A 72,089-nucleotide genomic window follows, 5' to 3' on the forward strand; every position below is an offset into this window, starting at 1 on the left:
GAGCCAATTTAAAGCAAATGCAGAACACACAAATGGCTAATCCAGTGTTGTCTTGTTTAAATGGGGTAGTTGAGAATTCATTTCACTCATCATTCACTTCCAGGTACTATTTTCTGAAGCAGCTGAAGCAGCATGAGCTGATGAGACTGCAGCACCTGCTTCTTACCAAGGTTGCTGCCTTTGCTGTTGCAGAGCAGGCAGGCGCCTCTCCGGCGTCTCCTCCGGTCCCTCTTGGGGCACGTTTCCCCCAGCATCTCCTTTGGTTCTTCCGGGACGTGGGAGAGGTGCGACTGGCAGTCTGGTCGGGCCGTTGACGAGGGGAGGGCATGTAGGGAGTGGAGGCCTTTCCCGGACCGGGGTTGCCACAGCGAGTGCCGCAGCCGGGCTGCAGCTGGCCGTAGAAGAAAATGTTGACGAGGCAGCTCCCCTGGAGTGCGGAAGTCACAGGAGGAGTTGCGGCCGACAAGCCGAAGCGGAGGCCGGGGGCAGTGTTTTTCTCTCGACTTTGAGTGGAGTGGTGGCCTGCTGGGCTGCCCTTGCTCCCTCCATTGCTGGTCGAGCCAATACCGAGGGAAGCGGACGGCCTGCTCCCCCCATACAGATTGAGCCCATCGCTGAAGGGCTATCTACGCCCTTAATATATCCAGAGGAAGAAACCAGGAGGGAAGGAGGACTTTCGGGGCTAATTGCCTACTTGGAGTAAATGACTTACCCCTTGTATTTTAGCTGAGTCAGAATTACCTGCAGTTAACTTGCTGCTACCATGCTCGCCACCTGTGATTTTTTGTTCTGCGAGCCCCTGTGTGACTGTACCTTGACACTTACTCTGAGCTCCCGTATCCTGGTAGAAGCGATAGGTGTTGTGAAAATACATTAACTACGGAGTAACAGGCGTGAGAGTCAGTATTGTCGAACTGTGTTGGGGCAGGAAGTCTGTTGGTGGATAAGATACAGGGTGTGTTGAGTCGGCAGTAGTGGCATTAGAATCAGGAGTCAGAGTAAAGTTTCCTAAATTATATAGTCCACCTATTTCCATGGGAATAGAAATATAGCATACCCTCAAACAAAATGCGGACACATGGGGCATGTGGCAAGAAGAAGTGTCTGAAAGGTATCTCTAGGATAAAGGGAATCCCTAAAGAGTGTCCTCTTTTAGGAGATACTGATATCAGTCTTGAAGAAGGAGCTAGGCTTCTGACACCACAGCATGAGGACGCCCCAAAAAACAGCAGAGAAGGAACAGCTGTAACGCCACTGGGCGCGTCAATTAAATAATTTGTGGGAAAGTATTTTAAAAAGACTGCCAATGTATCCAGGTCACAGAAATGAAAAAATCTCTAAAAACTGATCAGAGAGAAGATGAACGGTTTATAGCTAGTGATTCTATTATTTCGGATTCCCTACAGAATTAGTATTTATTTTCAGGGGGAGTGATGGACAAGAACATGGGAGGGTGATCTTGCCGGTGTCTAGGTTATCCTCATCACCTTGCCTCTCCCTTCTTGTGGGGAACAATTCTATGTTGGATGAAAGACTCCTGTTTTATACTACATTAGAGAAGGAGGGGTTAGGAGAGGAAGGCAGAGGTGCGAGTAAAATGGATATTTCCTCTCCCATCGATAGACACTCTGCTCTAGACTTAGATACCACTGCAGTTCCTGCAGCATCCTTATTAAAAGTAATGTTCTTAATGGTGAAAACCTTACAGGCCATTTTAGAAGTATTAAGGGTGAATAACGGTCTAGGTAAATCACAGAAAAATCAACTCAATACAAGGGATTCCGTAAGAGTTGAAACAAATAGGCAGCTGTATACTGATACTGATGCGGCCTGTGCCAGAGAAAAGGGATCAGGAGACGGGTACACCTGTAGAAAGTAGTGAAGGAGAGTTAATAGATGCAACAAAGACAACGGAGCTCCCATCAGAATATATCTCTAAACAACCTATGTTGGTGATAAAAAGGAGTTGAAGCTGGGGAGTAAGGGGTTATATACCCTATTTTGAAATACTAAGAAGCAAACAGAGGAATATTAAAAGAAAAAGGCCCATGAAAAGAGGGGGGAGGATAGTTAGGCATAAGAAATCAGGAACAGCCCCACAAAAGAGGCAAGAAGGGGGTATCCCTAAAAGAGGGAGCACGTCCCAAAGGAGACCTAGAGTAGTAGACGTAGAGGACATCCAATTAGTAAAAGAGAAGAGTCATTCCCAAAGGATTGTAATGAAGGAAAGTAAGTAAAATAAGAAAGTTACTGACATTAAAATGAAGGTAACAAGCAGAAAAAACAGAGGGGAAGAAAGATTAGAACAACAGGAGAAGGGTAGCCCCTTATTACTATCTAGGGGTCTCAGAATCACGAGGAAGATTGAGGGTTACAATGGAAGTGAGAGTATGTGGGTATATTTGGAACCCTGGGGAAGGGAAATTGGGAGGAAGCGGGGGAGGAAGCTTAAGCCCTTGAATCACTCCCCCCATTAGAAGTTATGGGCAAATGCCCTAGCCTATGCAGGATTGGGTCAAGACAAACAGAATTTACTATAAATCTTGAAGGGAGTGAGGTGACAAAGGCCCTTTTTTATTATGGATGTGTTAGACAATTGGTATTGAGGGTAGAGAAGGAATTAGAGAAGGAGGGTATAAGATTGGTACAAATGAGGGAACTGGAGAATGTAGAGAGAAATTGTAGATCCCTCAACTGCCAAGCAGGGCTGCTCCCAGATCAAGTACAGTACAGTCTAGTAGGTCCTAAAAATTTAAGAACATGTGTGGACAGAAGTAAGGGCAGATTAAGTGTAACCATAGTTGCCGACCCTAAAGGCACAATGCTGAGGAATCGTTTTGAGCCACTTCTAAACCCCCCTGATGATTGTAGCGGGAGGGAGCTGAGTGAGTTGGACTAGGGATCAGCCACTTCGCATAGCCCTTTGGTTCATTCCTCAAACTTAGGAGGTTATAAGAAACATTTAAAACAATATTTATCCAAAGAGAGGCTGGAAAAGTACGATATAGGCCCTAATTATGTCATTGGTGGTAAAAAACGCCTACCACCGTGGTGAAGGCTGCCAAAAGACCGTCACCGCGGCTACAATTCGTCCGCCAGATTATGACCACTGTCGGTCTTCCGCCACAAGAAGGGCGGAACTCCAGCAGTCATCATAGTGACGGATGGTGGTAAGGTGGCGCTGCTACCACCAGAACCGCCATGCCAGTAGACCCCCGCCAGCCATATCATGACCTTTGATACGGCCTGGCAGTGTTCTGCTGGCAGGTGCTGCTGGCGGTAGCAGCGCCCCTTACCGTTCCCTGCCAGAAGACCACCTGGAAGAAGGTAAGTTGGGCTTCCCACAGGGGAGGGGGTGGGGGGTGTTTTGTGTGTGTGTGAGAGGGGGGTTGTGAGCATGAATGTGTGAGTGTGTGCATGAATGCGTCAGCGTGTGTGATGTTTGCGCGGGTGTATACATGTGTGTGAATGCATGTAAGAATGGTAATGTGAGTGCATGTCTGCATGTCAGTGTGAATGTGTGTACGAATGTGTTTAAGCATTACTGGATGTATACATCGATTTGGGGATTAAAGCAGTTTAGTCTGAAGTCTGGAGGACCGTCTCTTCGTTCCGTACTTTCCAACTTTAATGCTATGGTGCGTCCTCAATTTCAATATGGGGTGGAAGTTTTGACTCTGGCCTGGAAGCTGAACTGAGATGTGGAAGAAAGTAATGCATGAAACGTATTCCACCCTCAAGTATGATTCAGGCTATACTGGTGGAATGCCAAATGACAGCGTGGAGTTACCAGGGAAATTTTGGTTGAGCATGTCTGAAGAGGGGATTTCAGAAATTGCACCTTTATGTAAAAGGGAATTAAAAACAAGCAAATTGAATTGGGCTTCCGAGTGAGAGGACGGCTAGAAAAGATTTGTGCCTCCTTAGGCTTAGCTTTTAATCAGTGGCGCAGAGTACAAAAACCAAAGCAGAAGTTGCCTGCCGTGGAAAATAAAAGTGCTAGAGAAGCAGACTTAGGTTATTTGGAGGGGAAAATATCCACCCAGTTTATGGTGCGCGGTTGGAGAAATGAGGAAAATGTCCTCTTTATAGAGGCTTTACCTAACCCTAAGTTAAGGGATGTGGGGCCAGATGTAGCAAATTTGGAAATTGCGACTTGCAATTTGCGAGTTGGAGCGACTCGCAAATTGCAAGTCGCAATTTCCAATGCAGAACGGTGTCTCAGACACCGTCTGCGACTCGCTATGGGGTCGCAATGACCCACCTCATTAATATTCATGAGGTGGGTCGCAAATTGCGGCCCCATAGCGAGTCTAGGCACTCGCAAACATGGAGGCCTGCTGTCGTCAGCAGACCTCCATGTTCGTGACTGCTTTATCAATAAAGCAGTTTTTTTTTTTAAGTGTAGCCCGTTTTCCTTAAAGGAAAACGAGCTGCACTTAAAAAAAAAAACGAAACCTTTAGTTTCGGTATTTTTTCAGGGCAGGTAGTGGTCCCTTGGACCACTACCTGCCCTGAAAAAATAATTTTGGGTCCATTCACAAAGTGGAAGGGGTCCCATGGGGACCCCTTCCAATTTGCGAGTGGGTTACCATCCACTTGAAGTGGATGGTAACTGCGTGGTATTGCATTCCACTCCGAATCGCAAATAGGAAGGGAACACCCCTTCCTATTTGCGATTCTGAAATGCATATTGCGAGTCGGTCCCGACTCGCAATATGCATTTCTGCATAGGGAAATGCGTTTAGCGAGTCGCAAACGGCAATTTTTGCCGTTTGCGACTTGCTAAACGTTTCCTGCATCTGGCCCGTGGTGCTTAAATTCAGGGTCGGGTTAAGCCCTTGTTAAATGGATCTAAAAACAAAAGCTATAATTAGGTATGACTTGGGCTAAAGTACATGTGGTATAAAATAAAATATAGTACCCAACATATTTTATTGGGTTGTTTATGTTTTTTAGATCAACGGAGGAAGTTTTAAGCCATTTTTCAGGGAATATAATGTTAATAACCCGGATCCAAAAACCCTCAACCTACTTGTAGATATGAGATTTTTTAATGTGACTTGTGCCTTAGGTGTTTTTTAATCGAAATACAAGGTGTCTTAATGGCGCTTTTTGGTGCCTTTTAAGGTGCAAGAGTGTAATATGCGAGGTATAGTAATGTAAAGGTATTTTATAAGGGTTAAATTATTTTAACAATTGATTACATGATAAGGAATACTCACAAGCAAACAAAAACGAATTGAGGGCTAGGCAGGTCTGCCTCGTCAAAAATAACAATTAGCAGCACCTTGGGGAAGGGTGAGAATTATTGTTATATGTTATAACGCTGCCTTGTATGATTTAGTAGAATTAGGAGATCATGACACTTTTATATTGTGAGTGTATTGTATTCTAATTAACAATAGAAAGGTAAATTTAGGTGTAAGATTTTAATATTGTTCCTATGAAACTGCTGTTAGACTGCAATTTCATATATGTTAGAGATGCTCTCCTCCCAAGAAACATGGGAACAGTGATTTATCACCATGTCTTCAGAATCAGGTTTTAAAGAAACGCACGTCACTTTGTCTAGAACTGCTCATCATATTTCAACTTTAGGACATTTTTTAATTTTTTACTGGGGCTAGGCTGGTTTTGCTTTATGCAAGCTTGTGATTAAGTTTATTAAGCCAATTGTGAATAGGGATATGTTAGGCAATACTGGAATTTATCAGGAGGGCATTACAATAAAGAACAACCATGAGGCTGTGAGCTATGTTCCAGATCATTTTTATGAATCATTATATTATGTATTTATGTTTTATGCTTTTATGGCTTTTATGCTGAATAAAGAATTTACGAACAGTATGCACACCAGGTACCAAGGTTTGTGGGACAATTTTGAAGATGCTCTATTGTTGGTGATAAAACTATCTACTACCACCACTGTGTTCATTGATTATCCTTTAGATGGACGAAAAACAGATATTAAGAACAACAGTATGAGGAACCTACTTCTGGCACACCTGGTATAACATTTGGCTCAAAAACACTGAGAATCCACCATCCACAGTGGTAAGTACCTGTGAAGACCGGGGGTTTATGGAAACCCTTCATGGTAAAAGATGAGCTCATATGAAGGGAAGGTTGCCTAAGTTTATATCGTCGAAGGGCTGGACATTTCATGTGGCAAAGCTGCTCTTTGGCTGGAAATGGAAAGGTTTAGTCCTAGACAACAGACTTATGTTAACCATAAATAATTCAGTTCCATATGTCAGCAGGAAGGCTGGCGTTTACCATCTTATTCTAATACGCACTCGAGAAGGCCCCTTATAGCTTTCAGTATTGGGGATTCCTAGGCTCATGGTTGTCTTATCACGCAGGGGTACTAGTCCAGAAAAGAATTTCCACAAGGGATAAAGACATTCAAGAAGAAATGAAAGTAGCAGGTTGGACAGTCTGTTCCTCCATTCCAGTATCCAAGGGGATGGTACAGTTGGCATTGGCTATCCAAGGTGGACGGATAGAGAATGTACAATTTTATATTAATGCTTCTGTGATTCCCATTGCCTTAAGTATCCCCTGGTTAGAAATGCATAATTTTACTACAAACAACTTGAATTGTTTTGCACTCAATGTCTCAAATTCCGTGTCCATCTCCAATTGCAATACACATTGAGGGGGTCATTCTGACCCCGGCCGGCGGCGGAAGCCGGCGGCCTGGCTGGAACCGCCAGAATACCGCTGCGCGGTCAAAAGACCGCCGCGGGTATTCTGGGTTTCCCGCTGGGCTGGCGGGCGACCGCCAGAAGGCCGCCCGCCAGCCCAGCGGGAAACACCCTTCCATGAGGATGCCGGCTCCGAATGGAGCCGGCGGAGTGGAAGGGGTGCGACGGGTGCAGTTGCACCTGTCGGGATTTTCAGTGTCTGCATGGCAGACACTGAAAATCTTTGTGGGGCCCTGTTACGGGGGCCCCTGGAGTGCCCATGCCATTGGCATGGGCACTGCAGGGGCCCCCAGGGGCCCCACGACACCCCTTACCGCCATCCTGTTCCTGGCGGTTTTGGATGGCGGTAAGGGGGTCGGAATCCCCATGGCGGCGCAGCAAGCTGCGCCGCCATGGAGGATTCCCCAGGGCAGCAGGAAACCGGCGGTACACCGCCGGTTTGCCGTTTCTGACAATGCCCATGGGAGCACCGCCAGCCTGTTGGCGGTGCTCCCGCGGTCGTTGGCCCTGGCGGATTTTACCGCCACGGTCAGAATGACCCCCTGAGTGTCCTATCCTTTCTGTGCACACAGACGTCGCCAATCTGTTAGTCTGAAAGGATGACACATCCTTCCCCTCAATTCGGATGATGATTATGTCATTGATTTCATTTGGATTGTGCCATTTTCTTTCAACTGATTTTTTCATTGCCTATTCAAGAAGTTAATGTTCTAAGGCAATACCTTTATGAACGTCTACAAAATGTGATTTATTCCACATTGAACTACAACAGCAATCTATTGCATCCCTACAACTAGCATAGAATACACACCAGCTGGATCCAATTAACCAAGATGTTCCTCAAGCTGGATTTTCAAAGCACCTACACTCTGGTTTCAGTATTCAGCTCCCTGGTATCCCAGGGTTTCCCATCCCTATCAAAGATATGTGAACTCATCACATCTACATCCGGGTGGAGAGGAGTAAACTGACACTGCTTCTCTGTCTCTGTGCCTAGAAGTTACAACAGTGGGCATAGCATTATTAATGTATATACCAGTTTTCCTTTGCCAAAGATAATCCTCCACTTGGACCCTCCTGAGAAATGCCACGTAGATGTATTGTGTCTGCTTCTTGACAAAACTCTGCGGATTTATTCATTTTATCAATTTTAAATAGACTGTTTTGTACAACCTTTTTGCATACACTTGGGCGAGCCACTGGGTGACAAATAGGACTCTAGGCTAGTCCAGTTTTATATTTCATGACTCCTGACAAGGGTTTACTATGTTTTTGCTCATCATAATTAGCAGAACAAAACTCTGATCAGTGAGATGCATCAGATCATTTTCAATTTGTTTTACTTGCAATTAAATGTAATGTCTATTGTTTCATAAGTGGTATTCATACTTTTCTCAAACGAATGTATATTGTGTTTCCTGCGTTATTTTGTCCTTCATATGTTGCTAAGCTCTAATTGCTCCATTGTGTTCTCTGGGGTTTTCTGCAAGAAACCTGTCAAATCCTTTTCAGTTGAGTCCAAGGAATTTACTGAAGCTTCACTACATTGTTCTTAAGATGAACCTGGAAGCTGTCAATCTGTGTTCATTACAAAAGTGTAGCATGCATGGATGAAATGCTGCTGCAACGTGAAATATAGAATTTGCAGCATTTATTGTATGGCAAGCTGCATGAAATTTATCACCAGGAGGGTTTCATTTTAAAGTTGTTGTTAAAGCAGTATGAAACATTACGCTCTAGAAAGTTAAAAGAGTGAGTTTCTCATCTGTCCAATATCCACGCCTATTTCTTCACACAATCCCTCTTATCTTTCACTTCATGGGTAAACTATAAAATAATAAAGAAACATTTTAACTCTATTGACACATATTCACCGTGCCGAACATGTCTCCAAATGCTGACACATTCTTGAGCAAGATTAGCTCTCTGATTGTTTTTTTTTTTTTTTTGTAACTGTGAACTTCATAGACAGGTACGAAGGTATACTTTGACAAAGTTTCTTGCTATGATTCTCCAGACAGATAGGGCCCACATGGGTCTGGTGAACCTGTGGACTAATGCAACCTCTAGGGAAACCGGGGCTTGACTTCCTGATTCCACGTATGAATTCCAATAGGTCGTCTTATTTTTTCATCCTCCTGAAGTTGAAATAATGAGTAGCATTACAGCTCGAAAGACACCTATGTGCCAACTCGCATTTTGGTGGACAAAAATATACTTCAAAAGCCACCTTCTTCAGGACAAATCATAGAATATCGAAAGGCGGACCTTCAAAATAGATCTTAGATCTTACTGGTGAAGCGTGTTGGAATGCTGACACCTCTAAGATCATCTGGGCATGATATCTAATGATCTAGAGGAAGTGCCATTTGCGCATATATTTACTTTTTTGGAGTCATAAGGTCTATTTTGAAGGTCGGCTTTTCGATATTCTGTAATTTGCCCCGAAGAAGGTGACACACTGTTAGAGCCATCTAATGAAGCATTGACGCGGATGATGTTTTCAATTATATAAGGGGAACAACTCTATGGATTTAAAAATGAATGGAGAAATAAGTGGACCACAAAAATTAAATACCGATTAGGGAATAATACGACCTATAAAATAACAGTTTTTATTTCCCTTTTGATTAAATGCATAGCAACAATTAGGTCATGCCACTAACATATGGCGAAATAACTTGGATCATCAACACACCTTTGGCTACTAAAGATACAAAGACGAAGAAAATATTTTTGTTTTGCTTCCCTCAAGATTTCAACATAATCAGAGTGATTTTTAAACCCTATGTGCGTACAGTGTGATTACGTTATTTGTTTCTTAGATGTTTTCATTCTTTGTTGTTGTTTATGACTTTGGCTTATTTTCATTACAGTTTATTTTTCTTATTAGATCAGGTTTCTTGGATCTTCTTTTGGTATGGATGGTTGCCTTGCATGAATGCGATTGATTGTAGTGTATTTTTTCTTGGGGATCTTTAGTAGGTGTTTATCAGTTCACTATGGTTTATTTTATTTTAGGTTGATTGCATATAGGAGATACGTTTATAATAAATGTACATATTTTTGCTATATGTTCTAAGACTTTTTGTGTCATTTATGGTTTCCCGAATGTGTCATAAAAATCTGGTTATGAGGTAAATGTACCCATATTTATCATTATTTTCTTAGGAGAGTTTTGCAATTTACTCTAGGTCAATAGTCACAGGAACCGAGCAGCACCTGGTTGCACTAGTAAAGCCTTTTATGTACCAGAGGTTCTAGCAGAAGTTGTGTTGTATACAACTTACTTCAGTGGCCAGTGTGGGGAACGAGTGTGCATTCAATTGCTGCATATGTTAACAGACTGGCCCTTTCTTGACAACTGGGAGCGAGTGGGCCTCCGTTTACACTGACAAGTGGATATTGACAGCTCGACTACACGAGTGGCCTGGCTATGTGGGGGAGATGTTTGCTATATGAGAGAAAAGTCCTCAATTCCATTCTGTTCGGGTCGCCCCTTGAGTCACAAGACACTGCCCCTCTGTTTCTCTGAGATTAAGTTTCACAGTGGTCAACTCTTGAACAGGGCCTTTTGTATTTCAATCGATCTATAGATGAACAGAATTTAATGATATCACGTTTCATCCACTGATCATTAGCTGCTGTGGTGCTTTTCAGAACTGTCTTCTCTCATGTTCAGACATGGCCAGGTCCACAATCTATGCAATGTCATCGGTTGCATAACTTGGTGACCGCTGTTTCACGGGTTATTCATGTGGCTATAAATCAACATTACTTCACCTGGCATCAAAAACGTGTATAGCGCTGATAGACTATGGCGGAGGCTGTCATTTTCGGAATTAAGCCAGTCTGTGCTATCAATACAGAAAGATTAGAGTTCCGTTATTTCTCTAAGACTAAATCAGGTCGCTCATGCATAAGCAGGGATACGTTATTAATCTTTTCCAACCTCATACATGCATAATGAGGTTTTGTACGGCGATCACGACATTTGAGAGCGAGAGCTCTGATTTTAAAAGTTTGCCATGATCTCCTGTAAAGTCTTATTTTATACATTGAGGTAAATTTGCAGGAAAATTCCCACATACTGCTTTAGTTTAAGCTAAAATCGCCCGAGTGAACACCTGTACATACTTTGTAAAGTGTCTAAAAGCACAGCGGGGCCCCAGAGAGTACCATGCAGCTCAAAGGGACACCCTACGGATGTAGACCACCTGATCAATGCTCAAGGTCATTTAGTGAGGATTCCAAAAGGCCAAAAACAGTAGCGCTATCCAGCGCCATACTCCACCTACATGTGACCAGGCAGGCATCCGACCGCCATCCACTGCAATCCACCCACCATGACTGCCACATCTGTCCGTAGGTAAATACAAATAAACAGAAAAGGAATCAATTGTTCTAGCTACGGAGGTGGTGAAGGAAGAAGCAAGGCTATTTGGTCACTAGATTACCAAGACAGCACACAAAGCAAGGTCGCAAATATGGTGCTCAGTCACAAGGTGAACAAGGTGGACGATATGAGGGCTTTAATGGTGGCTCTCCTCACAGACAAAGCTTCATGCCCCATGTAAACAGACTTCAGATTAATGCAACCTTTGACTTTCTCGGGAGTGGTCAGAATAATGAGAGATAAAGGAGCTGGAGGAACCATAAATCAGCAGCAAGACTGTTGCATTTGCAATATACTTAACTGCTTCACCTTGCCTACTGTAAGTGGCTCAACATTGTTGAAATTGGGCACACTCTTGGCTCCTGGAAAATTCCATTTGTCAAAAGCAGTATATTTTGCACCCATTTAGAGGTTTACTCAAAGAATGTGCCTCTAGATACCTTCGGTGGGAATGTCCATATTGAAAATGGTCAGGAAAGTCAGATGAATGGCAGTTCAACCAGTCTGACATAGCTAAACCTCATGGTAATCTTCATTCAGACATACAAAAGTTTAAACTGGGCAGCAAAACCGCCATGGGTAAGACGCTGACTATGTGTTAACAGCAAGTCCTCTGGGGATTTTTTATAGGTATTATTTCCATGTGTCGGGGTGAGGGTGTGTGTGTAGATGAAGCACACACTAATCACTACATCCCTCTACTGTTGGTATCAAGCATGAAGACTCTGAGGGCATGGATGGGGATGAGTGACAATCCAATTCAGAGGCATCTGGAATTCTGCAAGTGCAACCTGAGGTTCCACCCCTCCGCCATCATCACTGCTAATTTTGAAAGTTATGGGTGTTTCCAATGTTTGACATCAAGTTGAGCCACTTCTGTCATGACAAAAGCGAACAAACAGTATGGAAATGCTGGCCAATGCATTTCCAGTGATTTAGAAGTATTAGCAAATATAGCTCCGTTTATTAAAAATGTTCCTCATGCTATTTCCCCTAGTTTCCACATGTATGATTCCAAAAACACAAAAACAATCCTGTTTCATCCTGTCTTGCCCCTCTCCCACTCCTCCTCTCCCCGTTTGGCATTGTCCTCACCAAAGTGCCTTTTCACAGTCTTCCAGCTGCCTCATGGTGATTTTTCAGGCTGTTCCTCTCATTACAAGAGAGAAGGACAGCAAAAGGAGGGTGTGTAGCTGTACGACATAAAGTAGCAAAAGCAGTGTTCGTAGGCTATATCTGGTTCCAGATAACCCTGGGGAGCTGTAGTACATGTGGAGCAGTGATAAATAAACATTTTTTCACAGCTATGATGCCACACCCATGGAAAATTCATTTTGTTACCTGTCATTGTGAGATCCCAGTTGTGGCATACTGTGCTAAAGATCCAACTTCACATCCTGGAATTCTACAAGAGGGCCATGCTCAAAATACACAATTTTATGGGGTGGTGGAGGTCAACAACTGGGGTGATTTCTACGGAGGGATTCCAAGTAAAATCAAATAGTCAACAAGAGTGAAGACTGAGCTGTCTCTGATGTCACTTTGAAGGTCGATATTGAGAAATACACTTGCCCAATTATATGTCATTTATCTTTTCCATCATTCTCTTCCTCCTTCAGTGTGTGATTCTTTAATCTAATTGCGCAGAGGAGTTATGTGGAAGCCATGCACAACATCGTTTTTTTTGTAGTTTTATATAGTGTGAACTCGACAGGAAGGTATTGGAGTGCTTTACACATTCATGTTTGTCTGTCCTCCTTCGGCTCTCACTTCTGACTGAACATTAAAACTAGTTATTACCTGGTGTCATGACACACACGTTAAATACACTTGTTACTGCCCTCTCCTCTCGAAAATTCACAAAATATGTCCGGTGCCCTACTGCCCATCTACACCGCCTCACTCATCTTAAACTTACCCCAGCCAGCAACAAAATCTTTAGAACCTGGTATCCTGCTACCCTCCCTCGCCACCCACTGAGCCTTCTATTAGTCCCACCTGTAGCAATCTTCCCCCTCAGTCAGATTGGCAGCCCCCACTAAGAGCGTCTCTGCACAAGATATTGCCACTCATCAGTGCAGTCTGGGATCCCCTGACATTGTGGGTCGGTGCAGATTGTGTTTGCCCCCCCCCCCCCCCCCACTTCGTTTGAGTCTGTGAAGGCTCAAGAGAGGCAGAGAGACAACAACCCAAACTGCCGTTCCGCTGCCTTCTTCAGGTGTCCGGAGACCGGAGTGAGGTGGGGATGAGTGTCTGTCTGAACACCTGCTTCCGGGCCAGAGCATTTAATAACCAGGTTTCAAACCCAGAGTTCATGGTAGTGGCTTTGAGTGAAAACCATGCATAACATATACTGACAGAGGTTCTGAGTTTCATTAAATAGACAATATGAACAAAGCTTTATTTAGCTATGAAGAACTCTGAGGAGACTGCCGAGGAGAAAAACATCCCCGTTATTCACTTAATATCCATCCAAAATTTCATTTCATGTAAAGTCCCCAAAATCATCTGCCCCTGATTTAAACTGTTAAGCAGGTGCAGAAGAGTAATGGGGGTGCCATTCATTACATGGCTTCTCCCCCGTCCCAAGTGCAAACACCTGCCACCAACCACTACCAACATGCTCTCCATCCCAAAGCTGTGTTCTAGCGAACACTGCGCTGACAGGCTGCAAGCCCTGTCAGGACAGCCTGGTATTAATGAATGAAGCCGCAACAGTGGAAAATCTATTGCTACATTGTTGCAGTGAATAACCAAAATTGCAATCTGGTTATTCACGACAGAGGCTTTCTATGGCAGCCCTACATAGCAATGTTTTTTTTCCCATTTTCCCTCTACACTTGTTTTTAAATTACATTAATTTATATCACGAACGACATACAGCTATTTACATTTTTTGGTGATTCTATTAATCTTCTCTCCTTCCCCTCATCTCGTTTCTCTGAAACAGCTGAAAGGTGTTTCATTCGATTTCTTATTTACCTCATGTATGCAAAGTAAGTGTATGTGTTTCAAGAGAATGCCAGCTGCTGATTCCATCAGTGCCATCTTGACAAGTGGCTGATGACTGATTCTGTACTGCACAGAGGTTCCTCAAGTGAACTGTTAACACACTGCGTTGTGACAGTGTATAATCACTGCTAATCAGCCGGGTAAGTGCTTGTCATTGAAAGAAACAGGGAATGGATGAATATTCATTGCATCTGTTACAAACTGTCATTTAAAGGGGACTGTGTTAGGTTTTAATCTATCTAATGATTTCTGACAACACAATTTTAGTTTTTCATTTACCATTTTCACTCTTTGTTATCGGAACAAGATCATTGTTTTGCTTGCATAACTCTATGGTTAATTTTAATCTTTAAAATAACCAAAGGGGAGTCACATTTTGCTCTGAAATGGCTTCTTAATTTGTGCTGTGCTTTTCGCCTTCAGAGCGACATTGAACTCTATATCTGGAAATGGGGCAGTGAATGAGGTGACACGTGCAAACAAAAAACAATTCATCCAAAGTCCTCATCACATGCTGTCAGTTTACTATGCAGAGAAAATCCAACAGTGGAAGATAAGGTGATTTGTCCAGGTTTACACTATTTTGGGTACTGCTATTAGAATTGTAGGCCTGCATTTTCTTAATACCTATTTACCAGGTATATGTAATATTCGCAGGGGCAATGTTGTCTTCCAAAGGCAGAATTAAAGGTCTCAAGATCCACCTCTAAGTAATCTTCTTTCCACTAGACTAAATCCATTGTCTTCCTTACCTTACCCACTGTGGTGTTATTTTTCTGATTCCAGTAGTATTTTTTCGTACAGAGGCTCTTATTTAGAATTGATTTTGAAAATGGGATTCTTGGCGCGGTGTTATAGAAACCGAACTTTCCCCATTAAACATAGATTATTAGATTGAGGACTAGAAAGAGTAGTAACATGCAGCTCCTAGAATTACCAGCTCTTTTAGCACCTGATTCGCCAAATTCTTGGTCCGTTGGCAGTTGAAATTCTGAATCAAGGTTAAACTTTGTGTGAGTTAGTAATTCTACATAAATCTGCCTAATTACAAACCTACACAACTTGTAGTGAGGGACTTATTGCGCTCAGTTTAAAATGTAAATGTACCTGAATGTCTATTTATTCACATACTTGTGGCTACTTCTGCTGTTGCTATGTATGGTGATCAGTTGCCAATTGAGGCTAGTATCACACTTTACTAGAACCCCAATAAAATAAGTGTATAACATAAACAATTATATGGTGGAGGTATGATATTTCTAATAGACAAAATAGAGATATTGTCTACCAACTTTTCTAACTTATATCTGAGGATTCTGCGTCATTTATCCTTGAAGTATTAACACGGATTGATCTTTTCCAACATTGGGAGGACTACCACGTCTTTCGATTATTGTAAACCATTAGATTCGTCCAAAGATCTATTTGGGGCTTAATTATACTACCGAGTGCTTACTCTTCAGGGCCTAGCAATGGTTATGTTTCATTAGAATTAGTGCTACTCTCTTTAGGACTGGAAGAGCAATTAAAAATAAACCTTCATAGATCTGAAAGACTTGAAAATACAATTTTGGCTCATCTGCTGATCCCTTTCAGGTTTACAGAGGGCAATTATAAACCAGTTTCAGTCTACTGTAGAAAAAAAATAATAATGGTCTCAATCTTTTCCTGCTTGGTTCAAACTACAAAGGAAATTAAGTCAGCCCTGATCAGTGTCCTAGATGATCCCTAACCATTATGGGACCATTTCGAGCTGGCTGGTATATAGTGCCTCATTTGTGTTAGTTTGTCGGTGGCTGGCACCAGCACTTATTTCTAAACAGTGTCACCTATTTTTGAAAGTACGACTTATGACTGTGTTCTCTGCCTATTTTGTCTATTTTTGAGCATAGTACATCGGTATGGCTAAAGATGATGTAACTAGAACTTCCAGGCCATGTCAACAGCTTGAGGTGACCTGGAATAGTCCAAAATCTCACTCTTTAAGAGCAATAATTAGTAAGTAATGCTTCCAGTCGAACTTGGCAGCATTGGCAGAAGCTGGGGGGGGGGGGAAGGGGGGTGGTGCCAGCTGTCGCAGAATTTCTTCAGCCCTGTTGATTACATTTTTGCTAATTGAGCCCTGCTTGGGTATAAATGTTTGCAGTAAGGTGGGAGGGAGTATTACTCACAAGTATGGGGAAATGGGAATAACATGCATGCATGTCTTCCTCAATTTCCAGGCAGGCTTTTGCACGGTCATTGTGTATTTGTTCACAATGTGAGATGTCAGGATAAAAAACTCACAACCACACCCTTTACAGTGTTCTTATGCCAACCTCTTCATCGGCAGTTCATGCATCTAAAAGTCGATGGGTTAAGAATCTAGGAACAGACATAACTGAGTAGTAGTGGTCTAATCTTTGGCAAGATATACCTAAACATACACGCTGTGTAGCAGACAGGGAGGTTCATTATAAAACTATGTTCAACTGGTATATGCAATCGGTCAAATTGCACAAATACTTCCCACAAACAAGTAATCTATGCAGGAAGGGGTGTGTGCATGTTAGCAGACTGTAAGTATATTTGGTGGCATTTAGCACAGATTAAACCATTCTGGTTTGAAATCTTGGCTGCAATGAAGGCGATTCTGAGATATCCCATTTTACCTATGTGGCTTGCCTGATCCTAGGTCTCTGCCCCCAGTTGCTGTGATATCAAGCAAGCTGTGATGTCAAGCAAAAGCTAACAGAGTAGTGATGTGGGTCTGATTTGGATCGAATAAGACCACACTGGCGGTCTACTGGAAGAAAAAAGACCCACCACATATCAACATATGGTGTCTCAGCTAATGGAATTTATTGGTGATGGAAAGACTGCACTAACCTCATGTACACCAAATGGGCTTTTGAAACTACGTAGGGCCGACTGCTTGAGTTCCTATCTTGTGGCATACTTATGACATGCAGTCCCACATAGCTGAGATACCTGTACCTATTCCATTACTAATGGATAATATTTGTATGATGTAGACAGAAACCCTTGCCAATAAAAGATCTAAGTAGGTCCCTAGGATCGTGATTCATATTACTTATAAATATATGCAGTGATGATTTCTGATGGACTCCCTATTATCTTATCAAGGTTTCCAAGTACATGTACTAGAAATTACAATCCATAGGAGAAGCACTACCTTCCTCAACCTCTGATCCCACTGCCAGACCTAGGCCCTCAAAGGCACATCCAATTTCCATCCTTCATTGTGTGCAGCGATTACACAGCTTCCAAGCTGGTATGCATTTTGTATGACTATTTCAACCAGCCTACTTTTTCCAAAGGGTACATTCCATAGTGACTACATTGGAACCTTTACAAGTATATTACATTGCACAAAAGGAGTTCATTTGGAACATTCTTCTCATTACATGGATAAAGCTACCTTGTTCTACTTGCGATAAAGTGTCACTCATAGTGTCACACATGAGATACTAAAACGACACAAAAAGCGTGATGACCAGGTCGGACTGGGAAAAAATAGTACCAGGCACCGCAATAAAATTGGCCCAAATTAGAACAAGATATTTAAAATGTAACCCAAATTTGGAAATCAGGACACTTTTGAACTTGTAAAGACATGCTGTGTGCGTATTTTTCAATGTATGGGAGACTGCATTCATTTGTGTTTGCTGCAGGAAATATTTGTTTTAATATCAGCAAAATCAACAGTACAAACCGGCCAACTCAGCCATTAAACAGCCCACAAATTGCTCAAAGAACGGGCAACACTGATCTGTGAGACCAGCCCATCGGTCACTGCCTGAATGCCATAAAGGCCTGCAGGCTGAAGACATGGAAGTGTCACACATGAGCAAATTTAGGACTTAGCAGCTATGTTGAATATGTTTTATTCCCTTACCAAACCTGTCTGCAAGTGCCCAGAAATGTCAAATTCCAGGAGTGATATACCCATCTCATCTTTTTTTTGCCTAGACTGAGATCGCTGTTGGAATTTCTATTTGCTCCTCCTTAATCAGGATTAAAGGATGACACAGCCCACCAACTCCACCAGAGGTGCATTCCTACAAAATAATACCCTCCTCCTTTTGCACTTTGATGGGCAGCTGAAGGGGATGTTGCATTAATTCACCCATATGGACATTCCTATGCCATGTTTAAATATCCTGTACTCCAGTGCTTAATATGTGCTTGTTGTTTCCGGTGCAGAGCACCGGCACTTATTTTTGAGAGCCAGCACTTATTTTTCTGCCTCAAGCATTTACTGCGAGCAAAAGACACATATGGAAAAGACGCAGGAAGAGAAAAACGAAAAAGCGTCACAATGGGAGAAAGCAGAAAGCTGCAAGAGTGAGCCAAAGGGGCAGAGAGTGGCTTTAAATGGATTGAAGAGGCCCAAGATGGCTTCATGATTACGCTGCCTAGGTATTACATGTTCACACATTTAATTGCTGCAGCCGCATGTTCAAGAGGAGGGCTTTGGGCACCGGCACGCTTTTATTTACAAATTAAGCAATGCTGTACTCTAAACGCCCTGGTGGATATTGGAAACCTCATTTCCAATGTAAATGAGCCACACCAGGAACATGGCTCAGCAAGTTAAACAGGGTCCAGGTGTGGGCTGTGATCCACATTCGAATTCCGGCACTTTCATCTCAGCCTCGTCCTTCCACGGTGTCCCTCTAAACAGAACTTTAGTAATAATTCCATTTTACTCTGTTGAAAGGACACCATTGATAGTAGTTAGTAAGCACTGAATAAAAACCGTCACTGTTACTATGTTTGTCATGCACCAAGAACCAGAGAGTAAAGTGCTCTCTTGTGAATTCTTTACTTACAAAAAGCACAAAACATCTGCATCCCAATCAGAGTAAAACTCAGCAGAGGAACATTTTCACATTGGGTGCTTTAAGTGAGACATGTCTATGTTATGTAACTGAGAAAATAGTCATTCACAGTTAAAAAGAAAATCGTGTGTTAATGTGGCTGGGGAGGGTGCAGTGCTTAATTTGACCCAGTGGTTTCCGGTGCTTGGCACCAGCACTTAATTGTTATCCCCGGCACTTATGACAGCTGCCAAATAATGGCGCTGTTTGTGTTATTTAGATATAAGTTGAACATCAGTTTTTTATTAATTCAATACACATTAAAAAACTAATACCTGCTGCCCAAGCCATTCTTTTAGCTATGGGGGCCCCAAACAGTCTGAACTGTCACACTTGTGGCAGCATGGAGGTTAGTAGTTGTGTAGGTACTTTTATTGCCCGCTCTAACAGTGGCAATCGATGGTGCAAACTGCAGTGGCCTCCTGACGTGGGCCCTGGAACATATGTTTTTACAGATTAGGCACTGAGAACATGTCCCTTTAATCCACCCTCAGCCTTTTCCTCTCAATGACTCCTCCTTTCTCCTCCCACTTACCTTGTAGTCTCTCTATGTTTTTTGTGTTCAAAAGTCCCCTACCTGTCTATTTTATGGAAAATCGTCACATTTAGCATACACTCACAGGTGTTTTTGATTCTAGAGTAGTCCTTTGATATATGTTTTTGTAATGTGAGTAAATTACACCACGCTGCCTAAATTAAAACTCCACCTTAGCTTACAGCTATACATACATTGCTTCTCATAGAGCTGCTTGCTAGTCCTGCCTTGAAAGACATACAAATGTGCTTCCCTCTCGAAAAACCAGGAAGTGCTAGTTTTCTTAGCCACCTGCAAGCAGGAGAACTGGTTCAGGGTGGCTTCCATTTTCAATTGCCTCTCTAACCTGTTCTGCAGACAGAACCTTTGTGTGGGGTGATGCCCCACACAGCAGGGTAGTCTCCAGCCTGGAGCACCCACAACAGAGGCACAAAGTCATGTGAACTATCTTCACCAGGATATGAGCAGCCACAAAAGGAAAAAGAAAGAGAGAAAAATGTTGTTTCATCTGCATCTCTACACTGCAACTGTCGCGGAAAACAACATCACCCACTTCTTGTGCACAGGAACAGGCCAAGGGCCTTCAAAATTGAACCCACAGGCCTCCATAACTCTGCTTTGCTTACATGCACAATGCATGTTCTACAATGGCCACAAAAACAAAGACACACAACATACACTTGGATGGGATTAGGTGGCAAAACAGGTTATAAATCGGAGTGCACATTGGCAAGACACTTTCAGCCAGTGGTAAATAACTGTTAGTGAGTGAGTGAAAAAAAAACGTTTGGCTGCAGAATAATGAGGGGAGATCTTTTAAATAAGACCTCTTCTTTTCTTTGTGCCAACTCTACTTGTGCAGTGTACAGACCCTATACCAAGGTTGGGATACTCACAACTCTGTTTACAAATGCCGTCCTTGGCTTTGTGGATAACAGGCTGGGACTCTTGATTTTTATATGATACACACACACAGAATCGCATATTTAAGCTGCCTGCCCCAGAGATAGAGCACTATGTATAATTGTGTTTCTGTCTATAGCTCACAACCTCTGATTGCCTGCTATGTCAGAGAACCTTCTCCCATTATACTCCTAGATCCCTGCCTGAAAACCCGACTTTGACTTACTTCTGCTTGATTCCTCTCCTTTCTTTTTTTAGAGTGACCATCTCCTTACCTTCCGTCCTCTGTATGCCTTCTATTTCTGAATATAACCTCCTTTCAGTCTCATGTTTGTTTACCTTAATCCTTCTTAATATAATTCTGCATTTGGCTGATACCACATTAATAAATCACATTCTCTCCCCTTTAAAACATTTTCCTGTAACTTCGCATACCTAATCTCTGCCAGCCTATCTAGCTTACCAACCATTCACCTGAAACCACATAGACCCAATTAACTATCACACCTAATGGTATTAATATACTATATCAAAAAGTAACTGGAGTATATTAATTAATTTTTTAAGAGCACATGACTGACCACATTGAATACTGGATTAACCACTAATCTTGAGTTCTGGAGAAGCATGCTACTCGCCATAAAGTGCTCTACCGCCTCGCAAGGGATAATATGTGATATATAAATACAATTACAATTACAACCTCGATGACAGGATTCTCTTTTTAATTTTTTTCAGCACTATGTATGCATTTACTGGGATAAAATAGAAAACAAAATCAAGGTATATTGCTCAGAACCACTGATTTTGATGACTGCATGACCAGTTATTGAACATGGAAATGCACAGGCATTTTCAAACCTAATAAAAATGAAATGGTAATATCGCAACCTGCATTACCCTGTGTTACTTGTTATCCAGATGAAGAACCCGTACTGACAGCTTAGTTGATAGAGTAAGTGTTTGAGTCTCAATACCCAGCACCATGAGTCACTAGTCATATGACACACAGAAGGATTTTATGTGTTTTATTCAAGTGATTAATCACTTTGAGATGAATCAGAAAGGGATTCACTTTTCCATTTTAGCTTAAAGGTGTAGAATCCCTATATTACTTATTCACATAATATAAACATTTTGCTTTTCCATTTTTCCTTCTTTTCCTCAGTGACCCGGATATTTACTTGTAGCTGTATTTTTTGCTTGTATTTTTTCCTAAAAGAAGGTAGGACCCACCCTTTTCTCTTCACCCATCCTTAAGCTAGTCTTTGTTTTTTATATTAAAATAAGCACTTCCCTTACTCTATACATTTCCCTTACCATTAACTGTATCATTAACACTTTTCATTCACCTGTGATCATTTTATCTTTGATTCTTTTTTGTTTTCCCACATTAATTACCACAAGAATGCTCTAACCTGAGGGAATCAAACTTAGAAAAGAATGTCTCCACCTAGAAGAACTGTCCTAAAAAAGATTTTTCCATTCTGTCCAAGAATTTTCAATGTGCTCTTGTTCTTGTCATCACATTCATCAATCAATGGAAGTCACTTTGTCATACAGAACTGCGCCATGATGCCCACTTTTTTCCATCCTTTATTAAGACATGATGGACATCTTAGCTACCGAATGACACTGTTGAATATCGCATCCTCATATGCACATTGGATTCTTGAATGGCAATCACCATCAATGTCATTCACTGATTCTTCTCCTACTTTTTCAAATGACAATGGCTTTTTCAAATGAGCCCCTCTAGGCCACATAAGATCTCTTTCACCTTTTGAGTTCCCCAGGGTTCTATATTGTTTCCTGTCATCGTTTATCTTTATATGGAGCTGTTTGGTTCTCTACTGACAGATAACAGCATCACGATTCACCAAAATGCCGATGATGAACAACTCTTGAAAAGTCTTCTCTGCTTCAGACATCCAAACCTCAAGCACTGCTTGCACTTTATCCAGACCTGGATGAATGGCACCTACCTGAAGCTCAATCCATCCAAGACAGAATTCCTGTTATTCACCAAGACCAACCCTTGCTCAGTGGCATGAACCAATAGAGCTTCGAACCCCAACATTCACTGAATGCCAAGTTAATTGGATTCACACTGGACATTAACCTAAACATCAAGGAATACATTGTAAAAAAAAAAAAAAATCGGCCAATTACATGCTGTACCTGCTTAAAAAAAAAAAAACTGTTTCTTCAAGAAGTAACTTAAGAACTGCTGTTCACATATATATATATATATATATATATATATATATATACTCTTGCATTGCACTCTTGCATCTGTATGCGATAATGCCCTACTTCATGGTCTCCTCAACTCCACACTGACACCCCTTAATGGCATTCAACATGCCGCAGCACAGCTCATGAAGCCCATGATGAAATATGAGCACTTGACCACCTGTCACAACTCCCTCTTGTTCTCTACGTGCTGTGGGTTATACTCACCAAGCTCCTGTCATCCTTCCCTTTTGGCGCCTCCCTGTCCAGAGCACTCCAAGCACTCCTTCCCTTCTGGCACCCTCTTGTCTTAAGCACTTCATGGCCCCCTCCCAGAAAGCTTGAACCATTGAACCTCCTGTTCTGTTGCTAAGCAAGATTAGTCTGTTTTGCACCTGTAGATCATCATGTGTCCTTAGGACGAGTTACGCTATCCGCTGTAACTCATTAAACTGTACCATTATATACTTGTTAATTTTTTCCAAATACTGTTTGCACTTGCCAACTGCAAGACCTCGTATCTGTTGTATGTAACACATTAATTTCTCAAGGTTGAATGGAATATTCCACGCTTTCATGTGGGACCTGTGCCTTCTGGAACAATCTCTTCTTCCAGTATACACATCTCCTCTGAACCTGCATCAGCTCTTGCCCTAATTCCAGTTCTCTGCAAGCAACATCCCTGCACTCCCCTCCTGAATTGCCCAGAACCTCCAGCGCTTTAGTTTTCTACTGTTCAAGTTCCTCCAGTGATTCTCTTGTCTCCAGCTCTCTCGACACATCCTTCATCCCTGCCTCCTGCTCAGCTGTTTATGTGCCCTGGCAAGTTCATGAGTCAGGTCATCAAGTCCTTCTTCGAACATTGGACAAGTTTAAGAACTTGGCTAAGTACTCCATATCAGGTTAGTGAGCACTAATCATCTTACAGTAGTAAGCAGGCCTGAGTATCAGCATCTTCAAGACTATAGATTTGTCTCCAGTTTCTTCTCCGTAATTGCCCCCCAGCTATCCTTTCCTGTTCATGCTCCAGACCCTCCCTTCAACCATGATGCTTGAACTGTTATTACACCAGGACTAGAGGCTTAATTCTGTGTTTCTCTGATGAACAGTAGTGCCAAGAAGATTGTTCTTCAGAGCAGCTAACATTTGTCTGAACCTTGTCAACTCCAACCTGTGTTTCTAGCATACCTTGGGAGTGTCCCTAACTCTAACCTATGTTCGAATTGTAATCGTGGGAGTGCCCTTGACTCCAAACTGTGTTCTGAGTGTAACCATGGGTGTATCAGTAACTCCAACGTATGTTCCGAGTGTAACCTTCCGAGTGTCCCTAACTCCAACCTATGTTCCGATTGTAACCTTGGGAGTGACTCTAACTCTAACCTGTGTTCCAAGTGTAACCATGGGAGTGTTAGTAAATCCACCCCGAGTTCCGAGTACAATCGTGGGAGTGCCAGTAACTTCAATCAATGTTCCAAGTTTATCCTGGGAGTGTCAAGAGGTTCCAATCAGTATTTTGAGTGCTTTCTTGAAAGTATCAGAGATTCCTATCTGGGACCTTGGTTATCTTGCTCTAATGCTGTGATCTTGAAGAAGCCTGTAAGTGTTTGTCACTGAAGTTAATGCTTTATTATTGTATATAGAGGCCTGCTAGTGTATTGATGGTAATTGCCTCTTTCTGTTTTTCCCAGTGTAATACGTCTTCACAAAACCAGAGGTACTGGTCCAATGTGCAACTACCTTTGCAAACACAGAAGGTCTCCAGAGTGACACATCCTGTTAAGCATTGTTGCACTGTTGCTGCGTAGATCCAGTATCACAAATCTCTCTTTTCCTATTTTATCCCAACCCCTCGTTCACCCTGGACAGTGCTTGATATAAGAGCTCCATCCCTCAATCTGGCACAGTCCTCAGAGGGGTGTGAGGTCCGGCATCGGCTCAGGTGTTGTCTCTGCGGTTGGAACCAGGTGAGTGAATCTCAAACCACCCTCCTGAAGGAACTTTATTGGCTCCCCTTGCTGGCCCACACCATCTTCAAAATCAGTTGTATCATTTACAAACCATCATGACCAGCCTCCCTGCTTATCTTGCAAACAAACTCACTACCTTTGCTGGTTCCTTGAACTCCCATAGCCAGGACAGCATCCGACTCCAGACAAAGAACTGTAAAAAAAGAAATAAAAAAATACAAGACAGCAAGCCTTTTCCAGCTATGTATCCAGGATCAAGAACAATATTAGATAAGGAACCCCCTGCTTAAATAGAGTCCTGGGGCAGGAAAAAATAACCAACTAAAAAAACAATCCCCCTGTCTACCCAAATGTTAATTAGTAACTTCAAGTTGCAAGATTTTGTAAAGCTCAGAAGAATTATAAACACAATCTTTGTAATAATTCTTCTGTGGTCGAGTTTCAATCTTGAGAATTATTATAGTTTTATTATTCTTAGTCTCCCAGCTTTAGCCAACACGTGTTTTGTCATATTCTTGACTTCATCAGGGATAAAAGATAAACAAAAGAGCCTCTCAATTACACAGGCCAAATAGTATGTTCACAACATACAAAATATCACCTTGTGCCACCAGCCATGTGATTCATAGTACAAATGAGCAGTGAGGCAATCGTGAAAACCAATGCACCATGTCAACACAACTCAAGAATTCATGTAGCCTGTTGCACTAGAAACATCGTAAGGTAAAGTAAACATCATTTAAATAGTTCATTGTACATGATATTTTATATTTGTGTCCTTTGCAAATTGCCACTTCATCACAAAGTCTAACACATTCAGGGGCATATTTTTGAGCCCCTAACGCCACCGGAGAGTCACTATTCGTGATGCTCTGGTGGTTCAATGCCCTGCACCATAATTACAGGGTGGTGTTAAACCACTCTTTGTGGCTTAACACCACCCTGTAAATATGGCCCCTTCACACACAGCCCTTTGTGTGGAAGGGGTGTGCAATGGGTGTTGCTGTGGGCGTGCCACAGCAACACCCATTGTATTTTGACGCTGCCTCAGATTTACAAGATTTTATAAACCTGAGGCAGCGCCAAAATCTAAAGCCACCCCAAGGGTGGCGTTAGCAAGGCGCAATGAGGAGGAATACTTTTATTCCTCCTCATTTTTTGCTTTTCTATGTGTGCTGCAATCTGCAGCATGGATAAAAGAGCAGAATGCCAAACATGATTGTTTATGTGTGGGAAGGTGTCCCTTCCTTCACATAAACAATAATATCAAAATTATGCTTCGGCACTTCTGTGTGTGCTGCAGCACACAAAGAAGTGTCATATCACCATTAGTGATTATTTACATGCAGAAAGGGACATCTTCCTACACAAAATCAATCAAACCCCTCAATGCAGACATCCTTGCACAATGGTGCAAGGATGCCTGTGTTGGCACTAGGCAGCTCAATTTAGCGCCAGCGCAGGGGACACACAGGGGTGCGCCATATTCAATTAAATACTGCACATCCCTGCATTGTGAAAATGATGGAGCACGGCGCTGCCAATTTTGGCGCAGCATCACGCTCCCATCATTTTCCATTAAATATGGTCCTAGATTCATAACATTCCAATCCAAATGATAAGACATGTTATACCATCCCATGCTATACATGTCCACCTCCAAACACCCAACACGTCAGGTGATAATTTCTGTTTTTGCCCACCTAAAGTCACTATGTATATGTATATAAGAAGTACCTGTCACAAATCTGGATAATATGCACTAATTCTGCAAGTAAAGAAAATCAAACTCAAAATTTGAAACTGCTTCATCATCCAGTCTTGTGACCAGTTTAAATTACATAGCCTACTGAGATGGATACAGAACATACCCAAGATAATTGCGTAGGGGGAACTAAGTCTGCAACTAACTGGAAGGTTATCATAAGTGGAATCACTCTGTTGGGGTTAGGGAAGAAACACGGGCTAGCTCACTTGTGGTCCTCATAGTTAAAGGATTGGTCATGATAACTATGGTTGTCTATATGTGTAGGAATGTAAAGATGTCACCTATACAAAATGCCTTGAGTTAGGCTGTATTGATTTATTACCAGTGAAGAAATGTGAGTCAACACGTTTTGATACTGGTGTGAAGGGACTGGTTTGTTGGCCAACATAAAAAGCAAGAATAGTGTAAGAAATGGCCCTCTTTGCAGGGTTATCCCCAAATGTTTTGCTTCCAACCTCCTGTTTTTGATCATGTGCTGAATTTCCTTTTTTGCTGTCTTTAGAACTCTGGGCTCCTTATCACTGCTAACCAGTGCTAAAGTGCATATGCTTTATGTCTAAAATGTATTGACAATTGATTTATTCATGATTGGCAAATTACATTTACTAGTAAATCCCTAGCATAGTGAACTATGTGTGCCCAGGGCCTGTAAACCAAATCCTTCTAGTGGGCCTGCAGCACTGATTGTGCCACCCTCATGAGTAGCCTTGTAAACATGTCTCAGACCTGCCACTGCAGTGTCGGTGTGGACAGTTTTAAACTGCCATTTCGACCTGGCAAGAACACCCACGTACCAGGCTCAATACTTACCTTTTACTACATGTTTGTCCGAAGGCAGCCAATTGGGCAGGGTGCAGTATATTTAAAAGGCAGGACATGTACTGGTGTGTTTTACATGTCCTTATAGTGAAATACTGTTAAATTTGTTTTTCACTACTGCAAGACATATCTCTCCCATAACGTAACATGGGGTTTGCCTTGAAATTATTTTAAGTATAGTTTCCCATTGGGAACAGATCGAAATGTGGAGTTTGATGTCTCTGAACTCACTATTTAAAAATACATCTTTTGAGGAATTTGTTTTTTGAACTCTAGGCTTGAAAATGCCTGATTTAGAAAGTGGGCATTTTCTCTAGACAGTTACACAAAGGGATCTGAGGTGTGCCCTGCATATCCTGATGGTTCTTCCTGAGCTACATTGGTGGGAGGATCTGACACTTGCACCTGAATAGGGCTATGCCTGTCCTTAAACAAAGCAGTCTCCAACCCCTGGAGTGTGTCTAGTGCCAGGGCAGAAATGGCAGGTTCTTGTGCTCTACAAAGACTTCTCTCTGAAGTTTACCTATTTCAAAGACAGAAATTGGTATAAGCACTGGACCTATAACCCCCACAAAGTTAGAACACCTCTGGACTGATGACATTCTGAAATGGAGAAGAGCTGGATGCTGTAGGAGGGACTGCCACTCTGCCTGTTGCTTTGTTATGCTGGTCTGCTGCTTGGTGCTTCTGTCCTGGGAGTGAAAGGACTGGACTTTGCTTTCTACATTCTGCTTTCCAATGTTTCCAATGGCGTCATCTGAGCTTGCCTCCTGTTAAATCATGTCAGGGACCTCAAAGACTTCACCTGCCAGCACATGGGCTTTCTTGCTGAGAGCCCTGACTTGCCAAGTGGTGCCAAATCCAGTTCCTGGGCCCTTGGAAGTGAGCTCTTGTGCAACCAAGAAAAAAAAAAGCACATCAACTCCAGATCAACTTCGGAACTGGTGCTGCTGTCTGACTCCGTGCCACCATCTGCAACGGAACTGTGGTACCCACTGAGTGCAACGACCATGACCTGCAGCACAGGCCAATGCTGCTGCATCGCTTTCAAATTCCTGCCACAGTGTGAGTCCTGAGTGCCATGTCCCCGATGTCTGGGACACCCAACTCTACCATAGAACTTGTGGCTCCGTGGTGTGATCGCAATACCGTAAAGTTGACACCTCACATCTTGCCCTCCTGGATTCATCGATCCCGCAGGGTAGTAAAGAACCGACGCCTTGCTGCCAATGCCGCATCACCTACCCTGCAACCGTAAGGAACTGACACTTCACCTCCCCTGGCTAGCAATAAGAAACCTACGCCTCACCTCCCCAGTAGCAGTAAGGAACCGACGCCGCTCCGGCCAACTTTGTTTCCTCATCATTTTCAAAAGTACTGTGCCTGGGGTCCACGTGACTTGGTGACTGGCACGCACTCCCTCGCGAGTGGCATTGGACTGTTGGGAACAACTCTGTCAAGAATCCCTGCTAGCCCCATTGGAGCTATTCTGTTTTTAAGCACTTTACTAGGATTAAACCTTTGAAAAGTTGTATCTTTACTTGTGTATGTTGGATGTTTGACATTTTGGTCTTGTTTTACTCAGATAAATATTGGCTATATGTCTTAACTGGTATGAAGTACTTTTGCAGTGTTTTCACTGTGTTACTGTGTGTGTGTGTGTACAAATATTTGCACATTGCCTCTGAGATAAGCCTGACTGCTCATACCAAACTACTAAGGGGGTGAGCAAGGCTTGTCTTAGCTGTGTGACTCCCTTACCCTGACTAGAGTGAGGGTCCCTACTTGAACAGGATGCAAACCACTGCCAACGAGAGACCCCATTTCTAACAAACAGTGTTACAACCACAATTTGATTACGTGAAGATGGCGGTGTGACACTGTATTAGTGGAATCTTATTTCTATGTCTATGCTTCTAAGCGGACTATTCTGTTTCCGAGGTCTAACATTGCTGATACAAATAAAAGGAAATTTAAAGATGGCGCATATGTGGGACGCCGTTCTCCTGTGTTGTACTCGCCATAGACTTGATTATTCTTTCTACAGATCATTGCAGTAATAAGTACACAGAAGATCTGAGTTTCTAGATGCAATATTGTATGGTCCTAGTATGCATTCTCAAAAAAGGATTTATATGACTGGTTTAAAATTTAGTCAGATTGTTTTTCTGATTATCATATAAAGGAAAGTACTTGAATAAGAAAGGTTTCATTTAATCCATCTTGATTCCCTTACAGGTATCCGGCATCTTGAAACTTAGTCATTTTAAACTTAATTCTTAGATTGTTCATGTTTTCAGAATGACTATGCTTAGAATCATAGTCTAGTATTGATTTCAGGAGATATAATTTTCATATTGTGTGTTCTAACCGTTTTCTTACTACAGGTCTCCTTCCCAGCTGTTTCCCTTCCTAATCCCCTCTTCCCCTCTTGAACTCTCTTAGCCTCTGTGATTTATCTATCAGTGTCTTGGAGCTGTTCAGTGGTGGACGTGTTGGGAACATGCGCAGATCCCGGGGATCTGGTGACTCTGACAGACTGGAACATTATGAATCTAATGCAGTAGACTTTGTGATGGAGTGGCCATTTGCACAACACAAATATAAAATATGTACAACTATTTAAAAGATGTTTACTTTACCTTACAATATTTCTAGTATATCGGGTTACATAAACTCTTGAGTTATGTGAACATGGTGCATGGGATTCCATGATTTCCTCACTGCTCATTTGCACTATAAATCTTATGGGTGATGGCACATGGTGGTGTTTTTTATGGTGTGGAAATACTATTTGACCCCGTAGGGGATTAAATAGTTTAATGTATATTTGTGTAATGGAGAAGCTCTTTTGTTTAACTTTTAGCTCTGATAAAGTTGTGAACACAGTGAAACACATGTTGGCTAAAGCTGGGAGACTAAGAATCATAAAACTACAATAATTCTCATCAAACACCATACAGGCTCGCCCATCATGGCCAGCCATCCTTGCCAGAGCCGTCTCCTGAGAGAGAGGCAGAGCCATCCAGAGCGGCGTTGCTAGCGGCCATAAAGGGTTTCAGAGAGGCCTTTGAGGGTCAGATGCCACAAATCCTTCCTGGCTGTTAAAAAGAAGCTCCACAAAATGAACCTCAAGTGCATCTTGCTGTATCCTTCGAAGCTTTGAGTCCTTGTTGATGGGAATTCTCTCTTTTTTGACCATATAGAGGAATAGTGGTCCTGGTGGCACTTGACTCCCTGACTATCTGTGCACCCCCTGAGTGCTGCAGACTTCTTCCATGATCGCTCCGGGAGGGACTGAGGTTTTTGCCCTCAAGGGGAGGCTCCTACATGCAGGAGCTACAGGAGCATGACTCCTTTGTGGACCAGGAAGGCGGCTCCATAGATTCTGACACAGAACATCCAAAGGTAGTGCCCGAGGCCTTGTCTGGTATTACTCTTGCAGAATGGGGGGGGGTTTGTGGGTCCCCCAGGGACCTCAGATGTGGTGCCCGAGACTGTGACATCCTGATTCTGGGATCCTTGCACTTACCTTTTCTTGGGGTGGTCCCTTGATGTGTACAGCTGGTTCTGCAACAGCCTCCTGGGACTTCCTGAGAGTAGATTGGCGTGCTGGAGTGGGGCAGAATGGCTAGGGTTGTACACTTTGGTTTTGTCTGTTTGTTTTTTGTGGGGCAGAGCGGTTCCTGGGGGAGGGCTTCTGTCCATTCCCACTCCCCCTCCCCCTATTTGCTCTTCTTTGTTCTTCTTGCTTCTCCTCCTCCCTTTCTATTCTCTTTTTCTAATAGGAGCCATGTTGGTTGGAGTCTACTGGGGGTTTGGTGTGTAGTAGTGCATGTCTTGACAGTTTGCTTTGGTTTAACTAGTGTGCTTGTACTGTTTTGTTCTACCGGTGGTGATAAGGTTCAGAATAGTTTATTGAAGTTGTTTTGCTGGTTTATGCCTTCATTGTGTGGGGGAGCTTTATGAGTCGCACTCACCTTCCTTTTGCACATAGTTGGTCCTACTGACTATAAACTGAAATTCTGGAATGTGCAGGGTCTGGCTCTCTATACTTAGAGAAACAGGGTAATGTCCTTTCTGCATCAGAATGAGGTGCACTTCACATGCCTCTCCAGGAATCCCAAATCACTGACTCAGAGGACGCCTAACTGGCCAAGTGATGTGGGGGCAGCACTACTTCTCTGATTATTCCAGGTGGGGGGGCATTACATGGATAGCGCCCAGGGTTCCCTTTGCATTGACCTATATGGAGGCTGATGTTGAGGGTTGCTTCCTCTTATTGCAGGGGAGGTTGGATGGGTTCAACATTGGCATTATGAGCACCTAGGCACCTAACACGGATGATGCCCACTTTTCCCCCAGGATTCAGGAGAGCCTGCCGCAAGCCATAGGGGTTTGCTTCTTTGGGTGAGGGTTTTTAACTGCATTTTGGATTGTGGTCTGGACAGACATCCACCTTGATTGACCACTAAATCCAGGATGTCACTGTCCCTCAGGAAGGCAGTGGCTAATCTAGGACGTAGTGATATCTGGGGGGCCACTCATCCCGATTTGAAGAAATTAACCTGCTTTTCCTCTACCAACAACACACCCAGTCAATTAGACCACATACTGATCTAGGATTCTTTAGAGGGGGTTGCACTCATTGGTCCACTTGTCTCTGTACCTTTCTGATCATGCCCCAGTAGTGTGTCATCTGAGCTAGGGGACTAGCCATGTCTCTTTCGTGGGCTGAAGTCTGGCTCCTGAAATTCTTGAGGATGTGGAGAGGCAGGAGACCATCTCTGGGGCTCTCTCATTCTACTTTGATTTAAGTTGGTCCTCTATGTTGCCTTGTGCGACCGAGTGCAAATCGATGAAGGAGGTAATTCTAGCACATTGTATGGGGCTCTCTTGTGAGTTAAGGAGAAAGCTTGAGTTTGAGTTGCTTGGGGGGGAGGGGGTGGAATTGGCACATCTGCAACCGCAAGTGCAGACTGATGTCTTGCAACCTCAGGCAGAGCGTTCTCCCCTGTGCCATGTTAAGGAGGTGAGAACCCGTCTGAACAAATACACTCTTCGATCGTATCGCCAGCACCTCCACTGAGAGGGTGACACTTCAGATGCCTCTTGGCTTGTCTCCAGGACTAGGTGGTCAGGGATATCTGCACTAAGCAGGGCATCATCTAGACCTTTGGGACTCATCTAGAGGGCATCAGTCGTAGTCCTTATCCCCCTGCCTCAGTCAATGTTCACTCTTTTTTGGGTCTAATGCCCCTGCCTCATCTGAAGGGTGAGGCGTTCATGGATCTGGATGCCAATCTCTCCTTGGAAGAGGTTTGAGAGACACTTTGGCAGCTTCCTCACAGTAAGTCACCAGAAAGTGACGGCCTCCCAGCGGAGTTTACCAGGCTTGTTCTTCCTCCCTCACCCACCACCTTCTGGAGGAGTATCTGGAGACTCATGATGCCAGGATCCTACCTGAATCTATGCAGAAGTATCACATCTTCATGATGCGGGGGCTTATGGCTCGGATTCCTCTTCCTATAGTCCATGATTAATATGGGAACCAAAATCCTTTGTAAACCCCTCGCTTTCCGGCTGGGTCCTGTTGTGCCTTGCTTGCTTCACGAGGATAAATGTGGGTTTGTCCCCAGTCACAATACCACCATGAACTTGAGACGGTTGACCGATGGCTTGCACAAAGTGCACCATAAAAGTGATGTCCTTGCCCTTGTTTCCATTGATATAGCAATGGCCTTACGACACTGAGGAGTGGCCATACTTGATGCAAGTCCTGAGTGCTATGGGGATTGGTCTGCAATTCTGCTCCTGGGTTTGGTTGTTGTGTATCCGACCCGTCCCCGGAGTGAGGGTGGATAAATTATGTTCAGAGACATGGCCCATTAGTAGGGGCATACCACAGGGCTGCTCCCTGTCCTTGAAATTCTTTACTCAGGCCTTGGCACCCATGGCCATCTGGATTTGGCTGGAGTTGGACTCTTGAGAACCACTATAGGAGCCACTATTCATCTTATATCCCTGTATGTAGACGACCCACTCTTTTATCTATCTACACCACAACGTTTGCTTCCCCGCTTACAGGACCTTCTCAATAGGTTCAGGAAGGTGTCTGGTCTTCACATTAACCCTCAGAAGTCCCTGATCTTCCCATTGAGGGTGCTGTGCTCCGTAGAACCCCCTTCGGCCTCACTAATTTTGCCCTTGCATTGGGAAACCGATGCCTTCTGGTATTTATGCATGATTGTCGCTCAGACCCCTCAGAAACAGTTGTGATATAACGCCTCTAGAGTTCTTGAGGGCCTTCGGTCCTCCTTTCAATTTTGGAACACTTTCTCGCTCTCTCTTATTGAGTGTGTAGCTATTTCTAAATTGATCCTGTTGCCATGCTGTCTTTACTGAATTTAACATTCTTTCATCCGAAACCCCTCAACCATCTCTCTTCAGCTGGACACTCTTATCTCTTCTTTGGTTTGGACTGGTGGCTGCTTCTGGGCTTCCAAACACATCCTGTTTCACCGCTTGGAGAAGGGAGATTGGCTGTCTCCAACTTGGAATGCTATTATCTGGCCTCGCAGATTCAGCATGCTTATTGGGTGATACACGTACGCGTGAGAAGATGGCCTTTAAGTTTCTGCATCTGCTTTTGGTTTTGGCCAAGCATTGTGTGGCAACCACATAGATGTGTGAGGCTGGCCCAAGTCTGGAGTGCTAGGAGCATGATGCGGTAGAATGGGCAGTGGCTGAAGAGATGCAATTGAAAAAATGCAGGATGGATGATAAACTGGGTCAAGGCCTTGACAGTTGTGGTGGACTGTTGGCTGCCTTCTCAGATCCCTTGGACTTGGACCAGGCCTCAGGAGATGAGACTGGCAGATCCTCTTTGCTTTATGTCTCTGATTGACTGCCACAGGTTTATGCACTTGTCACTGGTATCGTTGGCTATTTTATGGACTGCTCTGTCCAGGTTTTTTATCTCTATTATTCAATAATTACTTGTGATTGTAGTGTGGCTTTGGACCTGTACCTTTCTGCAACAAGGTTTTATATGGCATATGACTACAATTACTTATCATTAATAATAATTATTTTGTCTTTTATATCTCATAAAGAATGTTTAAAACACATCCACTACCAATCCTTCCACACTCATACTCTCACTAGCATAACATTCCTGCATCCATAAGGAACCCCCAATACTGATCCAATTTATAAAGAGTTGGTGAGTCACCTCTTTAAATAACACTACGTCACAGTTCATTAATCGTCCACAACTCAGCTTCCTTTCCTTTATCTCTTTGACTTTAGGATTGTAATTGACCATGTATAGTGCTACACTACCTTTAGACTTGGTTTGTGCTATAGAACTAATGTAGTTGTTTCTCATGTGGGAGTTGCTTTGCAATTAATATGTTTAAAAATTGTGTTTATCATGCAATTTATGATGTAAATAAATTTGCATTATTGCACTGGAAACCTTCTTCCTAGATTGTCATCATACAATACAACGGCTACAGTAATTTGTGCTGTTTTTATCCAATAATTCCATGCTGAATAAGCTCTGTGTGAGCCATTGTCATTGTTTGTATAGGTATATCAGAATAATCCATTACCATATTGTTCCCAAAGGCAGTTACTGGAATTATTGACCACCAAATATCTTTGCTCAGACTTCAGGATTATTGCCATCAATGAAGCGGCCCCAAGACTGGTTTGGATCATTTTTTAGCGGTCAGTCAGATCAAACTTGGCTGCCATATACATTAAATCAACTGTGAAAAAGTGCCAGAGTGTTTATCAGTATCACACAGATAATGGGCAACCAAGCACAAGCTCATAATTACTGGGATTGCGTGCACAAGGTCAGCATCTGGACCAGTACAACTTCTTGTAGTTTAATTCGGCACGGACTGGGGTAAGGCTGGTAGGACGACAGGAGGAAATCTGGTCTGATAGCTCTTGGGGTAAGGAACTAACAGCCTTTCTCCAACCAACTTTGGTCCTAGGCTTTAAGTTCAACTTTTTAGTACCGTAAATTGCGACTTTGTATTCTGCTTCTTTCTTCCACGTTCGACTTCTAAACAAGATCTTACTACATGCTTGAAGGGTACCCTTTGTCAGTTAGTACATATATGCTAAAAGTGGCTTTTGAATATGTCCTAAATCGTTTACATGGCCATAAGTCATAATTGCAAATGTTTATTTTACTGTGTACCCAGGAAGCCTGGTTTTAACAGAACCGTCATGCTAATACAGAAAATTGCCATTTGTACTGCATGTAGAGGAGTTACTTTTGTTGCATCAATTTTCGGCCAAACTGTTGTGTTTCCACTCTCACTCAGTAGCCAGCTCAAACTCCCTTCTACACCCACCGCATTGGAGAAAGGTGTAATGTAAAAGGAGGCACTAGTTAAGCAATATCATCCAAGAGGGAGGGAATTCACATGAAGACATTGACTCCACCCTGGTATACAACTACTTAGAAATGCCCCCTTCAATAAAATTGCTATAGGATAACACACCCATAAATTCACATAATTGCTTGTTAGATAATGCACTTTTCATGGTATTATTTAGGTGGACATTTACAAGAATCATATAAGTAGTTTTTTTTTACTAATATACCTTCAACATTTTTCCATTGAAATGCGGAGTAGTGAACGTCTGCGTTTGCAGGTCACCCAAAGGACCCAAAGGAGCATATAGAGGGCGTTTCTCTCATAGTTTTCTAATGAAATTATGGTTATTCTTTCAGAAGTTAAAATAAGGACGCATTTTCTATAAATTCAAAATAGTTTCCTCTCCTCAGAGAGTATGCCAGGTTTACTTATTCCTGCCGCCCCTCCTACTGTACCTCCTGTCACTCAAGCCCCTAGGGCCGTGCATTCCGATATAATTATTTTTTTTCCCCTCTGGTTCTCCATGCACGAGCCTAAACGGGGCAGCCCTACATTTGGGGGGGGGGGCACATTACCTTTCCTGCCTGTCTCCTCTGCCAGCCAGGGATGTAAATTTCCTACAGAGTCACCAGCCTCTAGGGAAACACCGCGGCTTGTGGTGCCTCTGCCGCCTCTCCCCCGGAGGGGGATCCTCGCTACTGCTCCCCTGCTGCGCTGGAGCTCTCGTGCTGCCAGGGACCATAGAGCCGGCACCGCCTGATTCAGGCTCTCCCCATGCCACACCCCCTCCACCTCGGCCCGTCACGATAGGATCCCGGTAAGGAAGAGAAAAAGAAAAGAAGCTGCCGCTTTTCTAAGCCTTATTTTCCTGGCGCCGAAAAAATATCAAAATCGGGCCCAGGGATCCTCCGGCGGCCCGCACACTAGCCGGCCGCCATGTTCTCCCGTCACTCCCAGAGGATTTTGGGATCTAAGGGAGAAGACCTGAATACTGGGGGAGACTTTTTTGACCAAGAGAGTCAAATCAGGCGCAATGGTAGAAGGAGTGGAAAGTCCCTCCCGAGTTTAAAAGGAGGGAATCTATTGAGTAAAGAGCGCAGGATTACTCCCTCTTTAAAAACATATTTTAGAGTCTTACCCAGTACCCTAAGCATGGAGGGGAGTGAGTCTGGACAATGGGGGGTACAGGAAGAGGGGGCAACCCGAATTGGGCAAATTCAATGTAGTCTGAATATGTTTCAAGTTCTGGAAGGAGCAGATGGGGGCGAGTTGGATGTTCCCGGACCCCCAGGGCAGGGAGCGGTAGTCCATTGTACCAATGGGGCGCAGAATGGAGGATCGCAGGAATCTGGTACGGATAATCTACTAGGTCCTAAAAGGGGTAATCAGCAGCTCGGCTTGGATTTGGGACATCAGCTGGTGGATCAGAGATGCGAGGTTCCTCTGAGAATTCCTCCCCGGGGTATGGAAGGGCATGAGCGGGTTTTGGCAGAGAACCCCCTGGAGCAATCTATAACAGGAATGATGATAGCACTTTCCCTGGAGGTCAAGGGCGGTTTTGAAACCTCGAATGCTAACCAAAAGGAGATTAGAGGTTTGTGTGAGACTCCTGGAGAGAAGATAGATGAATTGGCAGGTAGGACGACCGCCCTGGAGGAGGAAGTTGGAGATTTGAGGACGGCGGTGGAGAAGAACAAGGCAGAAATACAGAGTTTAAGAACAGGGGAAGAAAGTGTCTTGTCGAAATTGGAATCTCTGGAGAATAATCAGAGAAGGAATAATCTGAGGTTCGTAAAGGTACCAGAAGGTATGGAAGAGGGGGAACCTGAAAGGGTTTATAGTTCGCCTGATTAAACAAGAAGTGCAGGTTGAAGATACGGAAGAAGCCATTGCGAGAGACATTCAAAGGGTGCACAGGGACACGTTTCGGAAATTGCACAATAAGGATAAGCCCAAGAAAATCCTGGTTTGTTTTCAGACTTATGCGATTAAGGAGCGTATCCTCTCTGCCGCATTAAAAAAGAGGTTGTTAATGGTGGAGGGCACGAACTTTGAGATCAGGTCAGATGTATCAAGTGTGACCTTAAATAAGCAATGGGAACTGGGGAGAAGAATTGAGGTTTTAAAGGGGCTTGGAGCGACCAAGGTAGATGAGCTCATCAAAACTTTGGAAAAACAAGACTAAGGTAGGGGGGATGCGAACTTCCTTTTCCTTCTTTTCCTTTCTTCACAATTGAAATCCACAGGTCCGGGGGGTCCTCCTGAGGCGTTTCGCCTAGATTGGGAATAGGGTGGGTTCTCCCAGGGAGTAGGGGGAGGGGATGGAGGTGGGGGATAGTTCAGGGGTGGTGGGGGAGGGTGGGGGTAATCACAGGGTGGGGAGCATGGGGGAAAAATCTAAAAAATATGTCCTCATTCAGTAGATTTCTTTGTGATTTAGACGATGGGTGAGAATGAGCTGAGGCTTCTGACCTGGAATTTTAATGGTCTCCGGGTAGCAAAGAGGCAAAAGAGATTATTGCAGTATTTTAGGGATGCACAATTTAATGTGTTACTTCTGCCAGAAACGCATCTCTCCAATGAAGAGTGTATTAAGGTATTTAGACCATGTAGGTGGGTACAGCAGATCTCGAGTACTACTCAGGCCGGGGGAAGTAAAGGGGTGGCTATTATAATTAAAATTCACCCTAAGATTTCCTTCCAGTGTGGACCAGTCGATAAGGCCGGAAGGTGGGTTATCGGAAAATTGGTAGCATTTGATTCGACATTTACTTTTGTGGCATATTATGGGCCTAACAAAGATGACCCTGCACCTTTGGAGGACCTATTTCGACAATTGATTCAATTTTCAGATCCAATATTATGGATGGGAGACTTTAATGTTGTATTGAGTTATCAACTTGACAGATCCTCTGGTAGTAGGTCGATATTTAATCAAAAGATGCGCTCCCGTCTACTAATTGTGATGTGGCAGTTGTGCTTACATGATGTTTGGAGGGAAAGGATGGGATTAAAACGGGGGTATACATACAATAACAAAAAATACAGGCACCAATCAAGAATAGATTATGCTTTGGTAGATGGGCGGATAAGAGACTGCGTAGGGGATATAGTTCATGTTGGAGTCCACCTATCGGATCACTCTGCAGTTAGTTTGAGTATTCGGTTAAAAGGTAGAATAGCCCAGGATAGATGGACGTTAGATAGAACCTTATTATTAGACATGGCATAGTTGCAGGATTAAGAGCAGATGCAGAGGAGTTTTTCAAGTTGAATGTGGGGTCATCGTCACTTGCAATGGTATGGGATACTTTTAAGGCCTTCCTGAGAGGTAGATTGTTAAGAGCGGCCTGGGTTAAAAGGAAAGAGTATAAGGAAGAAATTAATCGGTTGGAAGAGCGCATACAGCAAGTGGAGCGGGAGCTGATAGATCTAGCTCCGGAAGAAGAGGAAAAAATTGGGAAACTTGCTAAACTACATCAAAAGTTAAGGTATGAAATTTTTGCAGTGGTGGATAAAAGGATTAAGGAAAGGTGTGTGGCAAATAGAGCTGCCCACTTTGAGTATGGGCAGAATTGTGGGAAATTGTTGGCCTGGAAAATAAGGACAAATCTAGGCAGGAATAACGTGGTTAGGATTCAGGAGAAAGAGTCAGGTCTCATTTCTAACAGTAATGATGAGATCCGGGAAATCTTTCGAAATCACTTTAGGGAGCTGTATACAGAAGACTTAGAAGTGTCATCAGAGAAAGTTAAAGAATGGTTGAGGGATCTGGACTTGGGGGCACTGGAGGAGGAGGATAATAAAGTTCTGAATGATCCTATTGGGCAAGAAGAAGTGGAGCAGTGCATACAGACAGGGAAGCTGGCGAAAGCCCCAGGGCCAGATGGATTACCTTTTGAGATTTACAGAGCTCTAGCAGGTTGTATAACAACATTCCTAACTGGATTATGTAATAATATTTTATTGGAAGGGGGTATCTGTCCCCCTTCTTGGAAGGAGGCCATTATTACCCTGATTTTAAAACCTGGAAAGGACCCCAAAAGTTGTGATTCGTATAGGCCAATCTCCCTATTAAATTGTGACTATAAAGTATTTACAAAAGTGCTGGCAAGAGACTGGGGGGAGCTTTAGGTAAATTGATTCAGGAAGACCAAAAAGGTTTTATAAAAGGGAGATGCATGCAAGAGTTGACTCAGTGTCTGATAGGATCCATAGATATAGCTGAGGTGTACAAGGCACCATTGGCCTTAGTGATGATCGATGCCACAAAAGCCTTTGACAGAGTCAATTGGGTGTATTTGGGTACCCTTTGTGAGGCTTTTAATTTGGGAGAGAAATTTACAAGGGCATTGCAGGTAATATATCAGAATGCGGAGGCAAAATCTTGGTCAATGGTGCTCTAACGCGCCCCTTTAAAATTGGGAGGGGAACTAGACAGGGTTGTCCATTATCACCACTGTTATTTAACATGTATATTGACCCTTGGCTTGCAAGATTAGAAGAGAACAGAAAATAATCCCGTTCAGTGGTGGGGCTTGGAGTAGGAAAATTGCTTTGTATGCAGACGACCTGATGGTATATACAGCGAATCTTCAGCAAACCTTACCGGTTTGGAAGAACTGACAAGGGAATTTGGGGAAATTGCTGGATATGCGGTTAATAAGGAAAAGACTGAAGTTATGACCTGGAATATGCGAGTGGAGAGTGATTTAATTAAGAAGCAATTGAAATATTTGGGCATTGTGATCACACAATAGACAAAATAGACAAAGTAGACAAAATAGCGGAGGTTAATTTTATGAGAGTTATGTCAGATGTCAGCAAATTAATGAAGAGGTGGGCCAATCTACCTCTCACTATTTATGGGAGGGTTAATTTAGTGAAGATGACGATACTACCAAAGCTATTATTTATTTTCAATGCGGTCCTTTTGAAATATGAGAAAGAATGGTTGGGTAAATTACAAGGTAGAATCAGCAGCTTTATTTGGGCCTCCAAAGGTGTGCGAATTGCATGGAAGAAATTGAGACAGAGGAAGGAAAAGGGAGGATTAGCACTGCTGGATCTTCAATATTATGCCTGGGCGGTCTTTATTAAGAACATAAGGGGGGCATTGAATGCGCTAAAGATGTCAGAGTTGGGGCAGGTCCTTAAAGTTATGATGGAATCCAATTATGATACACAGTCAGGGTTCCTCTATAAATTTGGAGATCCCAAATATTTCAAAAAGTTGAGGTTTAAAATATTACAGGACTCCGCTAATGTTTGGTATGACCTAAGGAGGACTATCAAATTACCATTTTATAGTAAATATGCGCCTCTTTGGCAAGCTCCGGGTTCACCGGAATGGACAAGAGACATTTTGGCTAAACCTTTGAAGGAGGCTGGGCTGGTGCAATGGGGACAGCTTTGTATTGATGGGGAGTTACTCCCCTATGAGGACCTTAATATAAAGGTAGATGGATCTCTTTCCAAATTTAAATACTTGCAAATATGGAGTTGGGTGAGGAGCGTCAAGGAGGAGGTGGGTGGTTCTCATGAATTAGAAGAGTTATTACATCAAGACTCTGTGGGAAAGAAAGAAGTTGCAAGATGGTATTGGACACTGATTGAAACGGTGGATGGAGAATTTCGCTTGCCTGAAGAAATCTGGGGAGAATGCTTGCCAGGAATACAAATAATCAAATCATTAACATTTATAAAGCGCGCTACTCACCCGTGCGGGTCTCAAGGCGCTAAATAAGAGAATTATGGCAAGTATCTATTACATTATTGTATTCTACAGTCAAACCTGCCTGTCTAAGATGAAATCATTTGTTTTCCATTCACAGGGCCTTCTGGTCCCCAGGGAAACTGTCTAAACTGATTGAAGGAACCACGGTTAGCTGCAAAAAGTGCACCATGGATCTAGCAGGCGACATTCATATGTTTTGGGAGTGTCCCCAGCTCGTTTTGTTCTGGAAAGAGGTTGGTGAGATAGTGAACAGAATTATACCCCTAGAGTACCAGGTAAGCCCCTCCTTAGTTATTTTCGGCTGCCAATTGAATTCCAGGAATGAAACAAAGGATAATGCCAAACTACTTTTCTATATGATGCTGTTACCAAGGCGGGAGATATGTAAGAAATGGATAAGTGCTTCCCCCCCGACGGTGTTAGAGTGGAAGGATTCACTAATATATCATTTAACTTTAGATGTAAGGGATAAAGACGCAAATAAGAAGTACAAATTTTGGGACCGATTGAAAAGATGGTTGGAATCGCAAGAATGAGGTTTGTCCTGTGATTATGCCAAGGCGGGTTTCCGGCAGCTTTGAAGGCGGGCCAGTAAGGCCTTGCTAAGCAGAGATGCGGGGTGTCCTGGTCAGGAGTCTCTAGGGAGAGATGGATTGTTATTTGAACTGATCTCCCTCATCGAGAGCCTGGACAAGTGAATGAGGACAAAAAAAATAAAAATAGTTTCCTCAGCCATGTGAGAAGAAATTCTGACCTGGTGAGCAAAACCCACATTCAGCAACTGCATTGGTCTGTTAGTAGATACCACAGTGTTCTAATAAAGCTTCTCCACATCGTGCTAATGAAAAATTAAATATCTAACATTCTATACTCATGGCAAAAGTAAGGGACACCTGAACACCATGTTGTGAGAATATGACTTCAGTAAATGAACAAAATGAGAGGTTTCATTTTGTCATACAATATTATGGCTTTTGCTTTAGAAATTTCTAGAAAGTGAAAATAAGGCTGCCTTTTGGTATAAAGTCTTAACCGTCTTCCTCGCCTATTCCATTCTGGCATGCTGCGTGAAACATTAGCAGCAGCCACCTGTTAGTTGATTTCCTGGTTTTCTACTCTGGCTTCCATTTTGCTAGAATTAAAGCTCTTGAATGTAAATTCTTTCCCACTGAGCAAGGTGAAGTGAAAGAACATGAGGTGCTAATGCAGATATAAAACAAGCTAGTTAAACGTCTGAGGAAAAGTAAAGATTTTAATCAGTTATGCCACAATATATTTTTAAAGGGACAAAAATGACTAATGAGATCTTATTTATGCCCAGAATCTCCTTACCACACCTGTTACCTTAGCCTGTCTATCCTGCCTGTCGCTGAATACCCCATTAATTTTTAAATAGTAATATTTTGATGGTATGTTTACAATATTTTATTGAAATATACAGAAGTAAATTTATTTAGAGGTACAGCATGCTATTGCAGCCAAGTACCATGTTTAAAATGAATACATCTGTGCTCCTCAGTGTAATGAGACATTTCCAGTGAATTGCTGTTTGGACATTTAACTTTTGTGGTCACTTTCCCACCCTTCTTTTATCAGTAGGTACATCATCTTGCATGAATGTGCAGTAGTTTCGAATTCGTTGGGTGTGAGCTAAATATAAGGAAATTAATAAAGCACTTTAAAAATATGTATTTATGATCTTTACAAATGACTCTCTGTATACCTTAAAACAACTACTTTCAAGGTAATTAATTAAGCATTTTAAAATAAGTGCAATTGTAAATCAGACAGAACAACAAAACTACTACTTTAAAACAGTCAAAAATGCCATGGAGAACATAGGGTTCACAGGCTGGAAACACTTCAAATATATAAACAAACATGAAGGGCCTGATTTAGATCTTGACGGTGTTACCGCTAAGCCTCATTGGCGGCAGACTCAGAAGACCATCAAGTCAACGGTGTTCTGCACGCAGTATTTAGATGTTATAGCTCTGCAAGTGGTGGACCAGCGACAGATTGCTGACAGAGGGAGATGGCTTCATACAATGGCAGGGGCTATGAAATAGAGGTACGTGACACAAACACACAGGGCCATATTTATACTCCGTTTGCGCCGAATTTGCGTAATTTTTTTCGACGCAAATTCAACGCAAAACTAACTCCATATTTATACTTTGGCGTTAGACGCGTCTAGCGCCAAAGTTCATGGAGTTAGTGTCATTTTTTTTGCGTGAACACCTTCCTTGCGTTAATGATATGCAAGGTAGGCGTTCCCGTCTTAAAAAATGACTGCGATGCATATGCGTCGTATTTATACTCCCGGGCAAAAATGACGCCCGGGAGTGGGCGGGACTAAAAAACCCGCATTTGCGCCGGATTTTAGCGCCTGGGTCAGGACAGGCGTTAAGGGACCTGTGGGCTCAGAATGAGCCCAGAGGTGCCCTCCCCTGCCCCCAGGGACACCCCCTGCCACCCTTGCCCACCCCAGGAGGACACCCAAGGATGGAGGGACCCACCCCAGGGACATTAAGGTAAGTCCAGGTAAGTATTTTTTTTTATTTTTTTTGTGGCATAGGGGGGCCTGATTTGTGCCCCCCTACATGCCACTATGCCCAATGACCATGCCCAGGGGACAGAAGTCCCCTGGGCATGGCCATTGGGCAAGGGGGCATGACTCTTGTCTTTGCTAAGACAGGAGTCATTTCAATGGGGGATGGGCGTCGTAAAAAAATGGCGCAAATCGGGTTGTGGCGATTTTTTTGCCTCAGCCTGACTTGCACCATTTCTGGACGCCCATACGCCATTTCCCCCCTACGCCGGCGCTGCCTGGTGTACGTCGTTTTTTTTAACGCACACCAGACAGCGCCGGCGGCTAACGCCGGCTAACGTCATTCAATAAATACGGCGCCCGCATGGTGCTTCAGAATGGCGTTAGCCGGCGCTAATTTTTTTGACGCAAAACTGCGTTGGCGCAGTTTTGCGTCAAAAAGTATAAATATGGGCCCCAGTGTCCCTTGGCCATATGTGTTCCCCTAAACTACCCACTACACAACACACCACATACACACCATCATTGATTACAATTCCAAAACAGAACAACAGGGACATGCCAAAAACACACATTGACATACACCCATTACACAAAATACACACACCATTGATACTGCACTGTCAGCAAGACCAGATCCTTGGGGTCTGCGCACGTTCCCAACATGTCCACCAGAGAGCTCCAAGACTCTGATAGATGAATCACAGAGACTGAGAGAGTCCAAGAGGGAAAAAGGGGTTTAGGATGGGAACAGCTGGGAAGGAGACCTGTAGGAAACAAAAGGTTAAAACACACAATATCAAGATTATATCACATTAATCTTTACTAGACTATGATTCTAAGCATTGTCATACTGTAACCATGGATAACTTAAGCACGGACTAAATAACTAGACTTCAAGACGTCTGGTTACCTGGGAAGGAATTAAGAATGATTAATACAACTTCTCAATGAATCTCTTAATGAAATGTTGCACATTGACTAGGAACATAGGAGCCCTCTAGAATTATGTTTTCAAAATCAAACATGGTCTTTTTGCATGAGGACAAGAAAATAATCTGAATGTTTTCTAGAACACAATATAGGAGTTGTATTAAGGGACTTATTATGCACATATAGGGGGTCATTCTGACCCTGGCGGTAGACTACCGCCAGGCCAACGACCGCGGATGCACCACCAACAGGCTGGCGGTGCATCCATGGGCATTCTGACCGCGGCGGTACCGCCGCGGTCAGAAACGGAAAACCGGCGGTGTCCCGCTGGTTTCCCGCTGCCCTGGGGAATCCTCCATGGCGGCGCTGCAGGCAGCGCCGCCATGGGGATTCCGACCGCCAGCCTGGCTCTGGCGGTTTTGACCGCCAGAACCTGGCTGGCGGTAACGGGTGTCGCGGGGCCCCTGGGGGCCCCTGCCGTGCCCATGCCACTGGCATGGGCACTGCAGGGGCCCCCTAACAGGGCCCCACCAAGACTTTCAGTGTCTGCCAAGCAGACACTGAAAATCGCGACGGGTGCAACTGCATCCGTCGCACCCCTTCCACTCCGCCGGCTCCATTCGGAGCCGGCATCCTCATGGAAGGGGGTTTCCCGCTGGGCTGGCGGGCGGCCTTCTGGCGGTCGCCCGCCAGCCCAGCAGGAAACTCAGAATTACTGCGGCGGTCTTTTGACTGTGCATCGGTATTCTGACGGCGGTACTTTGGCCGCCCGCCAAAGTCAGAATGAGGCCCATAATGTAACATCTAGAATTTTAACACTTAGGTGGTCATTACAACCCTGGCAGACGGAGACAATGTACCGCCCACACTATTATGACAGGCCAATCTGCCACCTTTTCCGGGGCGGATTCACCGCAGATAAAAACACAGCGGAAACAGGAATTTCGAAGGAAAAACGCTCACCTCCACACACCCCACGAGGAACGAGGACACCATGGACCCGGAACTCCAAATTCTACCTGCAATAGTTTTCCTGCTCCTCTACCAGGAGCACAAACGCCGGCGGCGAAGACCACGGTGAGTACTGCACCTACGAGACAGGGGAGGGAGGAGGAAAAAAACAGAGACACACACACGCAACACCCCCACCCACACCCTCACCCACTACAACACACACTCTAATACAGCATGATACATTACAGTTACACCCCCCAAGCCCCCGGAAGAATACAAAGACAAAAGGAAATGAGTGTAACCATTGTAATATATTAAAATCCAGTACTCAAACATATATATACACTATAAACAAATATATACACCAATAATACAAGTCCAGGTATTGCACCATTTATAGTCCGTGGAACACTGGGCCCAAAATGCATGGGCGAGGCCCACACTCGATACCCAATCAAAACAGAGAGAACACTGCAGGGGCATCAGATAGAAATACAACAGGCACCTCAGGGGGAAGGGAAGGGGGGGCACCTCAGCCGGATGAGTGCACAACGCCAGATCTACGAGGGGGCTCAATGCCCACTGTTCAATCTTGGGGAGTGCAAAGCCACAGTCTCTCAAGTCTCTTCAGTGGGTGGGTTGCCCACTGCCATATCTTGGGGAGTGCAAAGCCACAGTCTCTCAAGTCTCTACAGTGGGTGGGTTTCCCACTGCCATATCCTGGGGAGTGCAAAGCCACAATCTCTCAAGTCTCTAAAGTCTCTACAGTGGGTGGGTTGCTCACTGCCATATCCTGGGGAGTGCAAATCCACAGTCTCTCAAGTCTCAACAGTGGGTGGGTTGCCCACTGCCATAGCCTGGGGAGTGCAAAGCCACAGTCTCTCAATTCTCTACAGTGGGTGGGTTGCGCACTGCTGTATCCTGGGGAGTGCAAAGCCACAGTCTCTCAAGTGGATAACAGTCTCCACTGGTTCTGGAGGGGGACTGGTGCCCAGAGTGCTTCATCCTGTGAAGGACAGAGGTAGTGGATGCATGTCTCCACTGGTTCTGGAGGGGGACTGGTGCCCAGAGTGCTTCATCCTGTGAAGGACAGAGGTAGTGGATGCATGTCTCCACTGGTTCTGGAGGGGGACTGGTGCCCAGAGTGCATCACTCAACCCATGACGGACCCAGTTGCGTCAGTGCCCCTGCCGCTCATGGGCTAGCGGTGCTTGATTTGGCGCTGCCCTGTTCAGCGGTGCTTGATTTGGCGGTGCCCTGTTCAGCGGTACTTGAGTTGGCGGTGCCCTGTTCAGCGGTGCTTGAGTTGGCGGTGGCCTGTTCAGCAGTGCTTGTGCTGGCGGTTCTTCATGGCCCAGCAGGGCTTGTGCTGGTGGTGGCCTCCTGGGCAGCTGGGCTGGGGCTAGCGGGACCCTCCTTGGCAGCTGGGCTGGGGCTGGTGGGGCCCTGCTGGGCAGCTGGGATGGGGCTGGCGGTGGCCTCCTGGGCAGCAGGGATGATGGCGGTCTTCTCCACCGTGCAGCTCTTCCCAGACTTGCCGGGTTTCTTGTGGCCCTTCCCCACCTTGGGAGGTGTAACAGCTGAGTCCACACTCCCACCGGGACCCCTGGGAGCGGCTTTGGTGGCTGGAGTCTTCCCCCTCTCTCGCCGGGCACTGGTCAACTTCTGATGCTTCACAGGGGGGGGGGGGGGGGAGGGACTGTCTGTGCTGTGGCTCCGTGCAACACTGGCTGTCCTGGTGGCCGGTGCACTCCACATACCTGTGACAACAGGCACCACTGGTCCCGTAAAAGTTGTGGCTGAGGTGCTACTTCGGGACCTATGAGATGGACGGGGTGGGGGAGGTGTGGGAAAAAGGTCAAGGCTGGACAGGAAAAGTTTTTTGGAGGCGCTGGGATGGGTAGCTGGAGGGGGTTTGGGAGTGGAGGAAGAGTTGGTGGTTGTAGGAGGTGTACGTTTGGTGACTTTGGGTGCAGGTGCATGCGCTGGAGGCTGTCGTGAGGTGGATGGCTGTTGGGTGGGTGTGTGCCTGCGTTTGTGTATCTTGGGAGGGGGCGTCACAGACACACTGGGAGAGGACACAGGGGACGTGTGAATGGTAGTGGGGATGGTGAGTGCACGTGAGCGGGGTGTGCTGGTGAGGGACATAGTGGCTGTAGAGGTAGTGCATGCAGGTGTGAGTGTAGACGAGACTGGGAGGGAGGAGGGAGACAACGAGGAGGTGGACACAGTGGAGGCAGTGGATGTTGGTGTGTCTGCATGTGTGTGTTGCTTGCATGAGTGCCTGTGGGATGTGTGGTGCTTATGTTTGCCTGAGCTTCCCTTGTGTGGTGAGGTGTATGCAGGCTGGTCTGATGGTGTGCTTGGGATAGGCAGAGGTACAGGCGATTGGGTCTGGGTGGAGGCAGTTGTAGGGGGGAGGCTAGAGACGGGGACAATGGCTGCCATCAGTGCTGAGGCCAGAGTTTGAAATGCTCGGTGAAGGGCCGCCTGACCAGAATGAATGCCCACCAGGAATGCATTAGTTTGTTGCAACTGCCTTTCTACACCCTGGATGGCATTCAAAATAGTAGACTGCCCAACAGTGAGGGACCTGAGGAGGTCAATGGCCTCCTCACTGAGGGCAGCAGGGGTGACTGGGGCAGGGCCTGAGGTGCCTGGGGCGAAGGTGATGCCCACCGTCCTGGGTGAGCGGGCACGGGCGAAGGCTGAGGGGCTGCTGGGAGGGCAGTGCTGGTAGGGGGGGGTGGCGGCTGTACCTGTAGATGCGGGGGCCCAGATGCTGCCACCACCACAAGGGAGCTCCCATCAGAGGACGAGTCTGTGTCGCTGGTGTCAGCTCCTGTCCCCGCCGTGGAGCTCCCCTCGCCCTCCGTCCCACTGGTGAATTCAGACTCCGTAGTCTCGCCCTCCAGGCACATGTGGGATGCAGCTCCCTCGTGCTCCGGTGCCACTGCTCCTCCACCTGATGATGCTAATGCACACAAGAACAGGAAGACCAAAAAAAGGGGGGGAGACAGAAGAAAGACATGTTGAGTGCATGGATTACCGCTACCGTTGGCGGTCAAGACAGACACAGAGGCCCCCTGCACTATGCCGCGCTCTTGGGCTCCACAGTGCAATTCCTGGGAAATGACCTACAAGGCTATGGACGACATCTGCACACATAGATGACACAGGGGCATGAATAGCTGTACTTGGCACTCTACAGAGGTGGGGTGGGGGCCACAGGGTCATGCCTTATAGAGGGGCCTAGCCTACGGAACTCGCCCTGGCCTAGGGAAACCCACAGCCCTCCTCCCCCACCCAGACAACTCCAGTGCGCGCAAAGTCAGCTGAATGAGAGTGTACTCACCCCCTTGTGTCTGCTGTGATGCCCTCAAGCACCCATCCAACTTCGGGAAGGCCACCGCCAGGATCCTGAACATCAGGGGGGTCATGGTTCGACCCATCCCCAGCTGAGCCTCCGCCGTCTTCTTGCCCCAGCAGCGAATGTCCTCCCATCTTTTCCGGCAGTGGGTGTTCCGTCTGTGGTAGACCCCCAGGGTCCAGACGTCCTTGGCGATGGCACGCCAAATATCTTTCTTCTGGTCGGCACTGACCTACATGAAATGTACAGGGGAAAAAAAGAAGTCCTTACTGTTCGACCTGGCTTTTTGACAGGGTCATCCCCAAACTTTTTGCCTTCCTCCTTTTCTTTTTCTGACCTCATTTTTGCTGGTTTTTAGACTCTGCGCACTTTACCACTGCTAACCAGTGCTAAAGTGCATATGCTCTCTCCCTTAAAACATGGTAACCTTGAATCATACCTGATTGGACTATTAATTTACTTATAAGTCCCCAGTAAGGTGCACTTTATGTGCATAGGGCTGGTAAATTAAATGCTACTAGTGGGCCAGCAGCACTGGTTGTGCCACCCACTTAAGTAGCCCCTTTTCCTTGTCTCAGGCCTGCCATTGCAAGGCCTGTGTGTGCAGTTTCACTGCCACCTCGACTTGGCATTTAAAAGTACTTGCCAAGCCTAGAACTCCCCTTTTTCTACTTATAAGTCACCCTTAATGTGTGCCCTAGGTAACCCCTAGAGCAGGGTGCTGTGTAGGTAAAAGGCAGGACATGTACCGGTGTAGTTATATGTCCTGGTAGTGTAAAACCCCTGAATTCGTTTTTACACTACTGTGAGGCCTGCTCCCTTCATAGGCTAACATTGGGGCTGCCCTCATACACTGTTGAAGTGGCAGCTGCTGATCTGAAAGGAGCAGGAAGGTCATATTTAGTATGGCCAGAATGGTAATACAAAATCCTGCTGACTGGTGAAGTCGGATTTAATATTACTATTCTAGAAATGCCACTTTTAGAAAGTGAGCATTTCTTTGCACTTAAATCCTTCTGTGCCTTACAATCCACGTCTGGCTGGGCTTGGTTGACAGCTCCTTGTGCATTCACTCAGACACACCCCAAACACAGGGTACTCAGCCTCACTTGCATACATCTGCATTTTGAATGGGTCTTCCTGGGCTGGGAGGGTGGAGGGCCTGCTCTCACACAAAGGACTGCCACACCCCCTACTGGGACCCTGGCAGACAGGATTGAACTGAAAGGGGACCTGGTGCACTTCTTAGCCACTCTTTGAAGTCTCCCCCACTTCAAAGGCACATTTGGGTATAAAACAGGGCCTCTGCCCTACCTCATCAGACACTTGCTGGAGAAGAAACCTGAACCAGAACCTACATCCTGCCAAGAAGAACTGCCTGGCTGCTTAAAGGACTCACCTGCCTGCTTTCTACAAAGGACTGCTGTCTTGCTGTTGCCCTGCTGCCTTGCTGAACTCTTGTCTGGCTGTGAAAGTGCTCTCCAAGGGCTTGGATAGAGCTTGCCTCCTGTTCCTTGAAGTCTCAGGACCAAAAAGACTTCCCTCTTTACTTGGACGCTCTGTGCGCCGAAAATTTCGACGCACAGCTTGTTTCGCGGCGAGAAAAACGCCGCACTCCGACGCTGATCGACGTGACGCTCTTGGGACGATCGAAGATCCTGACGCACGGCCTCGCAAGGACAACGCCGCCCGATCTCTAGAGGAGAAATCGACGCGACGCCTGCCGTGAGATCGTAATTTCAACGCGCAGCCCCGCAGATCGAAGTCTAGAGGAGAAATCGACGCGACGCCTGCCGCGAGATCGTAATTTCGACGCGCAGCCCCGCAGACCAACGCGCAGCCGGAGAACAAGCAGGAAAATCCACGCACAGACCCGGGACATTTGGTAATCCCTGCGATCCACAGAAAGAGACTGACCGCGTGCCGGAAAACGACGCCGACTTCCCCGCGTGGAAAATAACGACGCAAGTCCGTGTGTGCTGGGGAGAAATCGACGCACACACCCTTTTTCCACGCACCTCTTCGCTTGTGGCCCTCTGAGGAGATTTTTCCACTCCCAACCAGGTACTTGTGCTTGAAAGAGACTTTGTTTATATTCTAAAGACTTAAGACACTTTATATCACCTTCCTGTGATATTTCTACAATTTTCCATTGCAACTTTATTCTTTTTGACCTACAATTATCCTGATAAATATTATATATTTTTCTAAACACTGTGTGGTGTATTTTTGTGGTGTTATATGGTGGTATTGTATGATTTATTGCACAAATACTTTACACATTGCCTTCTGAGTTAAGCCTGACTGCTCGTGCCAAGCTACCAGAGGGTGGGCACAGGATAATCTTGGATAGTGTGTGACTTACCCTGACTAGAGTGAGGGCTTTTGCTTGGACAGAGGGTAACCTGACTGCCAACCAAAAACCCAATTTCTAACACTTACCAACTGCACCGTCAAAGTGAATGGCCCCCATCCCTACCCTTGCCATGTGGCACATGCACTCACCGTCTTACATGCACGCAGCACTCTGCCCCCTTCCTTCTTACATCCAGCCCTCTCCACACAGGCATAGCCCATACAACATGCTCCCTCTGTACTTACCTGTTTGTCTGGAGGACCGTAGAGTAGCGTGTACTGGGGGAGGACCCCATCAACGAGCTTCTACAACTCCTCCGATGTGAATGCAGGGGCCCTTTCCCCAGACGCACAAGCCATTGTCTCTTCCAGACTGAGGTCACAGCAGCACTTGCAGTGTAGGTCCTCTCCTGTCGAAGATCAGGTATCGAGTGATTGAAGTGATAGAAAATGGCGGTCACGTCCGCGGCGGTGCGTACCATCACCACCGGCGTACATCGTCATTAACAGTGAAAGGTGATTTCTATGCCCTGGGACATATCCCCAACATCATAGGTGCCATTGATGGGACCCATGTGGCTTTGGTCCCACAGGAGTGAACAGGTGTACAGAAACCGGAAGAGTTACCATTCCATGAATGTACAGATGGTATGTTCGGCCGACCAGTACATCTCCCATGTGAATGCCATGTTCCCTGGCTCAGTGCATGACGCCTACATCCTGCGGAATCGCAGCATCCCTTATGTGATGGGTCAACTCCAGAGGCACCGTGTGTGGCTATTAGGTGAGCCCCTGGAAGCAAGACAGTGGGAATGGTTGTCTGAGGTTATCCCTACAGGATAGTGTGTCTAACAGTTGTCCCTCGCCATTTGCAGGTGACTCTGGATACCCCAACCTGTCATGGCTACTGACCCCAGTGAGGAATCCCAGGGCAGAGGAATGCTACAATGAGGCCCATGGGTGAACTAGGAGGGTGATTGAGCGGACCTTCGGCCTCCTGAAGGCCAGGTTTAGGTGCCTCCACATGATAGGTGGATCCCTATTCTACTCACCAAAGAAGGTGTGCCAGATCATCGTGGCCTGCTGTATGCTTCACAACTTGGCTTTGCGACGACAGGTGCCTTTTCTGCAGGAGGATGGTCCAGATGGCAGTGTTGTGGCAGCTGTGGAGCCTGTGGACAGTGATGAGGATGAAGCAGAGGAAGAAGACATGCAGAACAGGGACTCAGTGATCCAGCAATATTTCCAGTGAAACACAGGTGAGAATACAATCCTGCCTACTACATGTAGTTTTACATTACTACCTCTATCCTGTCTGTCGTTTTCACCCAGTGTATGGTCACTGAGTTGTCACTTTCCCTTACGGTTTCACAGATGTGGGTGCCACTGTGCATCATCTGCTTACATTCCTCATGGACTAGAGCTGTGTGACATAGGTATGTTGACATTACTATTTCAAACACATCTTGTCACTGTAATTGCTAATACACTATTTCAAAATCACAGACAGACTCCAGATCATTTTGTGCTTTAGGTGTGTTTATTTCAATGCAAAATATTGGAGGGGGAAGCTAAATGGTGAGGGGTGATGGCGGAGTAGTGTCCATGGCAGAGTCCAGTCTATTGGTCTCACAGGTGCATTGCCCATATGGGCATAGGAAGTGGAGCTGGGACAGTTTAATTATGGACAGGGTGACAAAGTGGGACAGTAGGATGACAATCAGGGTGGTCTCATTTCTTGGCGGGTGTCTTGGCATCGTTCTGTGTCTTGTTCCTGGATCTCAGGGACCGTTTGTGGGGTGGTTCTCCCTCTGCAGGGGGTGGGGTGCTGGGGTGGTGGTCCTGTGGCGGGGCGTCCTGTCCACTAGCGCCGGCGGAGGTGGTGGGCAGTTTATCGTCCATGCTAGTGTCAGGGGCACAGTGTCCCTCCTGGTGTTGAGTACTTCCTTCAGCACCCCTACGATGGTGCCCAGGGTGGAGCTGATGGTTCTGAGTTCCTCCCTGAAGCCCAAATACTGTTCCTCCTGCAGGCACTGGGTCTCCTGGTACTTGGCCAGTACCATTGCCATCGTCTCCTGGGAGTGGTGGTATGCTCCCATGATGGAGGAGAGGGCCTCGTGGAGAGTGGGTTCCCTTGGCCTGTCCGCACGGCAGCCCTCCCAGTTCCCCTGTGTTCCTGGGCCTCCGTCCCCTGGACCGCGTGCCCACTGCCACTGCCCCCAGGTCCCTGTTGTTGTTGGGTTGGAGGATTATCCTGGGTTCCCTGTAGTGGTGGACACACAGCTGATTGACGTGTCCTGGGGACGGAGGCATGGGCCTGCTGGGTGGGTGCTGTGCTGGTGTTTCCAGAGGGGGAAGGTCTGTGGTGGCCTGTGCCTGTGTGAGGGGAACCGACTGTCCAGAGGTCCCCGATGGTCCAGGCTGGTCATCTAGATCCAGTTGGACAGAGCTGCTGTCATCACTCTGGGCCTCTTCTGTGGGTGGAGTGGACATGTCTGGACCCTCCTGTCTGCTGACATTGGGTAGGGGTCCTGCAGGGGTGGAAAGGCATGATTATTGCATCTGTGTGTGCCATGGTGTGCAATGGGTGGGTGACCGTGTACTCCAGTTCTGGCATTCCTGTGTGGGAGCTTGTGTGATAATGGTTTAGGCGGGTGTATGGCTATGTGCAGTGTGCATGCTTTAATGATGGGTGTCCATGCTTTGTTGTTGCATGCAGGGCTTGGTGTTGGGATGGGTGGTTTGTGATATTGGGACATTTGTGAGGAGTTGGTGTGATGGGGGTGAGGGTGGGGGTATGTGATAGCATGCAGGTAGGGTGGGCGATATATTAGTTAAGCTTTGATTTACCAGAGTCCGTTCCTCCAGCTACTCCTGAGAGGCCCTCGATATGCAGAATCACCAAGTCCTGCTCCTCCCATGTTGTTAGTTGTGGGGGAGGAGGTGAGGGTCCGCCGCCAGTCTGCTGAACCGCCAGGTGGTGTCTTGAGACCACGAAACGCGTCTTCCCCGTAGGTCGTTCCACCTTTTCCTGATGTCCTCCCGATTTCTTGGGTACTGTCCCACTGCATTGACCCTGTCCACTATTCTTCGCCATAGCTCCATCTTCCTTGCAATTGAGGTGTGCTGCACCTGTGATCCGAATAGCTGTGGCTCAACCCGGATGATTTCCTCCACCATGACCCTGAGCTCCTCCTCCGAGAACCTGGGGTGTCTTTGCCGTGCCATGGGGTAGTGTAGGTGACGTGTGGGGTGGATTGTGTGGTGATAAGTGTGGTGATATGTAGTAGTGTGTTGTGTGAGGTGCGTGGAAGTTGTGTGGGTGATTGTGTTATGTGCCTGTGGATGCTGTTGTACTTGCTGGTGGTGTCTCTCTCTGGCCTTCTTTCTGTATTTTTGGTCATAGGGGTTTGTGGGTGATGTGGGTGTGTTTTATATTGTAATGTGTGTGTGGGAGTGGTGTGTGTATGTGTCTCAGGTGTGTGTATTTTGAATCGTCCAATGTGGCTGTGTTTTGTAGGAGTGTGTGTATTTTGAGCGCGGCGGTGTGTACCACCAATGGAATACCGCGGTTGAAAGACCGCCGCGTGGATTCGTGTGTCGTGATAATGTGGCCGTATTTCTGTTGGCGTGACAGTGGAGGTTTTGTTTTCGCCAGTTTATCACTGACCTTTGGTGTGGCGGACTTGTGTGGGTGTTTGAATTTTGGCGGATTCCGAGATGTGGGTCAAAATAGCTGTGGCGGAATTCCGCGGCCGCGGCGGTGTGTTCGCGGTCTTCTGCGTGGCAGTAAGCGGCTTTTACCGCCAATGTTGTAATGAGGGCCTTAGTTTTAAAATGCAGAAACATGAATTGCACACATTGCTGATTTCCACAAGGATATGCAAATGCCATGAAATGATCGTGCACACTACAAGCGATCTGAAACATCAAGTTTTAATTGCGGGAATTGATCATGCGTCCTGCCGATTCCAATGTCACCATGTAAATGCCATGAAATGGTTGCGCCCAATGAGAATCAAGAGTTAAACACCAGGAATGAATTGCGCATCTTGCTGATTCAAATGTCACCATGTTAATGCCAAGAAATGCTTGCACACAATGAATATCGAGAATTAAACAGGAGGAATGAATCGCGCGTCTTGCCGATTCGAATGCCACCATGTAACTGCCGAGGAATAGTAGCGCACAATGAATATCAAAAGTTAAACACGAGGAATGAATTGCGCGTCTTGCCAATTCGAATATCAACATGTAAATGCCAGAAAAACCCAGAGCACATTCACACGCACAAGGTCAAATCTCTCAACATGAAAATTAGGCCCAAGAACTCGAATGCCTTCGAAAACGGGATCGGGGGCCCAGGCCGACCTCCGTCTTACCGCCCTGATCAAGGATCACCAACACAATGAAGGGCAAGGCCTGGAAGATCAAAGTAGGCCTCCAGAACAGGAGCTCAGGAAGTTGCTGCTGCTATGCACCGGGACCTCTGAATAGTGAGCACGTGGAGCTGGGCTGGCTCCCTTATATAGAGTCTTGGCCCATCCCACAAACTACACCCAGTCATGCTGCAGAGAAAGCTTCTAGAAGGCCCTGAAAAGGGACCACACCCTGACACACTCTGAAAGCCTGCAGCAATACATTGCAAATTAACAGTATTTATAAGCACCTTGAATATAAGTCTTCAGGATTAAACTCTGCAATGCAAAAGGTTAAACAACAGCATATCAGCATAGTGCATGAATTACGTTATCTTGTAAGTGTTGGGTTTTTGCATTCCAGTCGCCCGTAGAGCGCGCACTGCCCTGATGTTGACACTACACCCACACGCACCAAAACCACAACTAACACAACTACACACCCATCTACACAAACCCACACACTAGCATAACTACAGACATCACACTATGCCTGCCACACAGCAACAACACTCACCTGAATGTGTCACATGGAAACACAACATACACAACAGCATCAACACAACCACAACCACACCACCCACTCCAGCTCCCACCACCTCAAACACACACCTACACACACACATACATGTACTGACTCACCTATACAACAGATGGCACAACCTACCAGTAGAGTTCCCCTTACAATGTGCAAACATAGACACCATTGACAAGTGTGTGTGTACCATCATTGTGGTGCCAGCAGTCATTTGGCAATCAATACTCACACCACAATGACGTGTATATTTGTGCAATATGCATGTTGTGCCAGTGTATCCCCAGCCATGTGTGACACGTTTATCTCCCCGACATATGCATGTCACTGTGATTAACAAATATTACTCTGACATGTATATGCATGCAGCGGTCCCGAACTCCTGTGCAGTGCCTACCCAATGTACCCTGGCAAAACGGCCTCCCTACTGTTTGGTCTGGTGATGGGGGGTTGTTTTTTCTCTGTGGGTCGATGGCAGCAGAGACAGCAGGTGTTGCTAGTCGAGTCCAGTCAAAAACAGAAGTGGAATTGGAAAAAAGGTGAGTTTTCACCTCTCCCCCCAATCTGCCAAATCTGAATTGGAGGTCGAGCCACCACTTTTTGCTTAGTGGTAAGGCACTTCTGGAAAGGGTGACTTGTGTCCCTCAGGCATCCACATTTCCCTTTGGTGTTAGGCTGTTTGTGCCTAACAATTTCTACCGTCCATCGTGAGTAAAGGAACTGAGGGTCCAAAGGCCCCTTTTTAAAAAAAATTCCCCTCGCCTCATTTAATGCAGGCTCAAGACTTCCACTTCTGACATCAGTGTGAACATGCGGGGTGACGTCATGGCAGTGATATATCATTTAAGTCACATGCCTTGCATCTTGAAGACGGAAGTCCTTCGATCGTGGGATTTTTATTTGCTAGGAATAGTGTTTAGGTCTCCACATTTTACTTACAAAAATGGAATCCGTATGTCTAACATTAAAAATAAGTTTGGAATCACGCTTTTATGTTTTTTGGGAGGAATTTTGTCATTGTCACTGTCTCGCGTGGCAAAAACAAACATGCAGATTAGTGTATTCAATTCAAACATGTACCACATGGATGCTACAAATAATGAGTTTCACCTACAGGAAAATTAGGGATAATAGTTGACTAAAACATACATGACCTAAAGACAATGAGAAAATCCAATTTAGCGAAAACGTGAATATAAAATCCAACATACCCTATTCTCTAAGTCAATGAGGGTGACTTTCTAAATTGAATCAAAGTGGGAGGCAATATGTAAAAGTCATAGCGAAAGTAACCATGCCTTTAATTACACAAAGGGGCACATGGACTCCCATCCTTTGATGCTCTCATATATGTTTTAAAGTCGTAGATCAATTCTTCTTCCTTACAAGTAGGATGCTTCCATAGTTCGTCCCACCTTCTACATGAGTCTAGGCGAAGGCTAAGGCAAATACGCGATCAAGGCCTATGCACCCCTTGGACACTAAATAACCCTTTAACTTACATTATTCTATATAGAGATGACAATGAGGAAAATATGTGCATGTATGTATGAACATGGGAACAATATAGGATGCAAATGCAATAATTCAAGAATGACCAATTATTATCTAGCAAACGGTCATTGGAAGATTTGTAAAAAGGCAATGCATTCTCGTGAAGACCACCATTTTCATGGGGACTACTTTGCCCGCCATTGACAAAGGAGCCCATGCGACTCACACAGGGAACCCACCTTATCTGGCTTCAGGATCACTGTGATTACTGCTGCCCATAGAGACTGCAGCAATTGTCCTCGCTCATGGCGTTCTGGTAGCACTTCCAGTATTCATGGGGCTAAAATATCCATATAAACATAATAGAACACTATCGTTCATCCAGCCATTTCTGGCACCCACCGATTTAGCATTTCTATAACTACTTGCATTTGTTCTTTTACGATTATCAGCTATCAAAATATGCCACTGTCTTGGTCCTTAAATCATTCTAGGGTCACTCTTCCTAAATATTGTTCTATTATGACTTCATTGTATGGAACCTCAAATGTGGATAGTCATTCATAATATTCTCAAAATCAGAGTAGGATATTCGAGGTGTCAAGCACTGTTTTTATCTCGTGTAGCCATCACTGCTATTTTGCTTGCAGCCCATGCCAGATTCAACAGGTTTTCTAGGATTCTTTAGGATCGTTTTCCCTCCTGTCTGGCTACTGCGTATTTGCCTCGAAATTTCATCCTTCGGCATGCTTCTTTCTGAAACTCTCCCATTTTTGCGTGAATTTTTTCAAGGATTTTATTATCTGCTGAGGATATATGTGTTTTTTCTAATTCACATATTTCTTTCTGAGATGTGTTTAATCCGCTCTGAATCGATTTAAGTATTTCAAATTGTTTTGATATAATATTCGTTTTACATTGGCTTTAAAGGCTTCCCAACACGTACTTGCACTATCAGCTGTTCCTCTATTAATTTCAAATAGGTTGAGATTTCTTCAGTGATCTCTGCTCTAAACATCACTCATAGAAAAGCGTTGGAGCCAAAGTGTCACATTATAACGTGCTGCATCCTAGCAATAATTTACAGCTCCACTAATGTAGAAGCATGTGGGGAATCTCCACAATAATCAATCCAATGGCATATGTCTTGTGAAGCGAGCCAGTAGCTTGATTACTCCTCACATGTGTAGTGTCTTAGCCTCTAACTGTCGACCAGGCATTCCTTACATGTTGTATTGCTTTGGTCGAGGTGTCAGGGGATCAATCATGACCTAAATGGCACTGTATGTAAAATGGTGTTCCGGTCATCCGTCATAAGACTGAGATAGAGTTAGCTGAGCTACATGGCAGGTGTAGGTCATCATGGAAGTGCAGGCAATCTATGTTCACCATATATATTTATCAGTATGATATGGTCCCTCATTATGTCCCTGGCGGTCGGTGATAAAGTGGCAGTAATACCGCCAACAGGCTGGCGGTAACTACCGCCAAACTATGACCATGGTAAAAAGATCTCAGAGAGACAGCACCACACCAACCGCCAGGGCGGAAACAACAGCCACCACAGCAGTAGCCGCCGACAGCCATGTGGAAGTCAATGCTCCCCCCACCATATTATGACCCTGCAAACCGCAACCTTTTTCGGGGTGGTACCAAGGACATCAAAAGCCTGGCGGAAACACTGCACAGAAGTGAAAGGACTCACCATTGGAGATACAGGGAAGAACCACGCCGCCATGGAACCAGAACTGCATGTTTTTCCGATAATATTCTACGTTCTGCTCCACCGCGAACACCAACGCCGGCAAAGACGACAACGGTGAGTACAACTGCCTAGCACACAAGGGGAGGAGGAAAACTACAGTGACACACACACAAGCACCACACACACCCCATGCACACAACCAGCTGCCCAAGAAAACATGTTACCCCCCTAAATAGGCAGAAAAATGGAAGGACAAAACTATTTTGCCAAAGTGTTTGTAATAAGATCATCACAGTAGAAATAATAAGTTAGGCAATATAACATATATATACAAATTTACAGAAAAAGGGATACAGCCCAGCCTTCAATCTGCGTGGGCCACATGGCCACAGACCAAAGTCCAAGGGCTCACTTATCAATTGCTTCAACACAGAAAGAATACTGCAGGGGCATCAGTTGGTAAATAGGCAGGCACCTCAGGGGAACAGGGTGGGGGACACCTCAGCCGGGAGATGAAACAAGACCACTGGTTCTGAAGGGGGCAACCTGCCCTATTCTTGGTCCTGGGGAATGATGGGCCACAGTCTCTCGAGTGGGTGTCTTGCCCACTGGTTCTGGAGGGGGCAACATGCCCAGTGCATGATCCTGGGGAGTGATGGGCCACAGTCTGTCGAGTGGGTGTCTTGCCCGCTGGTTCTAGAGGGGGCAACATGCCCTGTGTCTGATCCTAGGGAGTGATGGGCCACAATCTCTGGAATGGGTGTCTTGCCCACCGGTTCTGGAGGGGGCAGCCCGCACAGTAGCCCATGGAGACAGGATTACATTTCGTCTGCTGGCAGTAGCGGCTGCACAGTAGTGGTGCTGCTGGTGGGCAGAGGCTCCTGCATAGCCCCTGCACCCTCGGATGGATGCACAGTGGTGGTGCTGCTGGAGGGGGGAGCCTCTTGCACATCCCCTGCACCCTCGGACGGTTGCACAGTGGTGGTGCTGCTGGTGGGGAGAGACTCCTGCACGTCCCCTGCACTCTCAGACGGATGCACAACCATGATTGGCGGTGGGGGCTCCATCCAAGCGACTGGTCCAGGCTCCTTGCCCTTCCTTCCTGCTGGTGCAGGCTCCTTGGCCTTTTGGGTGGCAGGTGCAGGCTCCTTGGTCTTTTGGGTGGCAGGAGCAGGCGCATTGCCCTTCTTGCCTGCTGGGGCAGGCTCCTTCCCCTTTAGGCTGGCTGGTGTAGGCTCCTTCTCCTTCAGTACATGTGGCCTGGATCTCTTTCCACCACGAGTGGGTGCAGTTAGGACTGGGCCAGTGGACTGTGTGGCTGAGGTGCTTGGCTGGGTTTGTGATACCCTGGCCATACATGCAGGGTAGAGGGAGGAGGGGTATGGAAGAAGTCAATGGTGGATAGGAACAGTTTTTTAGGGACATTTGGGCGGGAAGAGGGAGAAGGAATGGGAGTGGAGAATGAGGAAGTGGTTGTTGGAGGTGTCTGTCTGCTGGATGTGGGTGCAGGTACATGGGATGTATGCTGTTGTGAGGTGGATGGCTGTTCGGTGTCTGAGTGCTTGCGTTTGTGTACTTTAGGAAGTGGGATAGACACAGTGGGAGAGGACACAGGGGACGTGTGCATGGTTGTTGTGGAGGTGTCTGCCTGTGAGGTGTGTGTCCTGCTTGGTGTGGTGATGATGCTGGTAGTGAATGATGATGTAGTGCATGCAGGTGTGAGTGTGGATGTAACTAGGTGGGAGGAGTAGGAGGAGGAAGAGGGGGAGATAGTGGAAATAGTGGATGTTGTGTCTGCAACTGGATGATGTTTGGGTGAGTGCCTGTGGGATGAAGTGTGGTGCTTGTGTTTGCCTGTGACACTCTTGGGTATTGTCTTGTGTGCATGCTCGTCTGTATGTGTGCTTGTGATAGGCTGGGGTTGAGGAGAATGGGACTGTGGGACTGGGCAGTAGAAGTTGGAGGGGGGACGGTAGAAACAGGGACAACTGCTGCCATCAGAGAGGAGGCCTGATCCTGAATCGATCTCTGTTGGGCCGCCAGTCCAGTGTTACTGCCCTCCAGGAATGCATTAGATTGTTGCATCTGGGCTGCCAGCCCCTGGATGGCATTCACAATGGTTGACTGCCCTACAGAGATAGATCTCAGGAGGTCAATAGCCTCCTCACTCAGGGCAGCAGGGCTAACTGGGGCAGGGCCTGAGGTGCCTGTGACAAAGGAGATGCCCACCCTCCTGCGTGAGTGGGCACGGGCAACTCAATGATGGGCTGCTGGGAGGGCGGTGCTGGTATGGGGGTGGCAGCTGGCAGCTGTACCTGTAGCTTGGGTGGTCACAGAAGTGTCTGCCACTACCAGGGAGCTTCCATCGGAGGAGGTATCAGTCTCTGAAGTGTACCCTCCAGTCTCTGCCGTGGTGCTCCCCTCGCCCTTCCTCCCACTGGTGCCCTCACCGTCAGTGGACTCTGCCTCCTGAGTTGTGGGGGATGCAGCTCCCTCTGTTGCCGGTGCCTCTGCTCCTCCAGATTATGCTAATGCACATAAGGACAGGATGACAAAACAAGAAACGGGGGAAAGAGATAAAGGATACACTGGGTCAATGGCTGAACCACAACCGTTGGCCTACACAGCACACTCACACACAGAGAACAGCCCTGCGCACTATGCATTGCACTACCAGAGAAATAGCTTGCCACCAAGGCATGGGAAGGGGCACACACCACCAAATGTAGCACACCTGGGAACCATGCAGCCGTGCCCAGTAGTGGATGCCTACGAGCTAGGTAGCAGGATTATCCCTTCAGAACCCTAGCCACCAGGGGACCTACACTGCAATGTCAGGCCTGGCCTAGGGGCACCCACTGACACACATCCACCACCCGGATACTACCCTACCATGCGTAAGTTGTAATGATGGGCACTGTACTCACCCCCTTGTGGCTGCTGTGATGCCCTCAAGCACCCATCCAGCTCTGGGTAGGCCGCCACCAGTATGCGGGCCATCAGGGGGGTCAGGGTTTGACGGGCACCCCTTCCTTGTTGGGAGGCCATCCCCAGCTGGGCCTCCGCTGTCTTCTGTGCCCAGCGTCTCAGGTCCTCCCACCGTTTGCGACAGTGGGTGCTCTGCCTGCCATAGACCCCCAGGGTCTGCACCTCCTTGGAGATGGCACACTATATACCCTTCTTTTGATAGGTGCTGACCTACAGAGGCAATACACACAGGAACATACCATTAGACAAACAGTCCTGCCTGTTACACATTTAGCCCACCATAACCGTTCCCATCACCATTGCCACACACATGGCCCAGCACACAACCTGTACACCGCCAAGAGGACATCCACCCACCCTCTTACATGAGGCCTTCACACACAAAACTCCATGCATTCATGCCACAAGCATCAAGGGCACAGTGTACTCACCTGTTGGTCTGGAGGCCCATACAGCAGTCTGTACTGGGATAGGACCCCATCCACCTGTCTCTCCAACTCCTCCGACGTAAAGGCTGGGGCACTTTCTCTGGTCAAATGGGCCATGGTAGGTTCCGTGGATAGGGGTCGTAGGACGATATCCCTGTGGTAACTATAATGTTTGTGCTCTCTCTATGCACACCCAGGAAGTGGACCTGGGAGAGAAGACACCCTGGCAACTGCTTGTGCATACAAACTGTCATACCAAGAACTGCATTTATATGATCACCTGTCCATGTGGTCTTCGATACATTGAGTGACCACCAGAATGATTAATACACATATTAATGAACATCGCAGCCCCATAAGATGCCAGCGAGCAGCGACTAAACTGACTAAACACTTCATTGAATTTCACCATACACCCGATGACCTTAAATGGGTAGTACTGGAACGTGTAATAAATAACAAGGATTATACTAGAAGACTATTTGAGAAAGAACAACATTGGGTGTTTAGATTAGAAACACACCGGACAGGATTAAATGACGACATACCCTGGCTAGAATTTGCCAATCGCTGAGTATTGGGTCAATTATTAAACATCACTCTCGGTCCTAGGGAGGTATCGGACTTAATAAACAGAATTGCTAGCAGCTCCCTTTTTATTGAGCTAATTTCCTAGGGGTCATGTGAGATTAGAACCCTCCCTTTCTTTATTCCACCATTTGGGTACATACATCCATTGAGATAAGCCTTATGGTTAGGTTTCATTGACTGCATTCAAGATGGCCGCCACCTTGGGATGGATCCTTAGTCCCTTTTTCATGTTGACACATTCTCCTAGACTCCACTTTAAGATGGCCGTCATTGTTTTATGCCCTGTCCCCTTCCTATTTTCATGCATGGTCTAATCGTCGGCTCTTCTTATTTGCCGTACTCCAGTCCCGATTCACTTTTCCGGGAGCACGGAGCAGGGGTAGGTACATATCGCCTCGTGGATCCGAAGAGTGGGGTAAGTTTTCTAACCTTGTTCTTCTCCCCACCTTCGCTACTACGAAAGGAGCAACAACATTGGAGCTCCCGATATAGGGAGAGCTTTACACTCTGCCTTCGCGTACTGTTTGATGCGAGTTGTCAGATTACCGTTATTTTGGCTTTAACATATCGAAGTTTGGTGGGAGCTGTCATTATATTGAAATAGTTATATACAGATATATATAACTAATGACATATCGCAACTGGTACATGTCGATTTTTAGTGCCTGTCCATTTGAGCTGTTTTGATTTGTGAATGATTGAATACATGACAACAATGGGACCGCATCTTCCGTCACATATTTTGTAAATCTCTATCTGATGCTAGTACCATCCGGTGGATTTAAGCTGCAACTACTACCGGATGAATACTGCACTTTCTCCAACTAGTATTTTTTATGACATCTTAAGGATACGTTTGGCCCTGATCACTACTCTGAGCATGATTTTATCTGCTAAAAACTTTTTTCAATAAAATCTTTTTCATGATGTTTACATACAATCATTATGCATAACATGCCATTAATTGTCTGTATTTGTATACGCACCTAGATATTTAGACCAGTTCAGGCCACTGATGCCTGTTGCCATCCCGATGGGGTCCATCCTTTAATACAAGGAGGGTAAGGATATATCCTCTTAATTTAGAGGATTGTATGTATTGTCGATGTGTGTTTCACTGTGTGATACACTTCACCCAAGGGAAAAGTCACCTGTGTGGGCTCACAGTGCACATTATTTTATCTGTGACATAAGTTTATGTGTTTTTTTTCTTCTCTAGGTTCCTGTGAAATGACTTGATTACAAACTAAATATAGCATGTGGATTAGGTATGTTTTGGTCCTGACGAATCGCACTGATCTTAAAAGACTTTAAATGCAAGAAACATGTTGACCTTTCTAGTAGCAGTATAGGGATTTCTGTACTGATATTCCAAACATTCTCAGAATTTAGGGACTGTAGACTAAACTTTATTTTTTCCTTTTGAGCATGGATTAGACATTACTACTAATCCTTTCCCCACATTTATGTTATAATCATGAAAGGGGTCTGATTTTGATTAAATATGAGTTTTGCGGACCTATAGCCATTTTTAACCTCACACACTTATATATCTTTCTATATCAATTCCACATTCCAGCACTCAACGACCGGCATTTCTATATCAAAAAGATCTACGACAAAGAGCCCCCGTGAGGGGCCCGTCAGGCATTGCAGTGCCGGCCTGACGAGGAGCAAAAGTCTGATGATGAAGCATGTCACCAACTGGTGAGTTAGGGCTCTTGTTCCAATGAGAGCAGACTCACAGGTTCCATTTTCTGCTCACTGCATTTATATATAATTTTTTGTCTGGAACTGTGTACCTTTTTGTTTTTTTCATGGTAGGTTCCAGACACAGATCACATCAGCACAAGCAGTGTAGGTCCTCTCCTATGGAAGGTCAGGTAGCAAGTGAGGAATCAGATAGAAAATGCCGGTCACGTCCACAGCGGTGCATACCGTCACCACCGGCGTAGATCACCATTGGCCACTGTACCCCATAGGGCTGAGTGTTAACCACTGAGGAGTTGGACAGTGGTTCCCGACTGCCTCCCGCAACGGGGCACAACGTCAGCGGAATTACCTCACTCCCACCTGTCCCTCCACACAGGATAGGCAGACGCCATTTCGGGGGGGCGGGCAGGACCTGGAATAATGCTGCATCACAAGAGATATTAGCACATACTGGACAAATCACACTGACCCATTACATGTTTACAGGACGCAAACTACTGTTGTGGCTCCATTGTTCAGTTTGTGACCGGCTCCTCACTCTTTTGTCCCTTATATTTCTACCGCTGTGGATGAATAGGAGATGGAGACATACCCCATGTACAGGCCCCTGGTGGACTTGGCAACACTAGAGGACAGGTACATTATCCTCACCTATAGACTTGACAGGGCCACAATCTCAGAGCTGTGTGCCAAATTGGAGCCTGACCTGATATCTCCTATCCGTCACCCCACTGGGATCCCCCCTCTTGTGCAAGTGCTATCTGTACTCCATTTCCTGGTAACTGGTTCTTCCCAAGTGACAGTGGACTTGGCAGCAGGAATATCACAGCCAATGTTCTCAAACGTGCTGACAAGAGTGTTGTCTGGCCTAATAAAACACATGTGCATTGTTTTCCCCCAGGTTGAGGATTTGGCCACAGTGAAGGCCGAGTTTTATGCAATGGGACATATCCCCAACATAATTGGGGTGATTGATGGAACACATATTGCATTTGTGCCTCCCCGCAGAATGAACTGGTGTTCAGGAATCGTAAGAGTTTCCACTCCATGAATGTTCAGTTGGTGTGCTTGGCGGACCAGTACATCTCCCACGTCAATGCTAAGTATGCTGGGTCGGTGTATGATGCCTTTGCCTGAAGGAATAGTAGCATCCCAAGTGTGGTGGGCCAACTACAGAGGCACAGGGTGTGGCTAATAGGTAAGCCCTGGTTCCCACCCATTAGATATTGGTGTACGGGTATGGTGTGGGCCATACAGGATAGTGTGAGGATAAATGTTGTCCCTCAAAATTTGCAGGTGACTCTGGTTACCCAAACCTATCATAGCTGCTGACCCCTGTGAGGAATGCCAGGACAAGGGAAGAAGAACATTATAATGAGGCACATGGGCGAACCAGAAGGATCATTGAAAGGACCTTTGGCCTCCTGAAGCCAGGTTCCGGTGCCTTCATCTAACAGGCTACTCACCCATGAAGGTCTGCTAGATATTGGTGGCATGGTGCATGTTGCATAACCTGGCCCTTAGACACCATGTCCCATTCCTGTAGAAGGAGGAAGCTGGAGATGCCTGTGTGCCAGCAGTAGACCCTTGTGGACAGTGATAATGAGGAGGCAGGGGATGAGGATGAGGACAACAGAACATCTGTGATCCTGCAATGCTTCCAATGACACACAGGTAGGACAGTGTAACTTCACATTTCAATGACTTTGGTTGTAATTTGTGTGGCAATGGCATGCTGATATTTTCCACTTCTATGCCCATTTACTGTTCCCTCTGGCAATTCATTTTGAAGATGTTGGTGACGTGACATATACTCCTGGTGTGATCACTACAGCCAGCTACAGGTCTTTAATCTATGATCATTCTCTGTACAGTTGATTTGCAATGTGTGTACCTGTTTCAATGAATACATATTTGTTATACATGACATACTCCAAATGTTTTTCTTTTCAAAGGGTTTTTATTGAAGTGCTAATATACAGAGGGGCAAGAGCAATGGGATGGGGTGATGATGGAGGAAAGTAAAGTCCAGGGTATTGTTCCAGTCTGTTTGTAGCACAGGTGCATTGTCCAAGGGGACATAGGAAGCGGAGCAATGGCAGTTGAAGGTGGACAGGGTGACTGAGTGGGACACAAGGGTGACAATCAGGAGAGTCTCATTTCCTGGCGGGGGTCTTGGCAAGTGTCTCTGGCTTCTGTCTGGATTGCAGGGAACGTTTGCGGGGTGGTTCACCTTCTCCAGGGGGAGGGGTGCTGGTGGCTTGTGAGTTCTGTGGTGGGGCCTCCTGGCCAAAAGCAGCTGCGGAAGTGGAAGGCTGTTCAGATGTCTGGCTAGTGGCAGGGGCCCGCTGGTGTGAGACTGCCTCCCTCGTAATGTTGGCCATGTCTGCCAGCACCCCTGCTATGGAGATATGGTTGTTGTTGATGGCCTGCCCAGTTCTCCCTGATCCCCTGGTACTGTCCTTCCTGCAGCCGCCTGTTCTCCTGCACATTGTCCAGGATCTGGCCCATCATGTCCTGGGAATGTTGATAGGCTCCCAGGATCTCAGAGAGTGCCTCTTGGAGAGTCCGTTCCCTGGGCCTACCCCTGGTGCACAGCAGTCTTCCCACTGTCCCTGGTGGCCGGTGCCTCTGTCCCCTGAACCATTTGCCCACTGCCACTGACCCCAGGTCCCTGACTGTCTTGGGGGCGAGGTGTGCCCTGGAGTCCCTGTAGAAGTGGACACACTAGTGATTGACGTGTCCTGGGGACAGATGTATGGGTGCACTGGGTGGGTGCTGTGGTGGTGTTTCCTGATGGGGCAGGCTCCTTGGAGGTGTGTGGCTTGGCTTGGGGAACCGGCTGTCCAGTGGTTCCTGATGGGCCAGGTGGGTCATCCAGATCCTGAAGACCAGAGTTGCTGTCATCACTGTGGGACTCTTCAGTTGGGGGACTGGATAGTGCTGGCACCTCCTCACCGGTGACATTAGCTGGGGTACCTGTGGGGATGTAAATTATGTCTTGTGGTTAATGTGTATGACATGTTGTATATCTGTGGCTTCCCCTCTATGTTTGGATTTGCCCTGCCAGCTTTCACTTGTCTATGTTAGTGTATGGTGGGATAGTTAATTCTCTATGGTGTGCATGCTTTAGTGATGAGTGCCCATGCAGGTCTGTGAGGGGTGTCCATGCATTGGTACAGCATGCAGGCGTGGCATTTGGATGAGTGGGTTGTGATGGTGGGGTGTGTGGAATATTGTGGAGTGATAGGGGTGAAGGTGTGGGTATGTGATGGCATGCAGGTATGGGGGTGATAATAGTAGAGAGATGACTTACCAGAGTCCAGTCCTCCTCCGACTACGGCCAGGCCCTCAGGATGCAGTATTGGCAAGAATTACTTCTCCCCTGCTGTGAGTTGTGGAGGAGGAGGTGGGGGTCCACCGCCAGTCCTCTGGATAGCGGGCTGGCATTCTGCTGCTACGGAATGTACCTTCCTCCGTAGGACGTTCCACCTCTTCCTGATGTCAACCCTAGTTGTTGGGTGCTGTCCACGGCATTGACCTTGTCCATGATTCTCCGCCATAGCTCCATCTTCTTGGCTATTGGTATCTGCTGCAACTGTGCTCCGAATAGCTGTGGCTCTACCCTGACGGTTTTCTCCACCATGACCCTTAGTTCCTCCTCTGTGAAACAGGGTGTCTGTGGTGCCATGGTTGTTGTGTGATGTGTGTTGGGGAGGGTGTATTGGGTAATGTGTTGGGGTGTGTGATGTGGAGTGTGTGAGTGGTGTATAGGTGTGAATAGTGTGTGGCTCTAGTTGTGTAAGTGGTCTTGGTGTCAATCTCCTGCCAGTAATTGTTGTTTGTAAATGGTTTTGGGTAATATAAGTGTGTGTTTTATAGTGGTGAGGGTGTGGTATGTGTATGGGTGTCAGGTGTGTGTTGTTTGAATTGTCCAATGTGGTGTTGTTTTGTACATGGGTGTCCATTCTGTGTGCGGCGGTATGTACCGCCAATGGTTTACTGCAGCTGAATTTCCGCCGTGGTGATTTGTGGGTCATAATATGGTGGGCTTTGTTCTGTTGGCGTAACGGTGTGGGTTTTGATACCACCAGTTTATCACTGACCTTTGGGATGGCGGATTTGTGTATGTGGCTGAATACTGACTGATTGGTGGGTGGGTGTCATAATATGGTGAACGGATACCCGCGGCGGCAGCTGTAAGTTGGGTACCGTCAGCGTGGCGGTAAGTGGGATTTACCACCAATGTCATAATGAGGGCCATGGTGTCCTATGAGCACATGTCACCCAACAGTGTCCGTGATTCTCTGTAATATATCCGGACAGCAATCCCTCTGGAATGGGTTTTATCACAGACATAGGACAAGATGTATCAAGCAACGCTTTTGTGATTAACAAACAACAATGTCTGCAGAATAGCTATTTTGCAATCACAAAATTTGATGTAAGACATCAATCGCAAATTTGTTTATGATTACCTAAAATTCACAATCACAAATAGCAATTACCAAATAGAGATTCAGTAAAATGCAAATCTTGCATTTTGGAGGAGCTTGATGACCCTACAACCAGGAAGTGGGTCAGACCATGCTGTTTCCAGAAGCTTTAGCCACAGGAGGAGGCAGAGTGTGAGAGGTGAGCACTAGAGAGACAGTTTGCAGTGTTCTCCAAGCACAGTACTCCGCATGGCCACTTAGGGAAATGCACAGGACACTGGAGGCCAGAGGAGAAAGCTGAAGTTCAGTGAGCATAAACTTGAGGGGCTCGCAGAAGAGCCATGACAAGCTGTTTGATAAAAACTCCCTCCATGTCCCAGAGAGTGAGAATTGGAACTATGGCAGGCAACCAGTCCAAGATCAGCGTGGTCGGTGTGATGCAGCGTTCCATTGAGGATATATTTAAGTGATGGTCAAATTTAGGTATACGGGCGAAGGAGAGGGTAGCAACCAGGCTTGTGGAGGCAAGGAGTACTGGCAGAGGACCATCCACCCAGACACCATCAACTCCCTCGGGGAACATGGTGGAGTCCTCTGCACAGCCTGAAGCCATTGTTGGAGTCACAGAGTTCAACACCTCAGCCACAATCAGCACCACCCAAGGTAAGGATACAAATACTTCACTTTCCATATTTGCAGGGAAAATGTACCATAGAAAAAATCAGTGTAAATCCCCAATGTTAAGAAAAATCGATACAACAAATTCCATGCAACCCAACAATGCATTTTTGGAATAGTAGTCAGTACCCGAAAAGTGAACCAATTTCAAACATTGCAGCATTATACATCCCCATACAAATGACAAGCAGTAACACACGGGGAAATCAAATGTAGACAGAGACACACAAAAGAATTCTGTAACTGAAATATTTCTCATTGATGTTGCAGATGTACCTGTTCCACATGCTGCAGAAACATAAACTGGGTTTAATGGGGAAACCTAACCACTGACAGATGTTGAAAATATTGTACCCACACTACCCACAACACCTGCACAACCCAGACAGAGGGCAACAGTGGCACCACTCCCTGAGTTCAACCTGGAGTCCGATGACATGTCACAAGGCATGCATACACCACCTGCAGAGGATAAATCCATCTACAGATGTCAGTCCCAGTTCCAGCACCAATACACTGCTCTCAGGAGGTGTAGAGTGGATGTCAGGTGGACCTCGGAGCAAGGTGAGGGTTCATCTGTATTTGGCAATCTGTAGGTATCCATGTTAAAGGTGCAGGTCTTACAATGTAAGCACATTAAATCAATGCACAGACATTTAGTGACAATGAATAAAAACGTGTGGCAGCTGAATGCAACAGCTTTGGAAGAACAGAAAGCAACAGCAGAAAACTTAAGGGATATGACGAACGCCATACAGGAACTCTGCCTAGTGATGCAGCAGGAGCACATCACCCACCATAGGTGTCCTCACCAACTGATGGGCAGATTGGATGGGTTTAGCCTTAGAGAATGGAAATGAAGGAGCTAATTGCTCTTGATAAGAATATTTCCAAGGCCTGGCTCAAGGCAATCTCTGCCAACATTTACATATGTTTGCTTTGTGGAAAAACCTGGAAAATATGAGCAGAAGCATAGGCTCATGGATCAAGAGCTTATATTAGGATCAAATCTTTGAAGACATTTGGAATGAATCACACTCTGAGGGACTGATAGATAGGTTCTTGGCCCATAAGTATGTACTTAGGTTTGAGACCTTTATGGACACGATTACTCCCCACCCAGCGAAGACCCTGTATTTCCAATTTAGAATTGGCTTATTTCCCTTAAACACACTGATTACTAAATGGAAGGGGATAAAGGAGCTGTAGAAGACTGTCCTTTCTGTCCGCTACTTACAGAAACAAAGGTCTGTTTTATGCTTTGTGGCCTAAGTACTTGACTCCCCGTGCCAAGTGGATTATACTGATCTGTTGCCTCTTGGGTGTCACCCAGTGTGAAGAGGCACTGTGTGTGCTCAGATCTGATACTCTACAACAGCAACACAATACTTTATTTGGTTACTAAGAACCTACAAAGCTCAATAAAGCCACAAAACAACAAAAAAGTAATAGAAATTTCACAGTGTGCAACTTATATCAAGTTGACATTCCAATTCCATAAACAATATCAGAATTTATTATCCTTAAACTGCAAATGTGCAGATGGTGGTAAACATATACCCAGTTATAAGTT

This window comes from Pleurodeles waltl, chromosome 1_2 (genome assembly GCF_031143425.1).
Source record: "Pleurodeles waltl isolate 20211129_DDA chromosome 1_2, aPleWal1.hap1.20221129, whole genome shotgun sequence".
Classification (NCBI taxonomy): Eukaryota; Metazoa; Chordata; class Amphibia; order Caudata; family Salamandridae; genus Pleurodeles; species Pleurodeles waltl.